The sequence below is a fragment of the Triticum aestivum genome, chromosome 5D (genome assembly GCF_018294505.1).
Source record: "Triticum aestivum cultivar Chinese Spring chromosome 5D, IWGSC CS RefSeq v2.1, whole genome shotgun sequence".
Classification (NCBI taxonomy): domain Eukaryota; kingdom Viridiplantae; phylum Streptophyta; class Magnoliopsida; order Poales; family Poaceae; genus Triticum; species Triticum aestivum.
In genome coordinates this window covers 472533049-472604865 of record NC_057808.1, presented here as the reverse complement: position 1 = coordinate 472604865, position 71817 = coordinate 472533049, and the positions used below count along the sequence as shown (strand labels likewise).

Here is a 71817-nt window from a genome sequence, read left to right as displayed (position 1 = left end):
CTACTAAGCGGACGTGTACGCACGGCTTTGTCAACTTAGTCAACAAACGATTCTATTAGTTGGACCGTTGGATGTTAATCCAACAGCCGTGCTCCTTCTTCAACCTCTGTTCTTGCTCCTGTCTCCCGTGGGCGGCACCGCAGCTGTGCTGCCGCGCACCCGAGCTAGTGAAGTTTCCCACTCCTCTCCATTTGCGACTCCACTGCCCCGTCTTCCCCATCTCCGGGTCGTTCCAGTCTGGGTGCGCTCGGCACGGTGTGGTCAACGTGGTCAACAACCAAGAGTCATCGGAAGATGACTGTACGTGAGAGGCTGACAATGGGGACGCACCACGCCCATGGACGCATGCATGCAATGGAACGCGGCGAGGCCAACGTGGTCAAGGAACGACTTCCATCGGAAGTATGCTGTACGTGGAGAGTCTCAGCTGGGTCCACGGCCGCAGCAAGTAAGTGCCTCCTTATTACGCGGAAAATAATGATTCCTCCAACAGACAGCAGGGACCCAATGGACGGGCCACCGTATTTTGCAAAAAAAAACATTTGCCCCCTGACTGCTGGGACCCACCTGACGTGCCACCGTATTTCGCGAAAAAAGCGTTCCCCCCGCTGTCAGCTCGGACCCACCGGAAGTGCCTCCTTATTACGCACAAAAAAATGAATACTCCCCCGGCTAGCTGGGACCCACCTTGGTGGGAGGCTGACTTGTGGGCCTACTAAGTTGACGGGGACGAAGGGCTTTGTCAGCTTAGTCAATATGAACGATTCTAGCTCCAGTGATCGTACGATGTCCATCCAACGGCCGTAGTGCTTCTTCAACCTCTGGTCTTCTTGCTCCAGCCGCCCAAAGCAGCGTCGGTCGTGCCGCATGCTCCTGCCTCCCGTGGCCGGCTGTGCTGCCGCGGAGGCCTCACCGCCCCCTACTATTCCCACCACTGGCCAGGCCCTGCGGCGACGGCAGCCTCACACCGCAGCCGAACCAGTGAACCCTCGTACTCCTCTCCGCGCGGGCTTCCGCTGCCGCGTCTTCCCCGGCTCCGCGCCGTCCCCTTCCTAGGCCTCGCCGTCGTCCACCGTCGTGGTGCTCTCCTCGCGGCGTGGTCAACGTGGTCAAGGAACGACTTCCATCGGAAGAGTATTGTACGTGGAGAGGCTGACAGCTGGGTCCACGGCCACAGCCCAATTTTTTTGTGATTTGCCAAGTAAGTCGCTTTGTCAGGCCTGTTGGGCCGCAAATCTTTCAAGACGAGGAGAGCTTTCATTCGGCTGGCCGAGAAAATGGTCCATCAGTAATGAGAAATGGGATGCCCAGTCAAAAAAAAAGAGAAATGGGATGTACATTTTTAAAACACATCAAACCGGCAATTAGTTTCAAATATCTTTTTTTTCATTTCGAGATTTTAAATTACATTAATTTTTATGCGTGGAGAATTTGTTGGATTTTATATTGATATACATTTATTTTTAAAATCAGTTTGAATGTGAGTCAAAATTTCGGGATTAAAAACAGTTCGTACCGCACCGAAATATGCAAAATTTCGTATAATTTTTTAACCGTAGCCACAATATGGGCTGTAATGCTAACAAAAAGAATATGGGCTCCAAAAAAACCTTAATAATTAGCAAATGGGCTGTAAATTATTAGAAATAATGGCAGATGGGTTGTATGCTGTTTTCCACAGATTTGAGGCTTTCCTAAAAAAAGGTTGACGCACAAGCAGTGACTGTTGGATGGCCATCCAACGGCCGTCGTGCTTCTTCAATCTCTGCTCTTCCTGCTCCAGCCGCTCAAACAAGCGCCGGTGGGACTGCCTGCTCCCTCCTCCCCGCGGCCGGCTCTGCTGCCGCGCAGGCCTCACCGCCCCACCGTACTCCCATAGCTGGCCTAGCCATTCCTCTACTCACCTACACGTGATGTTATTCTCCGGCGACGGCAGACGAACCAGTAAACCCTCGTACAGTCGTACTCCCCTCCGCGTGGGGAACAACTGCCGAGTCTTCCCTGCCTCCGTGTTGTTCCCTTCCTAGGCCTCGCCGTCGTCCATCGCCCTGGTGCTCTCGGCGCGGCCTGGTCAACGACCGACATGCATCTAAAGTGGACTGTACGTGGAGAGGCCGACAGCTGGGTCCACGGCCGCACGCAAGGAAATGCCTCCTTATTACGCGCAAAATAATGATTCCTCCACCTGACATCAGGGACCCACCGAAAGGGCCTCTGTATTTCGCAAAAAAACGTTACCGCCGCTGACAGCTCGGACCCACCAGCTATATCTTCGCACGCAAGGAAGTGCCTCCTTATTACGCACAAAAAAATGAATACTCCCCCTGTTAGCTGGGACCCAGTATAGTGGCAGGCTGACTTGTGGGCCTACTAAGTTGACGGGGACGGAGGGCTTTGTCAACTTAGTCAATATGCACGATTCTAGCTCCAGTGACCGTACGATGTCCATCCAACGGCCGTAGTGCTTCTTCAACCTCTGGTCTTCTTGCTCCAGCCGCCCAAACCAGCGCCGGTCGTGCCTCGTGCTCCTGCCTCCCGTGGCCGGCTACGTTGCGGCGGAGGCCTCACTGCCCCCTACTACTCCCACCGCTGGCCAGGCCATCCCTCTACTCACCCACACCCCCTGTTATTCTGCGGCGACGGCAGCCTCACACCGCAGCGAACCAGTGAACCCTCGTACTCCTCTATGCGTGGGCATCCACTGTCGCGTCTTCCCCGGCTCCGCGTCGTCCCCTTCCTAGGCCTCGTCGTCGTCCACCGCCCTGGTGCTCTCGGCGCGGCGTGGTCAACTTGGTCAAGGAACGGCTTCCATCGGACGTGGACTGTACGTGGAGAGGCTGAAAGCTGGGTCCACGGCCGCAGCAAGGAAGTGCCTCCTTATTACGTGCAAAATAATTATTCCTCCACCTGACAGCGGGGACCCACCGGACGGGCCACTGTATTTCGCGAAAAAAATGTTTTCCCCTGACTGCTGGGACCCACCAGCTACATCTTCGCACGCAAGGAAGTGCGTTCGGGCAAAAAAAACGATTCGCCCCCTGACTGTTGGGACCCACCAGCTACATCTTCGCAGGCAAGGAAGTGCCTGATAGTCGGGACCCACCTGGTCGAAGCGTACGTAGCGTTGTCATTCTGGTCGCGAACATGTACGTACATATATACTGGTGGATGTAGAGGCGCGCACGTGTCGTAGTAGAGGCGCGTACGTGTCGTAGTAGAGGCGCGCACGTAGCATGTACACGTACGAACATCGGCCAGGGTGCAAGAAAGAAAATACGGCCACATATGTGTACATATGGGCAGGGTCTCGAACGCCTACTCACGCATACGTACGGCCAGGGCTCGTGTACATGGCTGGGTCAGAACGGAGAAATAGCGTCGTCGTCGTGTTCATGGGGAGGCGGCGGAATGCGTCGTGTTCATGGGGAGGCAACAGAATGCGTCGTGTTCATGGGGAGGGGTGTGGCGTACCGCAAAACGGAGGAAACGGACCTCCTACGGTCGAAACGGCGGTCCTGTTGATCGGGAGGAGTGTGGCGTACCGCAAAACGGAGGAAACGGACCTCCTACGGTCGAAACGGGGGTCCTGTTGATCGGGAGGGGTGCGGCGTACCGCAAAACGGACGAAACGGACCTCCTACGGTCGAAACGGGGGTCCTGTTGATCGGGAGGGGTGTGGCATACCGCAAAACGGATGAAACGGACCTCCTACGGTCGAAACGGGGGTCCTGTTGATCGGGGGGTGTGGCGTACCGCAAAACGGACGAAACGGACCTCCTATGGTCGAAAGGGGGTCCTGTTTATCGGGAGGGGTGTGGCGTACCGCAAAACAAGACTCCACGGGATACTGTTCATCTCCACCGTCGACCTCCTCCAGCCTCCACGGGCTACCGTCGACCTCCTCCAGCCTCCAGGAGCTCCTGTTCATCCAGCCTCCACCGCGCGCTACTCCACCGACTACTATTCAACCACCCCTCCACGGGCACCCCTCCACCGTCTACTGTTCATCCAGCCCTCCACACCACGGGGTCCTGTTCAACCACCCCTCCATGGGCACCCCTCCACCGTCTACTGTTCATCCAGCCCTCCACCACACCACGGGATCATGTTCATCCAGAGGCAACGCCACCGCTCACTGTTCATCCAAACCCCCCGCAACGCTCACTGTTCATCCCAGAGGCAGCATCGATCGGCTTCAGTTAGCAGCAGTAGCGAAAGAATCGCTCGATCGGGTTCAGTTAACAGCCATCGATCGATCGCTCGGGTTCAGTAATGCGTAGCCTGCAGTGCAATCGCTCGGGTTCAGTTAGAGCCCAACGCCTCACTCGGGTTCAGTTAGAGCCAACGCCTCGCACACACGCGCGTATGTGTACAAGAGAAACGCGCATCGCTCGGCCCCCGACCTCCCACCATAACCGGGAACTCCCCGAAATTTTCCTCGCCCTCGCTTCTACCACGGTTTTTTCCGTCATGGACGGCCCAAAGAATGTCATGCAGCTGCGTCTCCGGCCCGCCCAGGACGAAAAGCCCATTTTCTGTCATGATTTTTTGTCATAGAAGTAGGAGCCCACCACATCTATGATGATACCGGGTTTTGTCACAATTATCGTCATAGAAGTGTCATATGTATGACAGAAAAAATTTCGTTCGGCCCAAAATGTCACGGATGTGTCTTTTTTTTGTAGTGATGTATGCAGTAACACATTGTAAACACCTCACTATTAGATCACTAGATTCATCCGTACATAACTCTAGCAAGTGTTCTACTCTTCTTCGCCCACCACGCTTCTGCACATGATAACAGGAAAAGTTAATGAATGACAAGTTAAAAAACAATTATAACCTACAATGCGTACAAAAACTTAGTTCTTATTTAGTTTGCATTTCTTGCTGCGTTTAGTGTGCCCTAGCAATTTGCATGCGCCACACCTGATTCTGATCTCGTCGTATGAAAGTGGCCTACCATTTTTTGACATAGGGCGGTTCTCATCTACCTTAGTTGCACCTTTCGTTGATACTTTAATAGGATATTGAACTTCAACTATGTTGCCTTCACCATCGTCTACATATTCAATTGCACAACTACTGAGATCAGCCGTTTTCTTACTCAAATTTTCCTTTAGCTGATCATACTCATGGCTCTTAGCTATCACGACCTTCAAACTCTCCTGTAACTGATCCCACAAAGCTGGGTGTTTGCATGCTGCATGCATAGCTTCTGAAGCCAACACACTGACCTGGCTATATTTCATTCTTTCAGCTGCCCCAGTCCATCCAAATCCCAATAGATCGCTTGTGCGCCTCGTGGGTAGTCCCAATCTTGCATCTTTCATGAACCTCACAAGAACTAAACACTTTGGTATTTCAGATATATTCAAGTACTTCAGTACATGGAATATGTGCTTACAAGGTAGACCCTTTCGAATCATTCTTCTGCACCTGCACCTTATAGTTTCTGCGGAATTTACTAGTGTATACTCCACCCAAAAACGGCTCTTCCGGTTATTCTTCCAGGCCACGATGTAATGCTGTGATCCGTCCGAGCTTTATTTCTACAATCTCCATGCCGCCAATTTTTCTAAGATCATCTTTCAACATATAGAAGTTTGCTGGAGTGAAGACGTGAGAAGAAGTTATCTCAAGTTCCCTCGAGCTAGTAACTAGCACCGGTAAACTCTATGAGGCCGTGCAGTCATCTCGCACCACGTTCTCACGGATACGTACAACGGCGTTCTCATAGTGCAAAATCATATCCACCAGGGTCATTTCACCGTCTAGGTGGAGGTGAAGGCATGAGTTTAGACTTTCACTCCTCTCGTTGCTTTTCATGCCAAGCCAAAACCCCTCTGTCAGATAAGCTGCGGCCCACAGTCTCCTCTTCTTATACATCTGTCTCAACCATGTTATTGTTTTTTCCGACTGCCATCTTTTGGAAAACGTGTGCCATCTCTCCTCAAACGTGGTCGTGGACGTGCTGTAGTACAGAAGAGTTCGGAACTCTTTCAAGGACTTGTGACTGAGGTGAATCTTCATATTTTTTTCTATATGCCACGGACATATACGGTGCCACACGTCTGGTAAGACTTGGCGAATTGCCTTGATCATCGCAGCGTCGGCATCCATGATTACACTCTTCGGCATCTTTTGACACATGGACCTCAAAAAAGTCTGCAGCAGCCACACATATGTCTCTTCGGTCTCGTCCGAAACTATGGCACAACCAAAAACAGTGGTCTTCCTGTGATTGTTAAGACCAACAAAAGGTATGAATGGCATACCATACTGGTTCATCTTGTACGTGCTGTCAAATACAAGCACGTCGCTGAAATCCTCATAGTCATGACGAGACTGGGAGTCACACCAGAACATCGTATTCATATCTCCTTCCTTATCTAGCTTGTACTCGAAAAAGAAGCTAGGATCCCTCTCTTTCCTACTGGCCATGATGCCTATGGCTGTGGTAGCATCACCTTTTGAAAGCAGCTTCTGTCGGCGTTCTAGGAACGGGGGTCCCCAGACATGCCTGCCTGCGGCCCACGACGTGGCTCCACTAGTGGCCCTGTACGGCCCATCTTCACCAACAGACACTCAAGACCCTCGCGACGGGCCAAGCCTCGCGAGGCGGACGACACAAGACCCCCTCGGGTGCAGCCTCACCAGGCTGGCTCGCGAGGGGCGCAGAGATCAAGGCAAGGGAAACCTCGCGAGGTTGTCGTGACGTAAGCCATGACGACCAAGGCCAGGCGGGCGCCAGCGCGCATAGTGTCCTCGTTTCCTCTTTGGTACTAAAGGGGCAAGCGCAGGCGAGGAGTCCCGAGGCATCAGGCAAAGGTTTCCATATCGGTGCAACGAGACCAAGACCAGAAGGACGGCAAGACAGAGGTCACCGTGGAGCCCAAGACGGCGTCACCACCAGAGCCTTTGGCAGGCGAAGACCGCCTTTAGTCAGGATAGCTTGTACTAGTTGTTCCCCTCCAAACTGGTCGTTGTGGCATCCCTTCCCGCTCAATACTTGGGAAGAGGACCAGGGCCTCTATAAATAGGACTAGCCACCATCGTAGGAGAGAGGGGATTCAGTTCATCAACCACCACACAAGCTCACCGAGCACAAGAACACATCTCCTCAGGAGGCTGTTCTTCCCTTGTACTGTTCATCCTCGGCCCAAGAGGCAATCCACCACACCACACTGGAGTAGGGTATTACACCACAACGGTGGCCCGAACCAGTATAAATCTTGTGTCCCTGTGTTCTTTGGGTTCGTCGAGCTAGGCCGTGAGATCTTGATGCATGCGAGCTAGAGGGAGGAGAGATCTTCGTGCGCACCCTAGTGTTCGAACCTCAAGGGTTTTGCCGGAACCCGAAATCCAACATTTGGCGCGCCAGGTAGGGGTGCGCCGGAGCCTCTCCTCCACCAGTCGATCCGCCGACGCTCAACAGTTCCGATGTCCGGTGACCTGAGGACCAACGCCGACCGCTGGGCGGCTTGGCCAGCCCGGGCGGCGCCGTCCGCCCAAGAAGACCTCAACCCCGCGCCCCAGGCAGCACGCGCACCGCCAAACGCTGCAGGGCGCGGGCGGCGCGGTCAAACACCATCTGCCCTTACTCCGCGACAAGCACGGGCAGCCGCAAGGGCCTCAAGCTACGCTGCGGCCACGACGCCGCACACCCGACGGGAACAAGCAAACATGAGGGCCGCGCTCATGGTGGCTCGGGAGCTGCTGCGATGCCGGCTGATGGAGAGCGGCCGGGATGCATTGCTGGAGCGCGTCGCCGAGTTACTAGACGCCGCGGCCTCGGGGGCACCGTCATTCTACTCCCTGCTTACGCCTCAGGCCGCGGCCGGATCGCACGGCGGGCCTTGTCGTGCCCGCGTGCCCCCGGGTGCGCCAGGAGGTTTCATTGACACAGGTGCGACCAGCAGCACTGGACGCCCAGTCGCGCTCACGCCACCTCTGACGAGCGCGGGCACAAGCGTTGCCACCTGCGGCCCCAGCGGGGTGCCGCCCTACCATCCTCAGAGCGGCGCGCTGGGCCGGGCGACGTGGGGCGTGGGGCACTTCGGCGAGGTCTTCGGGGTGGCGGCCTCGGAGGCCTACGTGCCCCGCATGATGGACCAGGAGTACACGCCGGAAGACGACCCTGGCATGTTCCTCGAGCCAGGCTGGGAGGAAGAGGCACTAGAAGCTGAGGCCTTCCAGGAGCCACCTGGGGGCCACGTCGACCACGCCGGCGACAACAGCTACAGGGTACCGCTAATCTCTCAGGAGCAAGCTTACGCTAACCATGGGTTGCAGGTGGATCAGGTCACAGCGGCAGACGGCGGCCCCAGTTTGACAGCCCCCCTTCCACCAGGAGGAACGCACTGGGGGCGCAGGGAAGGAGCCGGGAGCAAGGCCCCTCCCAACATCACGTGGAGCAACGCGTTACCCGGAGGTAGGCCCTCTGCCGGGGAGGCGCTGGTGAGCCTTCCCCCGGCAGAGGACCCGTGGTCACCGAGGGCGCCGCTGGCGTCCCCTTTGCCCCTTTGGAGTAGTCCTGGTTTCCGGACGCCCCAAACGGTGGTCGAGGGCGGCGCAAGGCGGGGCTCTCGTCTGGCGATATGAAGTAAGGCTCGCGCCTGTGAAGGTCTCCGCTCGTGACACTCTCACGTAATAATGAGTGGGGCTGTACACGCCCCGGAGTCTCAGGAGTGCCGCCCTCGGGCCTCGGGGGCTCCCTCCCACGTCCTAGTGGCAGCACTTAGCTCCGCGCTGGTGAGAAGACAAGAAGACTAGACTACGTGCCGGATGCGGCCATTTGCTTTTAATCTCTCTTTTGTAGCCCTGTTTTCTGGCTTTGGATTTAAGTTTGAAGTTGAATTTTCATTTGAGCGCGCGGGGGTGTCTTTTATCGTTTTCGCGATTTCTTGCAATCTGTTCCTTGCCTTGATTCGGAGTCCGCACGTGCTGCCTTCCCCCTCGCGAGCCCCTCGCGAGCGGGGGCTGGGCGCGGCACTCGCATGCTGCGCGCGCGTCCCTTCACGGCTGGCGCTTGCTCCTCGCGAGGCCCTCTCGGGCGGATCGGCAGGCCCCTCGGAAGCTCACAACCTCATGAGCCGATTTGGAAGTGGCCCTTACTAAGGTAAACTACAGCAGTAAGCTCACGACAGGACTCGCAGGCCCGTAAAATGTTTGGATTAAGGAATAGAGGCAGTAATCTGTTTACATGAGGGGCTCCCCCTCCCAAAATGCTCTTACAACTTTCGGGGCCCTGCCCGAGCTTTCGCATGCAGGGTCGACGACAAGGAAGCACAGGCTCAATCGGACATGTCGCTCACCGGGTCCTCCGGGTCGCCCTCAGACGTGTCGCTGGCGTCGCCGCCACCATCGCCGGCATCACCGTCACCGTTGTCGGCATCGCCCACACCTTCATCGACCACGTCACCCTCATCCGCCACGACCACCACCGCGTCGTCGTCGGAGGTGAAGGCCCTGACTAGAGCATCCACATTGTCTTCTACCCAGCGCGCCAGGCCGCCCCGGATGGCCTCAGGCACAGGGGTGATGGCGGCGTCAAAATCGAAGTTGGGGTAGGTGTTCTGGAGGTGGCTGAAGACGCGGGAGAACGCGCGCTTGAGCAGGCCGCGGCTCCTCTCTTCAACAAGCTCGCGAGCCCTCTCGGCTCGATTCTCCAGGCGTGTCACCACATCAGTGAAGAAAAGGAGGTGACTGGCGTAATCATTCGAGTCGGGATGAGGGGCGTCTTCGTCGCAGATGGTGCCCAGCGCTGCGTTGGCTCTGATCCTGAGGCTTTGGAGCATGGGGGCATGCACGTGCTCCAGCGTCTGCCACCGGAGCACTTCCTCCCTGCTCTGCTGCGCGAAGGACTCGGCGCTAGCGACCCGCTGCTGAAGAGAAAGCAGCTCGGCACAGGCGGTAGCCAGCTCAGCCTGCACGGAGATCAGGGCGGCTGCAACGGCTTTCTCGCGATGCCCCGCCTCAACCAACCCAGACTCGAGGGCAGTAGTCCTGCCCACAGCTTCAACTTCCACAAGCTTCAGCTTCAAGTCGTACCTTCTCGCCAGATCCGCGCGAGCCTCGGCCACTCGACGATAGACCTCCTCCTGAGCTCTGGCCTCGCGCGCACCAACAACATCCTCCGCTTGGGCGACTTGGCGCTCCCTCGTCTCCAACCCTTCAAGCTCAAGGCCGCGCTCCATGGCTTCCAGCGCCAGCGCCTCCTCGCACTTCAGGATCTCTTCCTCCTCGGCAGGCGTCCCCCTCATCGACGCTAAGGCGGCTCTGCGCGCCTCCACTTGCTGCTCCAAGGAGGCGCTCCAGGCTTGGAGATCCCATGCGCGTTTCTCTGCGATCTTGCAGCGACGGTCAGCTTCCCGGGCCTCCTCCAAGGCTCGAGTGCAGGCCTCACGCGCGGCCGTCAGAGACGCCTCGGCCTTCGCATTGTCAAGTTCACGCTGGTGGCACCCGAGGTTGATGGCCACCTTCAGTTTATGCCGCTCCTCCATCAGCCGAAGACCTTTGGCCTCGAGGCGCGCGTCTACATCCACGAGCTCTCCGCCGAGCCGACTCATCGCGCCCATTGCCTCCTGAAAGAGCTCGTGGCAGACGACACTCCGTTCGTACGCAAGCTTAAGCGCGCGGCCGATTCCGTCCCCCACAGCGGGGGTTGCCGACGGGATCCGAAGCGGCTCCCCCCCTTTCAGCAGGGGGTTGGGTGCTGGCGCACCCCCGGTCGCCCACTGGGCTTTGGTGGGAGCCCGGTTGAGTTGAGGCTCGCTACTCGAAGAAGAAGCCAAGACTGAAGCCATCCAGCCGCCGTCCACGACTAGAGGAGGAGCTCTTGCCACGCTTGACGTGCCCCCGGCGAGGTCACGAAGAAGAGACGGCAAGAGCGCAGGCTCGAGGCACCATGCTAGCGCGTCTGCCTTCCCGGCCGACCTCGCGCCGGGGGTGGCATGCTGGTTCGGGACGCTCAAGGCCAGCGGGAGGTCCGAGGCAGGAGGAGGTTGCTTCTCAGGAGGCTTCATGGCCTTAGCGGAAGGGATCCTGAAGAGCCACCGCCAGGAATGGAAGTAGTACTTGAGGAAGCACGAAGATAAGGTACTTACTCATCTATAGCGATGTACTTACTCTGCTTCAATGGCCGGAAGGCGCCACTGGTGCAGCTTGAGGACCCCTTCCTCTTGCGGAGCGCTTTGAAGTCCACACGGAGCCGGCCGAAGCGTTGGACGTGGCGGCCATCACAGGGCACAACTGGTGAGGCACCCAAGGAGACGACTTCAGGAGCGCCAAGCTGAGGAGAGCTATCGGGTTCTGCCTCGCGATGGCCTGCTGAGGCCTCGGGGGCTTCGGCCTCAGAAGTGGCAGATCGCATCGCCCCCTCAACGGCCACCTCAGAACGAGAGTCACGGGTTCCAGGTGATGGCGCCTCAGGAGCCTCAGGCGGTGTCGACATCTTGGCTCCCTCACCTCCGGCCTCCAGTGGTGCTTGCCCCCCTGCGTCCACTCTTGGGGCAAGCTCGGCGCCGGTGACAGGGAGGGGAACCACGGCGACAGGGTTCTCGCAGGGCCCCACAAGGCCGACTAGACGCATCCCCCATTCATCGAAGGGGGCATCTGCCCCGCGAACTCCACCCTGTTCGAGCAGCAGTACAGGAGACAACCCTCCTGCGGCATATCTCCTGGCGAGGGGTCACCCGTCAAGACCTCAAGCACCGTTCTTCGTGCCTCGGACGGGAGCCCCGACTCCTGAAGCCGCATGCGATCCTGAACGGGGGTCCCCAGACTTGCCTGCCTGCGGCCCACGACGTGGCTCCACCAGCGGCCCTGTACGGACCATCTTCACCAACAGACACTCAAGACCCTCACGAGGGGCCCAGCCTCGCGAGGCGGACGACACAAGACCCCCTCGGGGGCGGCCTCACAAGGCTGGCTCACGAGGGGCGGAGAGATCAAGGCAAGGGAAACCTCGCGAGGTTCTCGTGACGTAAGCCATGACAACCAAGGCCAGGCGGGCGCCAAGCGGGCGCCAGCGCACACAATGTCCTCGTTTCCTCTTTGGTACTAAAGGGGCAAGCGCAGGCGAGGAGTCCCGAGGCATCAGGCAAAGGTTCCCATATCGGTGCAACGAGACCAAGATCAGAAGGACGGCAAGACGGAGGTCACTGTGGAGCCCAAGACGGCGTCACCACCAGAGCCTTTGGCAGGCGAAGACCGCCTTTAGTCAGGATAGCTTGTACTAGCTGTTCCCCTCCAAACTGGCCGTTGTGGCATCCCTTCCCGCTTAATATTTGGGAAGAGGACCAGGGCCTCTATAAATAGGACTAGCCACCATCGTAGGAGAGAGGGGATTCAGTTCATCAACCACCACACAAGCTCACCGAGCACAAGAACACGTATCCTCAGGAGGCTGTTCTTCCCTTGTACTGTTCATCCTCAGCCCAAGAGGCAATCCACCACACCACACTAGAGTAGGGTATTACACCACAACGGTGGCCCGAACTAGTATAAATCTTGTGTCCCTGTGTTCTTTGGGTTCGTCGAGCTAGGCCGTGAGATTTTGATGCGTGCGAGCTAGAGGGAGGAGAGATCTTCGTGCGCACCCCAGTGTTCGAACCTCAAGGGTTTTGCCGGAACCCGAAATCCGACAGCTTCCTCTTCTCCCTGGAGCAAAGGTTTTATATTTCACGCCTGGTAAAACCAACACCGCCATACCATACATGTTTAGCAATGAAGGAATCCATAATGTCGTGAATTCTAATCCCTGCAGCTCCCATGGACATTATCTCAGCTTTCTGGTACTCTTTGATTTTTCTGTGGGACCAAAGAAAAGGTACCTCGTCCGGTCTTGCCATCATATGGCTATGCTTGTCCTCAAAACTTTCAACATACCAAACCCCACGCTTTTGGTCAAGCTTGACAGTCAGGTGCGCTTCGCAGTGGCAGCATGTCTCGGGTCTGAGCCTACGGCTGTGTCCTTCCTCGGTTAGCAACCTGCTGTCACGTTTTCCTTGTCTGGAACAAAGAAACCGCCTATAATGCATATGATGTGACTCAGTTTTGCTATACCTGACCTTGCCCTTTCTAATGCTGAAACCATTTTCTCTAGTATAGCTATTGTAGAAATCATACGCAGCATCGTGAGACATAAAAGTCATTTGTATTATCTGCATGAACATATCCCTCTTATCATCTGCACTGGCAGTATCTTGGACATTCTTTTTCCCCTCATCTTCTGTCACCTACACAATCATAACATAGCCATGAAAATAGCTTTCTATGGTTTAACATTACTTCCATACAACATTGATTACATACATACCTCACTCATGATGACCGACGACTGCGACTCCCCAGAATCAGGTGCAGCTAATGATTCGTCATCAAGGCCTGTCTCCGCGTCGGATTCACCGTAATAGTCGTACGCATTATGACATTCGGAAATGAGCTGAAAAATATAACACAAATACATAAGAACTTATCATATAATATTCCAGGATAAATTCAATTTGCATGCGAACAAAAAATCCACTTCCATACCTGACTAATGTAATCTTCATTCGAGATCTCCAAGTTGTTTTCCTGACCATCATCATGCTCATTGTTTTCCTGACCATCATCATGCTCATCCATCTATAAATTTTCAACACAAAAATATAATCTTGTCGGATGCCACCAAAAAATTACAACATGATAATGCCACTCACATTAAGATCTTCCCATTCGTCCCCATTCTTTGACCAATCTCCACGATCTGAATTTTCATCATCTGACCAATCTTCTATCCAGTCTTTCATCAGTTCTCCAAACTCCATGTCATACATGATATCAGTTAACTCATCGTCCGCCATTTCCTACAACAAATAATATGTATCATCAAATGTGCAAACAATATCAATGCTGAAATATACAACACATAGCACACGATCACAGATGTTAAATAAACTACCCCAACCGGAGAGCGCCCCAACCGAGGGCGTTCAGATCGTGCACACAACCGACGCCAATGACCTCTGACCACCCATGGATCCTCCCCCCTCTCCACACCGGTCATCGGCGTTAAGGTACGTAAACCCTAGTAAGGAAGATGCCCACGACACCAGTACGTGATCACTTTGGATAGCGAGAAGCAGCGCTACCCATGATAACATGCGCCGCCGGATACCTAGCCCACGGCACCAGTCGTGATCACTTTGGATTGCCAGATACCTAGGTAAGCCGCCGCATCAAATAATGGAGTCGTCATGCACACAACCGACGGCAACCGACTCTAGGTTAACCCTAGAAAGAAGAAACCCACTTTAGCCTGCGTGATCACTTTGTATCACGACGAGCAGCGCTACCAGAACAAGATCTGCGATGGCCTGGACCGCTAGAAAGCTAGGTTACCCGCTCCGCTAGGTTAACCACTATGACGAAAACGGCGGCAGTTCGTTTGATGCTGCCACGAGCGAGACAAATGTGGAGAAACGAGATGCGGTACCTACGAGCGCTGGAGGTTCAAGACGATGTCGCGCGCACTCTCGGACGAGATCGCCGGCGATGAGATCGCCGCCGCCGATATTCCTATAGAACCTCAACAAAATGATGGAGGAGCTGCGTGAATGATGGAGCTGCGTGATTGATGGATCGGCCGTCGGCAGGTCGTACCTGGCCGTGGGATCGTGTCATCTTTTTTTTCGGGAGGACACCGTATACATACGTATGGGTTATATGGGTTATACGAGGCTTGGATATGGGCTACGGGGCTTGGATATGGGCAACGGCGGGCCGGAGAAAAAATATATGGCGGGGGTGAAGAATACCCCTAGGAAATTGAGTTAGGGGGGAGCACCGGAGCAAGGCTCGTGTATGAGCAGCTCCGACTTGCATCTGGCTTATAGTAGATGGGTGGTGTCTGACTAATGCATAGGTGGTGCATGGAGGAGCGACTGCGCGCTCTGGCCGGAGCTAGACACAACGCGGCGAGGAGTGGACGCGCGCCCATGGGCGGAGCGACCAATCGAAGCGAGGCGGCACGGCGTGCGCGAACGGACGGCCGGCGTCGCAGTGGTGGTGACGAAGAGGCCGAGGCCGACGACGAGGATGTGCCGTCCCGCGCGGTCGCTCCGGGGGTGGGTCGACGTCGAGCCCCCGAGCGCTACCAGAGAGACGACGCGACGCCGCGGCGGAGGCGATGAAGATGACGAGGCCGACGATAAGGGCGTGCTGCCCCACGCGGTGGCCCCGGGGGCGCATCGATATCGAGCCCCCGAGGGCTACCGGAGAGACGACGGTGACACCGCGGTGATGATGACAAAAAGGGGTCCCGCCCGGACCGCGGTTCCAACGGCAGCTTGCCCCATGGTGGGCGCCAACTATCGGAGTATTCTCGCGTCAGTCGGCAGGGGGTACCGCGAGTCGGCAGATGCCACGGGGTGGCTTGAGGTGAGGGCAAGAATGCCGTGGAATATTCGGGGACGGGTATTATCTCCGGAGAGATAATACCCCTACTCCTGCATGTCTGAATATTTATGTAGAGTATACATCTGGCAGTACAAAGTGCTCCTGGAGCTGTATCTAAGATCAGTGCCATGGGCACCTGATCTGGTATATGCATATGAGCACAAGTGTGTGTGGCCGTGGCTTGTGGCCGCATGTGCCTGACCATACATGCGTGAGTCTCTGGATGGATGGATGGCTTGGTCTTGCTTATATAGTGTGGCTAGCTTAGTATGTAAGCTGGGTGGGCATGGTGTGGATGTCATACTTATCCCCTGGGTCACTTCATAAATAATGCCCAGGGACAAGTGACACTATACATGATGGCTTGAGAGTGACGCGTGTACAGTGCTTCACTATGCGCCAATAGTGCACAGGTACAGCCGTCTCGCCCGTGTCGTGTCCGATGGGACATTGTAGTTGACTTCACGTAGCAGGCCGACTGGAGCATCCGGACAGAGAGTAGGTCGGGCAGCCGGGTGGCGAGCTGGCCCGGGCAATCGGACATGGGGCCGTCTGGGGTGGCCTGAGCAGCGGGACTGAGGGGCTTTGCTAGCCCCGATGTCTTGAAATATTGTCTCGCCGTCTTCGGGGTACCCGTGGTCAATTATCCCGACATAACTAAATGTTTAGTCCAACACGAATTTTGGCATAAATTAAACATCAAAATGAGCACTAATTTTAAGCATGGATGAAACATTGTTTAAGCAATGCATTGAACAGACACAAAACATTATACACGACCATTAGATAAAATTTGCGTAATATGTTTGTCGGAGCATTTTCTGGCAGATCCCTTGATAGGGTACTATGGCTAGGCGGTATACCGAGGGGGAAACCGTAGAAGATTTACTCGGATTCAGAGTGTCAAGGTGGAGGTATATCCCTGCTTGTTGCTCATTTGTATTGATTGGGTAACTATATGGCTAGTGTTTATACCCACTAGCCTAGCCTCGGCTTATATGGGCAACAGGGGCTAGATTCACATGATCATATTCTTTGGAAAAAACTAACGCCCACACGTGTGGCATCTTGCACATCACCCACACGCCTCCATTACCACTCATTTTGTCACGTCAAAACGGATGACATCAGCAGGAATCTTTTTGGTTTTTGGCTAAAAAATGTTTTATATCCTAATTAAAAATCCAATTAAAAATCCGTTTTCACCATTAAATCCGTCTCGACGAGATCTTCAAAACTAGACCCCATGTTGATATGTTTCGACCATTTTTTTACCCAAAAGTTACCATGATATTTATATTGTAGTTGCCATAGTGCTTTAACTAAAGTTGTCATGTGACAATTTTAGTTTGTAAAGCATGGCAATTTTAATATTTTGACGATGGCAATTACAGTACTTTGATCATGAAAATTACTTTTTGTATGAACCATGGCAATTTTAAGTGCATGTATCATGGCAATTTTAGTTTATGGTTCCTAGCAAGTCTAGTTTCTTAATTCCCCGTTTTATAATATGTCAAAATTTACTTTTTAAATGTAGAAAAAATAGCTGAAATATATCATGGCAACTTCAGTGTAAACACCATGGCAATTCATGTGCAATAGACATGGCAACTTTTAACCAAAAAATCATCGAAATATATTGGTATGAGATCTAGTTTCGAAGATCTCGTTGCTAGGGATTTAATGGTGAAAACGGATCTTCAATCGGATTTTTCATTTAAGAGCTAAAACATTTTAAAAACTAAAAATCCAAAAAGATTTCCATATGCATGCATGCGGTGATGTGACGCAGTCTGTGTGTTATAGGGCGTGTGGGCGGGTTTCACTCTCACCACACGTGTGGGCGTTAGCGTTGTCCTATTCTTTTAGGGCTACGAAGGAGTCCTCTTGGAAGGCAGCTTCCTTGTCGTGTACTCTCAAGTCCTTCGGGTCTTCATTTTTTCTATGGGCCCATAGGCTGGTACGATAGCCGAGGGCATAAACCGGCCTAGGGGGCCAGCCTATTTGGACTGGCGTCTGGTATGACGAGGCACACTCTTGAGCCGTAACATTATCAATTTTCGTAGAAGTTGTGCGTAGGAATAGCAATTTTGAATATTTTATATATTTAGTTTGCTTTTTTATTTCGTGAACCTTCAAACTAAATATCGATCCTATTTGGAAATGAATGGACCATTAGTTTCGAATAGGATGAGTTCTTTTGGATTCTGTTACTACTTGAAGTTACTTGATTTTGGCTAGTCAAAACACGTATTATAGTATGTCAACATGTGGTTGGATGGTAGGAGAACAGTGGCCTTCTTAGCCCATCAAGGTTCAAGTCGAGTTGACACTGGTGTTCGCATTTTTTTTTAATTTATTTCAGCCCTTCCGGTGATGTGTGTTCATTGGAGATCTTTCTGTCGACTACGAAGATGTATGTGATGACTTCATCAGTCTCAAAATAATGTCCCCGCTCAGTCTTTCAGAGGTGCTCGTAGATGTACGGTGTGCGTACGGGCGTTCACAAGGATGAGTTTATGTATGAGCGTCTGCATCTATGATGTATATAATGTGTTAAAAAGAAAACCTGCAAATCGAATCGACTTTCGAAATACGCTGGGACGGCTGCCATGCCCATCAAGCGTCCAGACCACTCCTCCAATGGCTACCCTACCATGCGCAGGCTCCGTGTCGCGATGTTGCAAATCGACGCCGGCGGCCACACGCTCCCGCCCCAAAGTCAGTCACCACAGGCGAACGCGCCACGGTGGTAGATCTAGATCCCACGGGCGCACGGCCCCTCAACCACGGACGCGCACGCACCGGCCCGGCGACCGTGGCCCGAGACCGCGCCGCGCCGTGCGCAGGCACCACCCGACCGCACGGCCGCGACCCACCACCCCAGGATCCGCGAACGGACGGCCACGATGGCGTCTCCCGGGCACACCGCCTCCAGAGTTCCAGACTCCTTCCTGCCTGGACCCCGCTCCCACGTGCCCCCTCTCCTCTTTTTAAGACCGCGGTCAGGCCGGCCACCGTCCCATCCCACCACCACCTTCCTCCTCTGCCCCCGCCCAGCTCGTTCCATTTTGAAGAAGCAAGAAACAGCAGCGCGCACATCTCGCTGCTCGACGTCGTCGGAGGAAGAGGCGAGGGTGATGGAGCGGCGGAGGGCTGCATGGGCCGCGGTGCTGGTGGCGGTGGCCGCGTGCGCGGCGCTGCCGGCGAAGACGACGGCGAACAAGATCAAAGTCAACTGGTTGCCCAACACCAACTACTCCGGCTGGGAGCAGGAGCACGGGCCCTTCTACAAGGGCGACTGGCTCGGTACGCACGCGCGCGGTTACTTTTCTTTATACGCCTTCGAGCTCGAGCGCGAGCCCACCCGCCGCCAGCAGATCTGGTCGCCGGAGCGCGGCCGCGGAAGGAGATGCGAGGCCTTTCTTTCTTTCTTTCTCGGCCCAAATACTCTAATCTCCGGCCGGCTGGCTGGCTGACTCGGGGCGTCTTGTGCGTGTGCAGTGTTCTACTACACGGCGGGGCAGGCGGACGTGGTGGAGGTGAACGAGTCCGGGTACAACCGGTGCGACGCCAGCAACGCCATCTACAACTACAGCAAGGGCCGCAGCTTCGCCTTCGAGCTCAACGAGACCAAGACCTACTACTTCATCTGCAGCTTCGGCTACTGCCCCGGCGGGATGCGCCTGGCCATCAAGTCCCAGAAGCTGCCGCCGCCGTCGCCGCCGCCCTCCGCGCAGCACCACCGCTCCGCCGCGCTCGCCGGCCCGCGCGCCGGGGTCGCCCTCTACGCCGCCGTCGCCGTCCTCGCCGCGCTCCTCAGGGCGGTCTAGCCTAGCCGATCTGGTCTGGTTTCCGAGTTCGTTTGTTTGATGGATTGTTTGGAGTTTCCCCATTTCTTCATTTCTTTGGTGTGTGTTCCTAATCCTAGGCTAGGAGAGTGGTAGTGCCACGGGCATTCTTGGTTGACTAGCGGTGTGGATTTGCGGAACCAAATGGTTACCGGCGGATTGATTTATCAAGTGTGAAGAGTGCACTGGACTGGAGAGAAAGAAACTGTTTCTACGCTACTGATTAGTTTAAATCTATGTTCATTGGTTGCGCTGTGGAGAAGTATACTACTTCCTCGGTAAAGAAATATAAGAGCATTTGGAGTAGTGATCTAAATGCTCCTACGTTTCTACATTTCTTTATTGAGGGAGTAGTATTTTTGTATGGTTTCGGCACGGCTGGGCGGCTGGCCCGTACCACCAGCCGGAATTTGCGCGCGTAAACAAAATTGCGGATGCCGTGCAGAAAACGCGTCGAGTGCCGAAATTTCAACACTGAACGACCGAACCAGCGCTGGTATGTGGATGCGGCAGTAGGTGGCTGATTATCCGAGGGTTTAGGATTGAGCTGCTACTGGGGCCTAGTCCAGTAGTCCTATCATGCGCTAACTGCCCGTCTTAAATAAGAAGCTCCCCACAGAGATCGGCCGGTGACCGGCCTGAGGACGGACCTGGCCGGCAGAAGCCAAGGCAGGAGGTGCGGCACTGCGCGAACCAGCCAAGCTAGCGGCAGGAGATCACATGCGTTCGCGTTGGATACCACATGGACCGGTTTCAATGCGGATCGCAGGGGACAGAGGATCCACCAGCTCCACATTTGTTTACATCGCGACCCGTGCTTTGCCGTCTTCATTTGTGGGCAGGGCAATGGAGCATGGCGGAGCGTCTACGACACGGACTTGCGTTGCTCATCAACTCCTTCCTATGCTCCTATCTGGGAAATGTGATTCGCATCTGACCACCCATGGATCCTCTGACCACCTGAAGAACATCCGTTTAAACAACGCCTAAAAAGTTAGGAAAGAACCATCTGAAGAAAACGCAAAGGCAGAACATCGAAGTCAACACGAGAATCATTAACCACGAACAAAAAGTCTGACTGGTCAATCTGATTTTGGAGGGAAACAGCTCATACTTGTATCACGAGGTACACAACGACGGTTTTTCTGTTCCAGATGTTCTCCCATCTATCTTTTACCTTAGGGCAGCTAAACATCCTCAGCCTTCGAGCATTGCCTTGGCCGCATCAATCAGTGCAGGCCTGAAGCTATCAGAGGCTCGGCCAAGGACAGTGTAGCCCTCCTTGTCTTCAATGTCAACATCGGCACCATGTCTGATCAGCAGAAGGGCAACCTAAAATAGCGATTATAACACAAGAATCAGCGATACAAGTAATCCACATCTATTTACAAAGGATATCAGAGAACAATTAACCAATGTAGATGGAAATTTTTGAAACGAATCAACTCGTGTAGATGTCAGGATTATTCCTTGATTTATGAAACCCAATGGGATGCTAATGAACTAAGTAGTCTAAATAGTTGAACACCAAGTCGGTGAAAATACCATCATTTTCCTGAACTTTCGACTGCAACTTAAGTGAACAGTCAAGGTGTGCCTACCATGCAACACACAGAAATATATACAGAAGCTCCAAGCCTCTAACCATTTGAAAGAGCATCAACATAACCTACGAATACAATGAGGTGGTGCATGAAAGCAAAGGAAATATTACCCCTCTGTCCTCGCATATGACGGCATGCATTAGAGGTGATTGTCCTAGCTTGTCAACTGCATCAATATCTGCGCCTTCTTCAAGCAGGTATTCACACAGCTCAGCATTTCCAGTACTTGCAGCTCTATGCAGGGGTGTGCAGCCAAACTGACAAGATAGTAGTTCAATGTTTTACATCTCTGCCAAATTACTTCAAACACGCTGCAATGATAATGTAGAAAGCAGTGGACAAATGTATTTCATGGAAACTATTGTGCTTGACAGTTAATACTTCAAATTAACATAATATTTGCAGATATAGATGGTTGTCTACACCATAGTCAACTTCTATGCCTGAATGGCATCCAGAGGACAGCAATGTCTTGCCTAAAGTAAATTTCTACAAATAAATAAATAAATAATTGCACTGTAAACATTTCAGCTTTCTCATACAATTTCATTTGCAGTTTTATGTTCATAGATCATATCACAACCCTCCCGATAAAAATATTTCATTCTCTTCATGGTCTTGAGGTGGTTGTACAACCAGCCATAAGGTGAAGATTAAATTACATGAAACCAGATTTGAGAGTCCATCCATGGTATTCCTTCTAGATCACTAGAAGTTTACAAACCTTATCTTTCTTGTTGACATTTGCACGATGAGCTATCAGCGTTTCAGCAATGTTAAGCCTCCCTTTACTAGCAGCATAGTGAAGAGCAGTTCGGCCAGCATCAGTAGTCAAATCAACATTTGCACCTGGTATATATTAAATTTATAACTATAGTTATGTCTGTTACCAGGAACTCGCTGAAAGGTGAAGATTAGACTATTGAGATATCAAATTCATACAGATGAATGGAGCATAAACTCATTTAAGAACAGCAAGCATAGCATAATGCTTATATCAGAAGACACATCTACAGCAGGGAGACTTTTTTTTACAGAAGTAGCAGGATAGCTGCTAATTTCATCACAATATACTGCACATAAAGAACGAACAAGAAAACTGACAAACTGGTGTGGCTTCTTCAACCCTAGGGGGGACAACACCCCCCCCCCCCCCCCCACACACACACACACAAAAAAAAAGAAATCTAGCCGCATATGGTCGTCTTACACAAAGGATACCTAGTTAGGCCAATGTGCTATGCAGTGCCACAGACATCAGACAGAGCCACCTTTTTCAGAAGGATTAAACTTTGCTAGGAAACTATTCAGAAATGAAGATGTATAACATTATATTCCACATCAGTCCTATCCTTGCCATGCATATCAGCTCTATTTTATCTTGCCACATATATAAACTAAAGTGTCATAAGTACTGAATAAGAACTAAGAACAGGACACCAGCGATGTGTAGTAAAATTCATGGCAAAGTTTGCCTGAGAGAAAAAAGCAAAGCAGAAATAATGAGTTCTTATCACTACCCAAAACCCAATATTTCTTCGAGTAATGTTTAATACCCTGCTGCAATCATTCTAGCTGTTCAAGTTAAGTTGCATCCAAATACTGTATGGAACATGATAAAATCAACAGTTCCAAAATTGACGACCCTGTCAAATTCACCTTTATCAGCTGCACAGGAAGTTGAGCATATCCAAATAAAATCATGGAACCATCAGTCATCTAGGATAAATCAGTCAGGCGACGACAATTCGACCAAATCGCCCTAACATTTCCAGCAGCAATACCTGCTAATTAATTGCAACCTTGCTAATTATCGCACTAGGCAGAAATAACCCGTGCAAGCAGTGTCAAAGGAAGCTATCAACCCATCATCCTACGCCAATTTCACCAACTAACTGCAGAAGCTTGCACAAACAGCACAGTTTTCACGCAAGTACAGCGGCAGGGTCTCGTACCGTGACCGAGCAGGATGTCGAGGATCTCGGCGTTGCCGCTGCTGGCCACCGAGTGAATCGGCGCCCACCCTTCCTCGTCCTTCCCGTTCACGGCGCTCGCCACGGCGTCGCCCCCCGCAGCCACAAGCGCGGCGACGGCCTAAACCACCAAACAGCCCCCAAAGCCAAAAGGGTCAAAACCCTAAACCCGGAGGGCGAGCAGATAGATTTGGGGGCTAATATCGCGGGGAAGCAGCGGCGCTTGCCTCGGGGCGGGCGGAGGCGGCGGCGACGTGGACGAGGGAGCGGCCGTCCTCGTTGCGGAGGGAGAGAGCGGCGGCGAGGTCGGCGGGGGCGAGGGAGGCGAAGACGCTGGCGTCCCCGGACTCCGCGGCGAGGAAGAGCTCCTTCTCCGACGGCTTCTCTCCGCCGGCGTCGACCTCCATTGCCGCGGCCATCTGGTGCGTGGGCTGCTCCGGCGAGTAAGCGAGGCTTGCGAATTCTGAGTTGGGTCGTCTCTCTCGGAGGTTCTGAGTTCTTCGGCTGCCGCTTGGGGTTGTTTCTGTCAGTCTGCTCTTACGCCTTCCTCAAGAAAGAAAGTGAAAGCCGGGAATGGGTCGGATGGGCTAGGCCCAAGGGTTGTAATGCCACTTTGCTCAAAAGAAAAAAGGTGTAATGCCACAGTTTTTGTAAGCTCTCATTTTAACGTTTTTTATCATAAAAATTTACACACGTGTATATTATGTCTCTGGATATACGTGTATTTTGTTCAAACGTTTTTTAAACATAGATGTATGAATTTTTTTTAGTTAAGGCATCCATGGAGCTCAACCTCTATTTGGCATTTTCGATTTTGTGCTGCCCTATGAAAGAAGGATTTGTAAATGCGGGTCTCGAGTTGTTCAAGTTCAACAACCCTCATGGCTCCCAACAAAAAGGCACTCGACGTCTCGCCTCCGGTGGCAAGGTTTGGTGTTTCTTCTTCCTCTCCACTTTCGCACTTTGATTCCTCCGTGAAACCGTTAATCCCTCCATCTTCACGGCACCCCCGAGCTCTCCGGCAAAGTCTTTTTTACCGGTAGGTATCTACCTTTTATTCGCATTAAGATCCTACAATTTGGATTCGCCTGCTATGTTGTATTGTATGTAGCTCACACCGTATAGCAAAATTAAGTCACATCATTTGGTCTCATCACCTGTTTTGTGGCAAAGTAAAGGACGCAGCATGCATGCATGACTCTGCCACTCTCCATCTCACTTCCCATGAAAATACTAGCATTAATTTTCTTACTTTTTTCATGATCCATATCTTTTAAACCGGAATGTGTTTTTTGATTTTTTTTTTATATTTGGTATCATGGTGACAAGATCTTTCAAACAGATCAATATTGAATATTTTTTAAGCTCACTTAATTATTTTTTGTTTCACAAAGTTGATTAGAATTGAAATGGGTTTAACAAATTTTAACCTTTTATTCCATGGATTGAGATTGAAATAAAGTCCATGTGTGCATTTATGTCATATATTTCAATAACATAGTAGATGCGTTTCAATTACATAATCACTTTGTTATTACATGCATTTCAATACCGGATCACACTGTCCCGAGATGCATTTCAATACCATATGCGTCACTACCATATCACTTTGTCAGCATATAAATTTCAATACCGGTGGAATTTCAATTTTCAGACCAGTTTTAGTACTGCCCCAATTTCAAATAATGTGTGAGTGAAATATGAAATTGAAATGGTATATAATGTGAGACTGAAACATGAAATTGAAATTGAAATTTCCAGACCGCATCTATTTCAATTTCCTGACCAGTTTCAGTAGCATGTCCATTTTTAATAAATGTGAGATTGAAATATGAAATTTAAATACAATAGTTAAATACGATAAGAGACCGAAATTAAAATTAAAATTTTCACCACATCCATTTCGATTTCGAAACCAATTTCAGTACTGTATCCATTTTCAAGTATGTGAGATTGAAATATGAAAATGAAATGCAACTGGTATATATAATGTAAAACTGAAACTGAAATACTCCTTCTGTGCACTGAAACTTGAGTAGTAAAAATTAAATGGCTTTGAATTGTATCCAAATTTGATGTTGTTTGAAAGGTCTTGCCACGAGGAATTCAAATATGTAAAAAAAAGTTGAAAACGGAATTTTAGTCTAGAAGATATAAATATTTTAAAATATCACTTAGAAATAAAAGGGTTGCTTTTTGTATGGGAGAGGAAGAATATAAAGAATGCATGCACTGTCCTTCTGTGCACTCTCTCTCCCTCTTTCCTGACAAAAACTGACATGCACCAGGCGTATTCTTTTGTATTGATTCCTTTAGCATATAAAACTCTCTTTATAACTCACTTATACGCAGAAAGACAGCACGCATCTTGAGCAAATTGCGGATGGTGGATCCTTTACCGGTACATCCCGCTGCCGGTAAAAAATGCAATTCGCGAGCTCTCCGCTGTCCACTGGTCGTTTCCGCAGTGCCTGTTCGTCGTCAACTGGTCGTTTCCGCAGCTCCATCAGCGCGCGAGAACCTGGAGAAGAGGGACAGGTGCTGATGCTGGTGCTGCAATGCCTGCTCTTGGTTTTTTTTTTTTTATGCACAGCCAGTCCTGCTCAACTCGGGGAATTGTATTTTCTAAAATAACGCGGTGTCTTTTATTAATCTGTGCCAACCACTCGTACCGATCTGTGTTTATCCATAGGATACATGATGCATTTGTCCAAAAAAAATAACGGGCCCGTGGAGCGCTGAAGGGGCAGTTGAACTCAACCAATTCAGCGAGCCGATCACGAGCAGCAAAAAATTGTATATCTCAGCACCCAAGACCCAGGCATATATATATATTTCTTGAAAAGAAATGCCATGTGCATTCAGATAAAGGTTTCCACTGAAACGTGCAGGCACACATTGTATAGCTGCACATATCCACACCAGCTCCGTCTGAAGGCAGAGAAATGTTGTTTAATCTGGTTGATTTCCACGAAGGTAAGGTTGGGGTTGCTGTTGAGATTATTCCTCTTTCTGGTACATAAATCTTCTCCGGACGAAGCGAACGAATCAGCTATGCACAGAAGAACACAGCCACAGATGGGTGGTGCCTCTGCTTCCTTCTTCTACCTCTTGCTGTTCCTCTGGGCTCAGGGTGCGGCTGCGACTGGCCTTGGCTTCACAAGAAGAGATTTCCCACAGGAGTTCGTCTTTGGAGCTGGAACCTCGGCATACCAAGTAAGTAATCTACTATCTTGTTTGGGCTGAAAGTTCTGGCGTGCTTATTTCGTCGTCCGTTTGATCAATTTTGGTGTCTGTTTTTTTTTTTTGGCATGCAGTATGAGGGTGCTGTTGCTGAGGATGGCAGGAGCCCAAGCAGTTGGGACACTTTCACTCATGCAGGTTGGTTACTACTCCTGTTTGTTTGTGAAATCTGCCTCTGATTTTCCGGTGCTGCATTTTGTTTTAGCCTGACCATGGATATTCCCCAATGCGTAACAAATAGCACCTCGAGCAGTTTGTGATCACTTTTCCTTATTAATGCGTTGAGTGGATATTTGGGATGAGCGCCCTCTTGGTGGAACAATTTACACAGCTAGCATTTATGGTGCTGAAGCATAACTGAATTCAGAGAAATTATTGGCAATAGCAGAGACCAGAACTTGATGTGGTTGACCAATCACATTTAGGCCAATTTTTTTGAGGAAATATTTAGGCTAATTTTGACAGCTAGAATTTTTATCTTGCAGGCAAAATGCCAGACAAAAGCACGGGAGATGTTGCTGCAGATGGGTACCACAAATACATGGTAGGAGGGGCCTTGCAAAATCTTGAGCATTTCTCTGCTTTTGTAATTCTGAAAGAAATTTGGCTTATCTGATTTTGCAGGAGGATGTCAAGCGCATGTATGAGACAGGCCTAGAGGCCTATAGGTTCTCCATCTCCTGGTCAAGGCTCATTCCAAGTACAGATATTATCATGACCTTCATCAGAGCAAATTGCTTTAATAAGTTTTCTAATCTATATCATTGTTTCTGGAAATTTCGGGTTTGTAGATGGACGCGGAGCTGTCAATCCCAAAGGGCTACAGTACTACAATAACCTCATTGACGAGCTAGTGAATCATGGCAAGTATTATTGTTAGATCCTTGAGCATTTTAAATGTTCAACTGCAATCGGTTGTTAGATTCATACCTCATATAATCATGTTCCTTCTCAAGAAAGAGAAACGCATGCAAATAAAAGTTTGAACCGTCTGGTCTCCGTGGTATTATCCCAGGAGTTCAAGTCCACATCACACTCCACCATCTAGATCTCCCCCAGATTCTTGAAGACGAGTACGGTGGATGGTTAAGCCCCAAAATTATGTAAGTGTATATATGATTTCACTACCAAATATATAACTCTACCGCAGTGGCGATTTTATATTTCATTGGCATATTACAACATAATCATTTGTTCTATTCATATTTTCAAATCTAAAAAATTGCAGCGAAGATTTCACAGCATATGCAGATGTTTGCTTCAGGGAGTTTGGTGATAGGGTTGCATCTTGGACGACGGTGAATGAGCCAAACATTGGCATATTGGCCTCTTATGATGTTGCTACATTCCCTCCTGGCCGTTGCTCAGATCCATTTGGAGCGACAAAGTGCACCGCTGGGGACTCTACTGTGGAACCATACATAGCAGCTCATAATACCCTTATGGCTCATGGATCAGTTGTCAGTCTGTACAGAAAGAAATATCAAGTGAGTGGATGATCTTGTACTTGAAAAGTTTTGGTGATGCTTAGGCTCATAAAAAACTAAGGAACCTTTTTGGACGCAGGCCATGCAAAAAGGAGTTGTTGGCATAAGTATCTACTCTTTCTGGAGTTATCCATTGACAAATTCCACTGTGGATTTAGCTGCAACCCGGAGATGTAAAGATTTCTTCTTTGGCTGGTATGATCGATATTATACCTCAATTTTGTCACTGGAAGCATTTAATTTAACCTGCATAATACGTGCATTGTTGAGATCTTAAGTGCGGTACTTGGCAGGATACTAGATCCATTGGTGTTTGGGGACTACCCAGAAGTAATGAAGAAGATTGTTGGCTCTCGCCTTCCACCCTTCACGAAAGTTCAATCTGAACTCATCAAGGGTTCTTTAGATTTTATTGGAATAAATCACTACTACTCTCTCTACGTGAATGATCGCCCACTAGCAACAGGGGTTTGAGACTACAGCGCAGACATATCAGTTAGTTTAAGGGGTAAGTATCTTTTCTGGATAGTGATACTAGGATTGTTGTTAACTGCTGAGAGTTATGTACTGTGTGGATGTGCAATTTGATTGGCTTTTTAGAGTTTCTTTTTCTAGGACATTTATTCTCCATCCAACGGTTAATTAAGCAGTTGCACTAGAAATTGTGTGCAGCAGTAGGCTTAATATTCATTTTTCTAGCAACGGTTACACAAGCAAATAAGGAGATTCCCGAATCCTGATTACCCCCCAAAAAAAGAGCCTAGCCAAGCTGCTGTGAAACGATGCCCTGCTAATGCTAATTGCAGAGACAAGCTGGCAAGCAACATTTCCAGATTCACCAGTGGCGTAAATTGGGCATGTCTCTGAGTGCAGTCTTTAATCATCCCTGGAAACACGTTTAATTAGTGCCTATTATACATCTCAAAGCATGTTTTTGTACACCAATGTAACAGAAAAGAGTTGAACGTACTGTTTAACCAGTGACCCCTTTGTATGATGCAGGTTCTAGGACAGACCCACCATCTGGTCAGGTAAAAAAAATACTATGTCGTCAATGTGTTTTGCAAAGAAGTTGCCAATTGTTAGCTAAAAATGCAGTTATTTTGGCCATTCAACGCACATCCGTTGGATTATATCATATGTTCTGAACTCCTTCAGGAGATTAGAAAAGAAATACGTGCCCATTAAAAACCGATACCGAAAGCTTGATAGCAACTGTCAAAGATGATCCTTATTGGAGTGCAGGGTCCCCCAGCAGATGTTCCAAGTGATCCCAGAGGGCTGGAACTTCAACTGGAGTACCTGAAAGAAACCTACGGGAGCCTTCCGGTCTATGTCCAAGAGAATGGCAAGCAGAATTCCCAACCAGAAGCAAAGCCTCTGCTGAAGAACAAATTAAGGTGCATTGTTACTCATGTTGTCATGTGGTTGGTTTCAGGCATGGGATCTGCCGATGACAGCCTAGATGACACCGATAGGGTCGGCTTCCTGGGGAGCTACGTGGAAAGCACACTTAACGCGATGAGGTGCTCGGGATCACATACATACGCGGTTCCCTGGGACAGAAGGAAAATTGCTTGTATCGTGATGCTCTGTTTGTTTGTTTGTTGTGCAGGAAGGGAGCCGACGTGAGAGGCTACTTCGCGTGGGCATTCGTGGACCTGTTCGAGCTCCTGGCCGGGTACCAGTCTAGGTACGGGCTGTACCGCGTGGACTTCGCCGACGAGGGGCGGCCGCGGCAGGCCAGGCTCTCGGCTCGCTGGTACTCCAGCTTCCTCAAGCGCAACGGAACCACTGCGCTCGTTTCTAGGACGGCGGGGAAGCAGGAGCTGAGCCTGAGCGCCGTGTCCTGAGTTGCTAATCTGGACTATGGAGCAACCGTGCGCGGGACTGGGAGAGATGAGGCGCGTGCTTGCTTGCCCGTATGCTCCTGTTTTTTTTTTTTTTTTAGAAAAGGAGGATGACCCCCGGCCTCTGCATCTGGGAGATGCATGCGGCCACTTTATTGATTATTCTCGAGGACCTTACAAAGTATTACAACAATATGCCTGAATCCGCCATCTTGGCAACATATGCCCTTACTCCTATCCAAATGATGAAGGCGTGCTAGCTGGGCCACATACCCAGACCACTCATCTAAGCCTAACATCAAAATGATGAAGGGGTGCTACCTGGGCCACTACCCAGACCACTCACCTAAGCCTAACATCAAAAGCCGGAAGCCCCGGCCGAGCCACATACCGGGTCTGGGGCACAAACCGGTCCGACGCACTCGTGTGTCGTCGCCGCCATCTTTCACAGGTCCGTCTTCAGAGCAAATATTGAGGCTTCTACCTTGTCTGGCCACTCAGCCATCGACGTCACCACGACACCAGACAGCTTCGTCCTCCTGCGCGAGTCCATCGTCACACATCGAACGCCGAATCTCCACTGCGCCACGCCGCCGAGATACGCCGCCATCAATGAGTAGGATGAAGCACCGCTCCGCCGAGTCCGGCAAGGCTGCTGAAGACCAAGCACCGTGGAAGAAGGACTCTGAGGCTGAGCACATAGGCGGCAGAGCGCCAACGCACCGCCACCAGACGAACTCCGACCACGCCACCAACCGCCGCCAAGCAACCAAAGCATCACATCCATCCCAAGCTCACCACGAACGACACCCCCAAGAGGGTGACGACGCCCGGAGCGCCGCTGTCGCTCGATCCGGCAAGGATTTGGGCTTTCGCCCGTCATACGAGCTGGGTGGAAGGAAGAGGGGAAGGAGACCACCTGGACGGCGCCTACAAGAAGGGTACGGCGCCCTCGGGCGTCGCCGCCGTCGTGGCCAGCACTGCTGGCCTCGGATTTCTCCGGAGCCACCTCCCACCTCCAGCCGCCAAACAGGTACAACTCCGGCGACAAAGGCCGCCCAAAGCAGGACCATCGGAGGCAGCCCTGGTTGAAGTAGACGGAGACCTTCAGATCTGGATCGGGCGCCGCCGAGACGCCCGCACCACAGCCGCCACGCACGCATCTGGAACCGAGCGCCGCCACGCGCACGCACGCCGTCGCCGGAGCCCAGACCGAGGCCGCCGCCCCGGCGTCCCATCCGCCGCCCGCAGCCGACGCAGCCAGATGGTGACGGAGATCCAGGAGGCAGGAGGGGGACCGCAACCCCGCCCAAACTCGTCGGGCAGAAACAACCAGGCCGCAGCCCTGGGGCCTGCCGACGACGCTCCCGCGGCCGCCACCCGCCGGAGGCGCAACCTCAGATCCGTCACACGCCGCCTGCACCGTCTACGCCGCCGGAAACCGAACGCGCCCGCGCCGCGCCTTGCGCGCCCTCGCCACGCCGTCCCGAACACGGCTACCCTCGCCGGTGCGCGCACCCGCGCGAGCGCCGCGCCGAGTCCCCGCCCGAACGAACGGCCCGCGCCGCCCCTGCTCGAGCTGGAGGAGGGAAGGGCCCCGCCGCCGCCGAGCCGCGCGGGCTTCGCCCATCGACGTCCGCCGGCGGCGGCGAGGGGAGGAGGGGCCTGCGCTGGCGGCGGCTAGGGTTCGCTCCTGGGCCGCCCGCAGGAGCGACCTGGGGAGCGATATGTATTTTAACCGGGTTGTATGTATGCCCGTATGCTCCTGTACAGATTCAGAATGTGTGCTTCTTGTATGTGTTGCATTTGCCTCCTCGCCGGCGTAACCCGGTCTCCGGTGGCCGCCGACAGTTTCTCCTCTACAACGTAGCCCGGGGTAGTACTCCCTTCGTTCCTTTTCAGCATGCATATCATTTTTGTTTGAAGTCAAAGTACCTCTAATTTGATCAAACTTAAAAAATTAAATATCAATCAACATTCCTAAAACCAAATCAATATCATCAGATTCATTATGGAATGTAGCTTCATATTTTGTATATTTGGTATCATGGATGTTGATATTTTTTAATATATATTTGATCAAAGTTTGTAAAATTTAACTTGACACAAATCTTATCTGCAGAATAAAAAGAAAATGAATGGGGTACTAGTATTACCCTTGTAATTGTACGCAAGCCAAAACTCAACTTAAAGGCTGTGAAGTGTGAATGTGGGAAGTTCGTCTCGTGACTGATTATCGGCACTCGTCACGAGTTGCTAGACCGGCGGCGGTCGGGGATGATGTAACTGATAGGGCAACCTGGGTGTCAGTAAGAGCAATTTTTTTGCCTCAATCATACAGAAAAGCGGCATGTCGATTCATTAAGAGAGAAAATATATTTTTTAGAAAAGGAGAATATACCTCTAGCCTCTGCATCTGGGCGATGCATGCAACCATGAGAGAGAAAACATATATCATCATAGAAAACAGAACACATACAATGTCTATGAGACATCACCCAAACGAAAGAACTTAACGACTTAAGAGCATCTATAACCAATCTCTCATTATTTAGAGAAGCAAATGGTCGAGTATTTTTAACTCCTTATAAGTTAATTAGGATTTATAGGGTGGTCGTTCTAGCCGGTCCTTTATATTAACTCCTTACAAATTAATAATGATTTAGAGGGAACAATTGCACACTATTTCGTCAACCATCTGAATGATTCAAATTTAACGTATACAATAAATCAACCATGAACATGCACATAGTTGCACGGATCGAACAATCCAAATTAAAACATGCATATGGTTCATCCAAAAGGCACCATATCGATCAAGTTTGATCTAAAATCATCACAACATAGCATGTCTTATAGATCGAGCCCAACCAAAGACATGTAACACGAACTCAAGCACCATCATCATTAAAGAAATCATGACCACCTCCAAGGACACTAGCATCCCACGGCTATCACCATCAACATGATCACCCCGCTATCCATACGGTCACCACCACCATTCTGAAGAGAGACCTCTGTTTGGTTCATGATCGTTCTTCGGCCTTCTTCCCTTTCACAAGCCTCTCCTCCTCGAGTGCAAGCCTACACTCCTCCGCCTTCAACTTTCTCTCTTCGGGTGCCAACTTCAACCTCCATTTCTCGTCGTACAAAGACTTGAGCTCATTCCACCTTGCCGCCTTCTCTTCTTTGCGTTCGGCCGCCAATGCTTTCTTGGTCCCAGTCATGGCCACAAGCTCTTCCTTGTAGGTTCCACTGAAGGCTCCTCTCTTATTTTCTCTCTTTTGCAATCTTGTTACCATCTGACCTCTTGTTGAGATTTTCATCTTCCTCGTCATCGGCTTCAACAAATATGCTTATCCTTGACCCCTCTGTGTGGTCTAGGAGTTCCTCCTAACCCACTTCTCATTGTTGGCATGCTCTTTGTAGCAATGATGCAATGTGAAGCCCTTGTCACCGTTCTTCTTCGTGTGTTGCTTGTATTGCTCTTGGATGATAGGCCCATACATCGAAATTTGTACCCCTACTCGGTGTGAGGAGGAGAGTCTCCTCCTGTTGCTGGCAAGGAGGGAGATGTTAGTGGTCGTGGCCATGGCCGTCGCCGCACTCTCCGCCACCAAGACCAGGCACCAACAATTGTGAGGCAGCTGCGCCGCCCCCAACCACCAACGCCCTTATTGCGACAGATCTGGAATCCAACGCAAAATAGTTTTTACAATGTTTTTTTCGGCAAAGGGTGGATTTTATTAACTCAAAATGAAGCATTAAGAGGATACAAACACAATGAGCATACACCCGATCTCTGCATAGCTAGGATGACACAACCAACATCAACACACACACACACACACACACACACACACACACACACACACACCGACAAGTAGCAAAGACCAAAACTATGCCTAAGCGAGGAATAAAGCGAAGCGATCAAATCCACGATCGATAAATTATTTAACCAATATTTAATAAGTTGATGCTATTTTAAGATTACTTGTCGAAATTACGAGGACATTCGGACCAAATTATACTACATATAGCGAAAAATTTCACAAATTTTGAACGGTGCCACCCCCAAGGATGAGATTCTAGGATCTGCCACTGCTACTAGAAACGACACTCGGAGGCCAAGACCGGTGCTAAAGAGCGAAGACATTGGCCACGCAACGTCTCGCTCCTTTTTTTTATAGAAAATATGCTTGTATTCAAATCACAAAATAATACAAAGTACTAGATCCATACAAGCAGACCCTAACACACACGTAAAGAAGCAGAATAACAAATAGCACCCTAAAAAATCAGTAAAACACGATGATCTCCGGAGCTCGGTGGCATTAACTCCGAACCTTGCGAGAAGACTCCTACAACACAAGAATCTGCAAACAGCCCCAAGCAGATCATCATCTTTAATAACGGCATAATCGTCGCCACGCTGCCTCCCCTTTTCTTCACTCCGGCACCGAAAAGACAAGGACACGCATATGCATTCAACACGCCTGCACCAGCCTTCATCATCTGTGACTTTGAGTACCGATGTATGTGCCCCTTCCAGATGGAAGAGAACTAGGATCCGCTTCCGGCGCCGTGGTCGGGCCAACTGCCCGGGCAAAGCAGGACATCCCTCCAGCTAAAACACAAAGAAGGAGGAAGAAGCGCGGTAGGGAATCATACCGACAATGGGGAAGAAGAATCTCCATCTCCACATAACCACCACCCATCTGAGGACAAACCCCGCCAGTGCCGGTCGACCTCCAAACACCATAGCCCGCGACCTCGACGAGATCTGGGATCCCCCATCCCGCTGGCTCCTAGACGAATGCACGAGCCTCACCTGGCCGCGAACGGAGCCGGGGAAACTTATTCAGACGCGACGTCACCGCAACGGCCTCGGCAGCGACTCCCTCAATCCTAACCCTACCGAGAACCCATCTGACGCACAGACCCGAGGTCCCCCCTCCCTCCCGCCGTCGAAGCGGCCGGCGGAGGGAGAGGGAACCAGCAACGACGAGGGCGGCTCTCAAAGGGCACCCGTGGTCGCCTCCTTTTCGCCTAGCTGCGATTCACTCTTGCGATTCACTCTGTCCGGAGGCAGTTGGCTCTCGCTCCTAGCAACCGGTGAAAATGGACGAAACTGGCCCTTCTCCGAAACTTCAACACAAAATGACCTCGATCTAAAAATATTTCAGAAACTAGCCCTTTTGCATGACGCCCGGGGCTAGGTGGCATGACGCCCTAGCCCGGAGCGTCATGCTACACATTGCTACATGCTAGGTAGCATGGCGCCCCAGCCCGTCATGCAAAAAGGGGCCGGTTTGTGATTTTTTTTCTAAATTGGGGTCATTTTGTATTTTGTGTTGAAGTTTCCAAAAGGGGTCAGTTTCGTCCACTTTCACGAGCAACTGTGTGCAGGAGTGCAGGAACCTACGAGTTGCCCAGGGCAACGCAAGCTACGCAAGGATCTGCATCTCCCGGAGAAATCCCCCGCGCCTTCACCTACGATGGGGACGTCCCATCTTTGCTTGCGGAAAATCCTGCCTGCAAAATCCATCGGCAAAACCGACCAAGAAATACCACCTCCACCTCCATTATTGTACTGATCATCCTTAATAAATGGCGAACCTTGTCAGGTACAACGTGACAGATACACATTGTACAAACCATGGTCCCTCTGCATCCATCCCCCCGATCGGTCCCGAGCCTACTCGAGGTGGTCGTGCGGCCTGAGCGACATGAACATGGCCGCGTAATGGCGCAGCCGGCGGTCCCCGTCCTCGGGCCCCGCCGCGCCGGCCGGCGGCGGCGGGAGCACCGCCGTCGCCATCACCCTCGCCCTGTACCGCCGCCACGCGAGCTGCACGTTGACGGCCGCCCACGTCCGCCAGTTGGACGAGTAGTAGCGCGCGGTGCGCTTGAGCTTGTCGTTGGCGAACTTGTAGCGGAAGTGCTCCGTGATGTACCGCAGGTCCGGCGCGTCGAGGCAGAAGGCCTGCGCCGCCTCCACGCACTCGAACGTGGCGGACGACGCCGGCAGCCGGTCCACGAACGGCCGCCGCAGGCACCACGACAGCAGCTCGTCGCCCAGGAAGCTCCCGGCGCCCAGCACGCACTCCGCCACCACGCCCTTGGTCAGCGGCTGCGTGCTCCGCAGCCGCCCCTGCAGGATGAACACCATGCGCTGCACCGGGTCGCCCTCCCGGATCACCTTCTCGCCGCCGCAGAACACCAGGGGCCGCAGCCGGTCGCAGATGTTGTCCAGGATCAGCTCGTCCATGCCGTGGAACAGGGGCACCTGCTTCACCAGCTCCAGGCAGAGGTACCGCTTGATGTCCCGCCGGAGGCCCTCCGGCAGGTCCTTGATCATCTCCATCTCCTCGTCGCCGGTGATGGCCGCCCACCGCTCGCGCTCGTACTTGCGGACCCGCTGCCGCAGCCGGGACGGCAGCTGCCGCCGCCTCATCCACCACTCCATGTCCCGGAACCGCAGCTGCATCTTCCGCTTCCTCGCCAGCACGGCGTGCAAGAATACCTGCAGCAAAAATGCACTTACTTGCTACTGATACTCCCTGAAGTAGCTGAAGCCAGGGTAAGATTGGTGGCACTTCACACCTGTATGTTTCCGATGAGTAGCGTGAAGAGCATCAGCCCGCTGAGTACATTAATGATGCTGAAGATCACCTCAAGCCAGTTGCTCGTGGGCTCAAGATCATTGCCAAAAGTACTGCCAATAGATTCAGACGAACTGTGTGAGACAATAAGAGAGCAGAGGTGGTGGTAGAGCAATATACAGTAGTAGTATTAATTATCTTTTGTCTTCATAAGGGAACAACTAATAAACCTACACGTGCATACAACAACCATGGAATAGTACCAATGTTTTCCATTTCTGAACTAAGAAACTGAACAAATCCCTCGCATATAAATCTGTCAGCAATGTGCATATTCAAACAGAATGATAACCGGAATGACAGCCGACCCGACTACCGAACATTCAGATATTCAAGTTTCAGGGTGGAAAACATTTCCTATGTCAGAAATGGATGATATTACTTATTTAACATAATATTATATAAATTACCTGAGGGTCATGAGGCCCCAGAATATGGGATAGAGAATTTTGACAGCAAGTGAATTGCTCGAGATAACAGGAAGGGCTCCCTTGTAGATTCCATAAGCAAAGGCGCCATTGCCGCTTAGACAGGCCGGCACATTTTGTTGGCTGAAAGAAGTTAAGTTCGTATCGCATGCCAATGCAGTCATATCTGATGACCAAGGGAAGTGAAAGCACATCTCCTTGGAGCAAGCCAGTGACATCAAATTGCAGTTGTTTTTTATCTCGCATTCCGATTGGAGGCAGGAGGCAACGCGCTGAATCGCAAGAACGTACCAACACCCACCTGCAATCTGGAAATGGAAGAAACCTAATTAACAACCAACATTGCCTACAACTATTTAGCAGGCATGATCCACCTAATTAGCACAAACTGTGGCTTCATGAGAAACTCCACAGAGTAAATGTTTTTACGCTGGCCAGGCCAACAGATTACATACATACGAGCATTTTTTAGGTGGTTAAGTTCAAGTTTTTCTCTTACACAAACTTTGTGTTGAAACCATTGTGCTATTTAATGGGCATCTTACTTTCGTTTTATTTATTTTGCATGTTGATCTTTCGACCAACAGCCTGCATTTATGTAATACATAATCATCATTCAGCACCAACATGATAGATGTGATTGTCTGAACAAGTTTCCTGTTCAGCAATAATACAGACAGCGGTAATTCATTTAATATAAACAGTGCATCCAGAATTCGAATTTTCCATTATCATCATCAACAGTTTGGTACTTCCCCTTGAAACAATTATTGTTTCACATGCAATTTAAGCAGTCCTGTTTGCAGATATTGTGAACCAACCCTTGATTTTCTTAGAAAAGAATACTGCGGTGTGGTGTAAATGCAAAGACACCATTGACCAAACTAACAACCAGAAATCGATGATTGCAATAAATAGCACCACATAAAAGTACTCTGGGATTCCTTATCCATGATTTTGTTATATGTCCTCGAATTACTTAATGGAAGAGGGAGTACTCACATGAGAAGCAATGAAATAGGCAAATAGATTCAGACCAAATCCCCACCATACTGTTCCAAAGATGTAACCTGTCACCTTCTGCATTTTCCTCATGATATATATACTATGGTACACCTTGGGGAGAAATTGCAATACGAATATGAGCAGCAGTATCGTCATGATAACTTTAACTTGCTCTTCTCTGATTAACTTTGGTATAACCAGCCAGAAGATGATCTGCACAATAGCATGGATCAGTTAGTTGAAAAATAAAGCAATGTAAAAGAGTTCAGAACTCTCCACAATGATTGTTTCTATATATTGCAACTTTTTCACTAGTAAGCACACATACAGACTCAAATTCTATCTTCGGTAGCTTATATAGTTTCTCTATTGGCCTTCAAGAATAAATCTTCAACATATAGCTAATATGTTACGATAATTAGAATCTACTGCATCATGATCATAAGCACATTTTCTCAACACCCCACTTTCAGAACGCAAATTTTCTGACGATACATTTTTATTTACGAAAAAACTAACTTGCCGGTCACTCTGTAATGGGTTATTTTCCGTATTTCATGAAGGTAAGCAACTAAAGACAAAGAATATGCCCAATTCCACCATGCAGATTATTCAGCGGTCCTTTTAAACAATAACTTCTCTTCACCTTTCATGTATACCGTCACATAAATAATGAAAAAGACAGAAATAACATTTTGTGGCCATGGCTGATCCAAATAGGCAGATACTACTCCACGTCGAACTCCCCGCGTAAAAATGGCAGTACCAATTATGCAAAATGAGAATGAACATGCACTCAATATTACACGACAAAAACCAATAATGACCGGACGATCGATCTGGACGACAAAGACCGGTAAATAATTAATCAGCGAAAAATAAGTCAGTTGCAGGAACACCAGCCACACGAGAGGGAGTGGTGAAATGAGATCTCTGTCACTACATTACAAGAGAAATCACAATTTTACTCCTCTAAATAATGCTCGTCGTCTCCTTGCTGCAAGCTTAACCGTGCGAACAAGTCACCCCTACCATGAGCGCCGCGCATGGAGATCAAGACGCATAATTGAAGTGTCATCGAAGTCGTCTCCCCATCGCATCCACGGTCATATTCTGATCGACACCAATCATTCCCGCTAACCATCCGTACTTATTATTCCGTAAGCGTGAGCGCATCGGTCTCTGTCGTCCCGCTGCTAGTTTTGATCAGAATTCTCTTCTAGCTAGGGTCAGGGCCATTCTAGTAGGCTGGTGGGGGCTGGAGCGTCGCTGCCAGTAGACACATGGACACGTACGTACCAAGGCATAGGTGACAACCTGCAAATAAGTTTACAGATGAACTGGCTGGTGGGCACTGTTGTACGCGCCATGTACTCCTGTGCCCTACTGCTAACATTTCCCGACAAGGACGTTGTGGTCTGTCTAAGAACCAGAGCCAGACATGGGGCGACGCCCATAGTTCTGCCGCATTTCATTTCCCACCTACTTGGGCGCGGCATGTCGTCCTAGCGGTTGATTCGATGGCTCAGAGCTTGATTTCCATGGTGAAAATGGTAGTAAATCGAGGTTCCAGGTCATGCACAGGTGGGCACTGAATTGAGAGAGCTAGGCTGACTGACCTGGGGGATGGGGAGGATGACGAAGAGGTCGAACCAGAGGCCCTTGAGGGAGCGGGCGTAGTGCGCGGCGATGGCGCGCGGGTCCCAGACCAGCTTGCCGCAGCCGACGACGAGCGACTCGCGGGAGACGTAGGCGAGGCGGAACTGGACGAGGACGTGGGCGAGGTGGGCCACGTCGGCGCAGGTGCGCAGCGCGGTGACGGCGGCGGCGAGCCCGGCGTCCATGTACATGCAGGGCCGCCCCGCGCGGCCGATGGAGAGCGCGTAGAAGAAGAGCGGGTCCACGGCCAGCGCCGCCGCGCGGCCCAGCAGGATCCAGCGGTTCCAGCGCTGCACGCGCTTGCTCCGCGGGTCCAGCACCGGCCCGAACAGCCACCGCGCGGCGGCGACGGCGGCCGCCCCCGGGAGCGGCTGCGCCCGCAGCTGCTGCGCCTGCACGGGCACTAGCGAGGAGCCGGCGTCGGCGTCCCAGCCCGGCGAGTGCACCTGGTCGCACGTCGTGGAGTGGAACGCCGGCACCCCGGGCTGCGTGCACGCGTAGCACTCCCCCGGAGGCCCCGCCACCGGCCGGCTGCCACCCGACGGCACGGGCCCGCCGCCGGCCTGAGACTCCTCATCCCCGCTGTGCTCGGCGCCGCCCGAGCCCAGGCCCAGCGTCCTGGTGAAGAGGGAGCGGAGGGAGGAGAGTGATGGAGGCATGTCCCATGAACGGTGCCGGAGACCATGAAACGACTGATCGAGCTATGGGCTATGGCTGCTGGCGGGGGAACGAGCGAGGCGCGTGTATAAAGGGAGTCTCTCTGGACTGTGCTGGAGGTCGAAGAGAGAGGAGCTGGAGTGGATCGATGCGGCGAGCGAGGCAGGAGGAGATTGGAGCGGCGCAGGTGGCGGTACAACTGTGTCTGGGCCCTATACGTGTCAGCGTGGGGTCGTAGCTAGGCGCCTACGCCGTCGTCGTTGTGCACCGATCGACCGAACGAGCGAGCCGTACTGGCTCGCTCCACCTACCCAGCCCCTCTCTCTCTTCTACTCGGGAGGCTTGAAAGGGAAGCGTCGTTCGTATCGCAGAGTTTGGTCTGCTCGGTGTTGTTGGTACGTACAGCCGTATACCACGAGTCCTACTAACTTTGGCACTGTACAAAATCGTCACGCAACAGTGGATCGGAGGAATAGACAGCACTGCTACGGGACCGCTACTATATTCAGGTCGTAGTGCGCGCGCGCGCGCGGAGAGAGCAATGCGTCACCGGGCTTGTGCCGCCGCGCGCGCCGTCGCCTGCGTGCGCTCGGTTCAGTGGGGCTTCGCCGTGGCGTCTTGGCGGCAGCGCCGGTGAATAAAGATTTTTCAAGCCAAACCATTTTATTCTATACTATAAACCTTTTCTCATACATGCATGCAAATGTACGGTAAAATGTTTTGAGGAAGAGTCTAAGGGATCCTCCTATTTACCAGACTTGCGGGGAGGAAATTGCACAAACCACCTACTTTTGGTGCTAGCGTTGCACAAAACACATACTCCCTCCGTCCTAAAATAAGTTGTACTAAAGCGAGACACTTATTTTGAGATGGAGGGAGTACTTTACAGGTTTGTTGCACAAAACATCATGTATTGAGGTAATTCATTGCAGCTAGGTCTAACCCATCATTTAGTGCGTTGACATGATTCCTAACAAGTGGGTCCAATTTATAAGTGCACCGATGGCAGAAAAAATCCTGGGCACATCAGCAACTAAGTAGAACTGTGAGTGTCTCACAATACTTTGCTCCAATTGAGCTGAATTTTCCCCAGAATATTACTGAGTGCATTTATAATTTATTGGACTATTTTTGCATTTTTTAAATGTTAAATTTTGAACAAAATAGTTGACCAATGGGAGTATCGCATCCATTCTTAAACCCTTCGATTGGAGGTGAGATATTTACCAATGCAAGGCCTGCATCCATTCTTTTTTTCTTCGAAACGGTGCATCCATTCTTAAAACCTTTGATTTGGGTATGTAGACCAAAGAAAAGACCATGAAAACTTATTTTTTTTCAGGTTTGTTGATAGGATGGATTGTATGTACACGAAATCTAGAACTAGGATTCTTTTCCATTACAGTGCGCAAACAATCTTTGATAAAGGCCCGACCCTAAGGGGGGTAGGGGGCGGCCACGGATACATCTCAAACGTATCTATACTTTTTGATTGTTTAACGCTTTAACACAAATACCCAAAAATTTAGGTTCCTAAACAAATATACGTGACCGACGACAAAATTGCCGCCTGAAAATATTGGGTTTCACGGGGGAGAAGAATACCTAACGAACATGAAGAGGTAGGAGGAGACGAGCAAACCTTGGGTGGGGAAGGAGGTGGGGAGGGGGGGGGCGTGGAGACGCACTTACCCGACGACGTAGGAGAGCTGGCTAGGCTCCATCACCGATGGCCATTTTGCCAGCGAAGGGACGACCGCCGCCGCCTGCTCTTCTCTGCAAGGTGTTTTGTGCAAAAATAATCCAATAAATCAAAAATGCATTGCTAATGTTCTAGAGAAAATTTAGCTCAATTGGAGCAAAGGATTGCGAGATATTGACAACTCTAGTTGGCTGATGTGGCCGGTTGTTCTTTTTTTTGCCACTGATGCACTTACAAACTGGACCCGCTTGTCAGGAATCATGTCAACACACCTAATTTTTTTCTGATAAAAGTGTCAACACATCGAAATGGTAGATTAGACATAGCTGCAACAAATTAAACCAATATATGGTGTTTTGTGGAACAAACCTGTAAAGTAGGTGTTTTGTGCAACAATAGCATCAAAAGTAGGTGGTTTGTGCAATTTCCTCGACTTGCGGGCTGCATCATTATTTGCACCCAGTATAGGAGTTGCATCCAATGACCCTCAACTACACCCAGAGGCTGCATCACCGTACAACAACCTCCATCATACAAACATGGGTTATGTGCTAGGCTATTAGTCGGCCTCCCTCTCGCTTGTATTGCAACCTACAATCCAAAAAGTGTCGAGAACCCTAACCTAGGTCTGCTATTAAGTACTATCCAAACACACGCCGGGCTAACAAAGGGGTTCCTTATTTCACACAAACCGACGCTAATGCAAATTGGCTTGGTGGAAAGGAAGCACTCTCAACGCAAAAAAGGGATTTATGTGAACACATAGTTTTACGGGCGGAGGGGGGGGGGGGGGGGGGGGGGGGGGGGGAGGGGAGTAAGGACCCCCACATTGCTCCCGTGCGGGCGATTGACGCAGAACAACAACCCTAGCCGCCGCCTCCGCAAGGCGAACCTGCACGGCTAATGGCGGCGGCGAGGAATCCTCTCTCAGCGCGCTGAGGCTCTCGGGCACGGCTGAGAGCGACACTTCGCCTCTCCCTCAGATCCAATCGACAACCCTCCTGCTCGTCGGCCTGCGTGTTGGTTGTGTCCTCGTCTGGCCACCCTTGGGGGTCTTCGAGGTGGCATGTCCTGCTTCGTGTGTCTGTCTTCCTCGACAATTCGGGGCGCCTGCTCGCGCACCGACGCGCTGCCTAGTGCGTCTTGCGGGCATGGTGCTCGGCCATTGGAGGTGATGGGCCTTCTTGCCAGCTCCGCCCAGCTCCCCAGATCGAGAAGAGGGGTCTAGAGGGGGGTGATTAGACCCTTAACAAGTAAAAGTAGCAGTTTTTACAATTCTTCAAGTTAAAGTTGAGTTTAGCACATGTTAAAGGGCGCACAATACATTTTACACAAGCATGACATGAGTATAGGTAGCGGAAAGAGTAAAGCATGCAAGTGCAAGAATGTAAAAGGGATGGGAATTGGAATGAGCAAACGCAATGGAGACGCGGAAATTTTTGGCGTGGTTCCCATAGGTGGTGCTATCATACGTCCATGTGGATGGAGACTTCAACCCACGTAGGGTAACGGTTGCGTGAGTCCATGGAGGGCTCCACCACGAAGGGTCCACGAAGAAGCAACTTTGTCTATTCCACCATGGCTTACGTCCACGAAGGACTAGCCTCATTCGGGACGATCTTCACGAAGTAGGTGATCTCCTTGCCCTTACAAACTCCTTGGTTCAACTCCACATGATCTTGGAGGCTCCCAAGTGACACCTAACCAATCTAGGAGACAACACTCTCCAAAAGGTAATAGATGTTGTGTTGGTTATGAACTCCTTGCTCTTGTGCTTCAAATGATAGTCTCCTCAATACTCAATCTCTCTCTCGTAGATTTGGCTTGGGTAGGAGAAGGATTGGAGTGGAAAGCAACTTGAAGAGGCTAGAAATCAAGGTTCAAATGGTAGGAATGGAATCTCTTGATCTCAGCACATGAGCGGGTGGTTCTCTCTCAAAAATTGAATGGTGGAAGTTGTATTTTGTTCTGATGGCTCTCTTAGAGAGTAAGTGGTGGTGGAGGGGTATAAATAGGCAACACCAAAAATGCAACCGTTACAAGCTTTTGACCTAACTCGGTGGGACCGAAGTGATAAACTCGGTGAGACCGACTAGTGCAAAAGACTTGACAGTTAGTGTTTTCGGTGAGACCGATTATACCATCTCGGTGGGATCGAAGTGCAATGGCAAAGGCAGAACCCTATTTAGGTAATTCCGACCAGTTTCATTCGGTGATTCTGAAATGAAGTGATTTCATCACAGAAACTAGGCAAGGCCATCTCGGTGGGACCGAGAGCCATTTCGGTCAGACCGAAATGATAGGGTTTTGGCTGCGGCAGTAGAAGGGTCATCTCGGTGAGTCCGGTATGGATGTGTCGGTGGGACCGAAATGATGATTTAGGGTTTGGACAGATGTGATTGTGGGAAAGTGACTAAGGGTTTTTTGGAGCAATATCACTCAGCACTTTGAGCAACAACCTCATCAACAATACCTCACCCTCTTTTAATAGTATTAACTTTCCTAAGGGACTCAATGTGATATTGGATCACTAAACCAAAAATGTAGAGTCTTGGGGTAGCCAAATTTGTTCTTCACATTTTGAAAGAGCTCACATCTTCATGTCCTTGCCACACCACCATTGAACTTATCTGAAATATTCTAGGTAAACCTTTTAGTCGAATAAGGAATATGTTGATATTAATTAACAAAACCACCAAGGGAGCAAATGTGCTTTAAATCTCCCCCTTTTTGGTAATTGATGAGGGTAGTTCATTCAAACTTTGAATAAACATGTAACATGCATAAGCTCCCCCTATAGGTGTGTAATCATGTTTATGATAAGAGTTGAAGACATGTGAATGCACAACATGATAGAATGAGTAAAGTGTTACATGTATCCTAGCTATATGCATCAGAGAAAAAATGATGAGAGATGTACCTTCATGTTTATGATTCATCTTGCAAACATTAATATGTGCAAAGCAAGAGATCATCATGTACATGAGTAAGATGCATATACTTACCTTGTGGTCCTCGAACTAATTCTAGAAGAAATGATCTTGAGAAAACAATGTTAGGCAACACAAGGAAATTTCAACAAGAGAGAAGCCGAATGATCCACGAGAGTACCAAGACTGGAATGACATGTGTTAGATAAGTACCACTAGGTGAGTACTCTTTTAGATATAGACATGTCCCCAAAAAATCTAATAAGATTTGCAATGGACTTCCAATGATTTTTCTCCTCTAAGATTTTACTTCCTCTCCCCCCGAATCTAGCATTGGATAATGGGAGTAGGTAGGGCGAGACAAAATCAGAGCAAACTACAAAATCAGGACAACATATCTCTCCCCTCTTAGAGACATGTAAATTCTGTCCTCTTATGATAGTGCATCTTTCTCTTCCTTTCTTAGAAGAGGTTTGTGAATAAGCTTTGATGTGCATCTCTCTCGAACTTTGGCATCAATTTCCAAGAAGGGTAGGCTTCAAGGTTGTGAGTCAAGTGAGATGGTCCTGGAGAAGCACAACTAGACATAATGTAGTTTTGGATGCAGATAGAGGAAAAAGAATCATCAAGTGGAGCTGGAAAGAAAGAATAGGTAGATTTGGCAAAAAATTCTCTCTGTAGTTAAATCGGTGACTCCGATTGATTTTGATCAGCGACTCTGAGATTGAGGAATCTCAGATAGAGCACATCAGTGGAACCGAATTAGTCCTTTTCGGTGGAACCGATGAACTGCGTGCAGGGTTTAGTTGCACTTCGGTGTGGCTGGTGGGTTCAGGTCGGAGAGACCAACTTCAGCACAAAAGGAAATTTTTGTCAACTCAGCTCACTTGCAGTAGTGTTCTCAGAAAGATTTTCAGGGAATTCGAATATGATTTGCAATGAATTTACCAAAGTCTAACTACAAGAGAAACAACACAGAAAAATAAAGAGAAGAAATCTAGATGAAGTTTTTTTAAGAAAAAGAGAAGGCACTCTAGCAAAAGAAATGCAACTAAGAAAAGGAAACACTAGAGAACTTCATCTAGAGGGGGTCGACGACTAAGTCGCCTATGTTAGAGTATATTGACTTAGAAGTCGAGTGAGATCACTTGATCATAGGTCATACTCATCGTTAAGCTCAAAATGGGGTTACCATTTTTCATTTAAGCGTTTCAATGTATTCACATCTTGTTGAGTGGCTTTGACTCATGACTTGGAGCAAAGCTTCTCTAAGATGTGAGGACATACCTTTGGCTTGTTGTCGAACTTGCTCACGTAGTTGAACTTGTGGTGGATGCTCATATGAATTGAGTTGGGAGCATCTCTTATTTATTTGAAGCTCATCTTCCTACATGGCTTAGTCTTGCAAGGAACAACATTCATTTATCCAAATTGACAAGAATGAAATTCATCATAAATAAGTTGTCAAAGGATATATTGAGTGTGTTTTTGTTCCTTGAACACAACAACCAAAGTGAAGATACTTGGTCATGAGAAGATTGCTCATGATATGAGTGATTTGCAATCTTGTGAAATGAAGCTCATCCAAGTACATACAAGGGGCTGGATGCAACACAAGGGTACAAATGTATCCAAGACATGTGATCACTGGTACAGTGAGGTGCTATACAAACGGTTTTTAACCCCTTTCCGTGACGGCGTTCTGAACCGTCGCCAAGTGAGTGACTGCGATATGGGGTCCTTCCCACACGACCCAGAAACCGTCGGGGATAGGCCCCCTGGTACACACGCTCGGCAAAATGAGGTCATGTGCAACGGGCGAGCGATCAAATACGGTTATACGTACAGTTGTGCTAAAAAATATAATTATACAGGCCAAATCATTTCCGGTCGTAAGTACATCCCACACAGTCAGTCCCGGCTAAACGTTTCTGTTCGTATGTACATTCCACATAGTCAATCCAAGGAATACGTTTCCGTTAGTATGTACATCCCACACAGTTAATCTAAGAAGTACGTTTCCGTTTGTATATACATCCCACACACCCACTCCAAGGAAAACGTTTCCGTTCGTAGGTACATCACACAATTTTCCCCATTAAATCGTTTGTGATAGCGTTACCATTGCACACAATATTAACAATTTTACCGTTTGGGTTATTGAATGCATCACACACGGTGCGTAGAAGAAACTATGTGGCAAAAGTTGTCCATCACACACACTTTTTATGTGGTAAACGTTTGCGCAAGGTGGCCTAACGCAAACAGTTTTCAAGAGGATGTCGTGTGTGATTGTCCATTGATCCAACATGGTTTATTCCTAGAAACTGTGTGCGTTGCCTGAGGTCATCGCCCATAGTGTTTTCTCAATAACCATTTGCAATAGAAAACCCAATTAGCAGGCTAATTGCCCTATTATTAATAGTCCATTTATTAATCTAATTGACATTTCATATTAAGCACACAATATATTTCCTTTCCATATTAAGGAAGCAGGATTTCATAATTGAAATACATCAGAGTACAACATCATATAGCTTCAGCACTCAGCTACCCCATTACACAACTACACCAGCACCAAGTTTCACATGCAACATCTATAACATTTCGAAATTGGCATCATAGACGGTATATAGACAGATGAATCTCATCTGGAAAACTGCTGAAGTGGAAGGCCAATATTGAGCCTTCATTGATGTTGATGGTCTTTGCAACTTTAGGCCAGTGCCTGTGGATGATTGACCGTCCATCCTTCGTGCTCTTCAGGAACACTTCAATATTGAACCGTGGGTATTGTATGAAAACCTTCCTCGCCTCCTGACCATACAGGTGGTTTGAGAGGTAACATCAGTGAACTGCTTTGGAAAGGCCTGAAAACAAGGATATGCATAAATATCTTCTCTAGATTTGAAATGGCGCAAAGGAATTAAAAATACAAGGTATAACAGTTAGTACCATCCCGTAGTGAACTGATGTCTTCTCCATTGTGCAGACAAAGATCTTGTTTTTTTCGCTAATTTCTTTATCGTAACAATCTTTCTGAGTTTCTTGACTTGACTGATATTCATGGACAACTCATTTCCACATATGCAAAAAGGGTCAAATAGTGGGTCAAAACCTCTGACAGCAGAACCTACTTGTGCAAGACCAAATTGTTAAAAACCTGATATTTAAAAACAAGAAGTGGAAAGGTGTGTTATTAACTGCAACATGCTTAATATTTAAAAACAAGCAAACGTAGTCATTCAAACTTGTATTGTGCAGGTCTAAGTACACTAGTTATTGGCCCTGTTTGGATCCATGGGTCAGAGTTAGTTTGAGCTAGTTTGGGCTCAAATAGCCCTAAAGTATCCAAACATGAGGGCTTGTTTGAGCTAGTTGCATCAAACCCACCCAAAACAACTATCCCACCCAAGAGGTGCTGATTGGGGCTAGTTCTCCTAGTGCATTTATTGTCAATCTAACACTGTCATTCAAACACCTCTTTGGCTAGAGTTAGTCATTGTTTAGTATCATTGTTATTTAGGAAACGTAGGATAGCGTAGGATTTATTCTACCTTGACTTGTACCCCGCGAGGCTCAAGCAATACAATCAACTATTCCACCAATCTCTCTCTCTCTCTCTCTCCCTTTTAACTGTCATGAGCTAGAAACTAACTCTAACCTCTAGCTAAGTTAGAGTATCCAAACAGTGCCATTGTTAAATCAAATGGAAAGGCGTGTTCAATACTCCCTCCGGTCCTTTGTACTCTGCATATAAGAATTGTCTGAAGTCAAACTTCATAAAGTTTGACGTTATTTATATGAAAAAATATCAACATCTACCATGCTAAAGTTACACAATATGAAAATTTAAGTCATGACACAAGTACTAATATTTATTTCATATTGCGAATGTTGGTATTTTGTTCTATAAAGTTGGTCAAACTTTACGAGGCTTGACTTTAGACAAATCTTATATGCGAACTAAAAAGTTTTGGAGGGAGTACAACATGCTTAACAGCAACCAAATATAGTCATTCATAGAGCTATTGTTAAATTTGGTATTGATAAAATTGAACTACATAGTTCATACTAGCACATATAGAACATCACACTATTAATAGCTGAAATAAACAAGGCATACTACGAACAACCAAAGATGGTAATTGAAACTGGATATATGCTAACTACAAACAACCGAACAACCATAAACCTTAGAAATAAGCAAGGCGTAATGCAAACAACCAAATATAGCAATAAAAAACTGGGAATGTTCTCACTACAAAAGGGGTTCGAGAAAAAAATCATGGGTTTCCTCACTTGTCACAGATTGGCTCCTCCTCGTGGTCGCTGTCGATGAGGTCTAACTTGGCAGTTGAGGATCCCAAGTGTTGGGGAACGTAGTAATAATTCAAAATTTTCCTACGTGTCACCAAGATCAATCTAGGAGATGCTAGAAACAAGAGAGAAGGAGTGCATCTTCATACCCTTGAAGATCGCTAAGCGGAAGCGTTACAAGAACGCGGTTGATGGAGTCGTACTCGCGGCGATTCAAATCGCGCAAGATCCGATCTAGCGCTGAACGGACGGCGCCTCCGCGTTCAACACACGTACAGCCCGGGGACGTCTCCTCCTTCTTGATCCAGCAAGGGGAGAGGAGAAGTTGAGGGAGAGCTCTGGCAACACGACGACGTGGCGGTGGAGCTTGCGGTTCTCCTGCAGGGCTTCACCAAGCACCACGAAGGAGGAGAAGGTGTTGGAGGAGGGAGGGGCTGCGCCAGGGAAGGGGTGCTGCAGCCCTCCCACCCCCCCACAATTTATAGGGGAAAGGGGAGAGGGGGCCGACCCCCTAGATCCATCTAGATGGGGCGCGGGGGCGGCGGCCAAGAGGGGAAAACTTGCCCCCCAAGCAAGTGGGAGGCGCCCCCTCCCCTAGGGTTTCCAACCCTAGGCGCCTTGGGCCCTTGGGGGGTGCACCAGCCCACTAGTGGGCTGGTTCCCACCCATATTCAGCCCACTAAGTCCTCTGGGGCAGGTGGCCCCACCCGGTGGACCCTCGGACACCTTTCGGTGGTCCCGGTACAATACCGATAACCCCCGAAACCATTCGGGTGACTGAAACTGGACTTCCCATATATAAATCTTCACCTCCGGACCATTCCAAAACTCCTCGTGACGTCTGGGATCTCATCCGGGACTCCGAACAACTTTCGGTAACCACATACAATTTCTCATAACAACTCTAGCGTCACCGAACCTTAAGTGTGTAGACCCTACGGGTTCGGGAACCATGTAGACATGACCGAGACATCTCTCCGGCCAATAACCAACATTGGGATCTAGATACCCATGTTGGCTCCCACATGTTCCACGATGATCTCATCGGATGAACCATGATGTCGGGGATTCAATCAATCCCGTATACAATTCCCTTTGTCCATCGGTATGTTACTTGCCCGAGATTCGATCGTCGGTATCCCCATACCTCGTTCAATCTTGTTACCGGCAAGTCTCTTTACTTGTTCCGTAACGCATGATCCCGTGGCTAACTCCTTAGTCACATTGAGCTCATTATGATGATGCATTACTGAGTGGGCCCAGAGAAACCTCTCCGTCATACGGAGTGACAAATCCCAGTCTTGATTCGTGCCAACCCAACAGACACTTTCGGAGATACCTGTAGTGCATCTTTATAGCCACCCAGTTATGTTGTGACGTTTGATACACCCAAAGCACTCCTACGGTATCCGGGAGTTGCACAATCTCATGGTCTAAGGAAATGATACCTGACATTAGAAAAGCTCTAGCAAACGAACTACACGATCTTGTGCTATGCTTAGGATTGGGTCTTGTCCATCATATCATTCTCCTAATGATGTGATCCTGTTATCAACGACATCCAATGGCCATGGCCAGGAAACCATAACCATCTATTGATCAATGAGCTAGTCAACTAGAGGCTTACTAGGGACATGTTGTGGTCTATGTATTCACACATGTATTACGGTTTCTGGTTAATACAATTATAGCATGAACAAGGAAATATAATAATAACCATTTTATTATTGCCTCTAGGGCATATTTCTAACAGTCTCCCACTTGCACTAGAGTCAATAATCTAGTTCACATCGCCATGTGATTAACACTCATAGTTCACATTGCCATGTGACTAACACCCAAAGAGTTTACTAGAGTCAATAATCTAGTTCACATCGCCATGTGATTAACACCCAAGAGTTTACTAGAGTCAATAATCTAGTTCACATCACCATGTCAATGAGTTCTAGGGTTTGATCATGTTATTCTTACGAGAGAGGTTTTAGTCAACAGATCTGGAACATTCAGATACGTGTGTTCTTCGCAAATCTCTATATCACATTGTAGATGCTGCTTCCACGCTCCACTTAGAGCTATTCCAAATGGTTTCTCCACTATACGTATCCGGTTTGCTACTCAGAGTCATCCATATAGGTGTTAAAGCTTGCATCAACGTAACCCTTTACGCCGAACACTTTATCACCTCCATAACCGAGAAACATTTCCTTATTCCTCTAAGGACAATTTTGACTGCTGTCCAATGATCCATTCTTGGATCACTCTTGTACCCCCTTGCCAGACACGTGGCAAGGCACATATCAGGTGCGGTACACAGCATGGCATATCGTATAGAGCCTATGGATAAGTCATAGGGGACGGCTTTCATCCTTTCTCTTTCTTCTGCGGTGGTCGAGCTTCAAGTCTTGACTTCACACCTTACAACTCAGGCAAGAACTCCTTTGACTGATCCATCTTGAACTCCTTCAAGATCATGTCAAGGTATGTGCTCTGTGAAATTCTTATCAGGCGTCTTGATCTATCTCTATAGATCTTGATACCCAACATGTAAGTAGTTTTACACAGGTCTTTGTTTGAAAAACTCCATTCAAACAACCCTTTATGCTTTCCAGAAATTATACATCATTTCTGATCAACAATATGTCATCCACATATACTTATCAAAATGTTGTAGTGCTCCGACTCACTTTCTTGCAAATACAAGTTTCTTGCAAACTTTGTATAAACCCAAATGCTTTGATCACCTCATCAAAGCGTATGTTCCAACTCTGAGATGCTTGCTCCAGTACATAGAAGGATCGCTGGAGTTTGCATACCTTTTAGCATCCTTAGGATCGACAAAACCTTCTGGTTGTATCACATACAGCCTTTCCTCATGGAAACCGTCAAGGAAACTTTGTTTTGACATCCATCTGCCAGATTTCATAAATGAAAATGCAGCAACTGCTAACATAATTCTAATAGACTTTAGCATCGCTATGATTGAGAAAGTCTCATCACAGTCAACTCCTTGAACTTGTCGGAAACTTCTTTGAGACAAGTCGAGCTTCATAAATGGTGACATTACCATCAGTGTATGTCTTCTTCTTAAAGATCCATTTATTCTCAATGGCTTGCCGATCATCGGGCAAGTCCACCAAAGTCCACACTTTGTTCTCATACATGGATCCTATCTCGGATTTCATGGCTTCCAGCCATTTGTTGGAATCCGGGCCCACCATCGCTTCTCCATAGCTCATAGGTTCATCATTGTTCAACAACATGACCTTTAAGACAGGGTTACCACTCAGAATTTGTACACACCCTTGTCGACCTACGAGGTTCGATAGTAACTTGATATGAAGCTCCATGATCATCATCATTAGCTTTCTCTTCAACTGAGGTAGGTGCCACAGAAACATCTTTCTGTGTTGCGCTACTCTCTGGTTGAAGTAAAGGTTCAACAACCTCATCAAGTTCTATCTTCCTCCCACTCAATTCTTTCGAGAGAAACTCTTTCTCAAGAAAGGACCTGTTCCTAGTGACAAACACTTTGCTCTCAGATCTGAGATAGAAGGTATACCCAATCGTCTTGTTTGGGTATTCTATGAAGACACAATTTTCCGCTTTGGGTTCGAGCTTTTCTGGCTGAAGCCTATCGACATAAGCATCGTAGCCCCAAACCTTAAGAAACAACAACTTAGGTTTCTTGCCAAACCACAGTTCATACGGTGTCGTCTGCACGGAGTTAGATGGTGCCCTATTTAAAGTGAATGTAATTGTCTCTAATGCATAACCCCAAAATGATAACGGTAGATTGGTAAGAGACATCATAGATCGCACTATATCCAATAGGGTGTGATTACGACGTTCGGACACACCATTACGCTATGGTGTTCCAGGTGGCGTCAACTGTGAAATGATCTCACCTTGTCTTTAGTGATTGCCAAACTCATAACTCAGATACTCTCCCCTTGATCAGATTGTAGGAACTTGATATTTTTGTTATGATGATTCTCAACTTCACTCTGAAATTGCTTGAACTTTTCAAACGTTTCAGACTTATGCTTCATTAAGTAAATATACCCATATCTACTCAATTCATCGGTGAAGTTGAGAAAATAATGATATCCACTGCGTGCGTCAACACTCATCGGACCGCGCACATCAGCATGTGCGATTTCCAACAAGTCACTTGCCCGTTCCATTGTTCCAAAGAACGGGGTTTTAGTCATCGTGCCAACGAGGCATGGTTCGCATGTGTCAAGTGATTCAAAATCAAGTGACTTCAAAATTCCATCGGCATGGAGGTTCTTCATGCGCTTTACACGCGATCAAATCAAGGAAATCGATCAAAGGATCCCCGTGCCAACCCAAATCTATGACCTAAGCGGCAGTGCCACAAGAAAGTGGTACTATCATTATCAACTCTACATCTTTTGGCACCAATGTTATGAACATGTGTATCACTACGACCGAGATTCAATAAACCATTTACATTGGGTGCATGACCATAGATGGTGTCATCCATGTAAACAGAATAACCATTATTGTCTGACTTGAATAACCGTATTGCAACAAACATGATCTAATCATGTTCATGCTCAACGCAAACACCAATGCAAACAACATTTATCCAGGTTCAACACTAATCCCGAAGGTAGAGGGAGCGTGCGATGGTGATCACATCAACCTTGGAAACACTTCCAACACACATCGTCACCTCGCCCTTAGCTAGTCTCCGTTTATTCCGTAGCTTTTTTTTCGAGTTACCAATATTAGCAACTGAACCGGTATCTAATACCCAGGTGCTACTAGGAGTACTAGTAAGGTACACATCAACAACACATAAATCAAATATACTTTTGTTGAAGTTGCCAGCCTTCTTATCTACCAAGTATTTGAGGCAGTTCCGCTACCAGTGACCATTCCCCTAATAGAAGCACTTCGTCTCGGGTTGGGGTTCTTGGGTTTCTTCACTGGAGCGGCAACTGGCTTGCCATTCATGAAGTTTCCCTTCTGGCCCTTGCCCTTCTTTGAAACCAGTGGTCTTGTTAACCATCAACACTTGATGCTCCTTCTTGATTTCTACCTTTACGACCTTAAGCACGACGAACAGCTCAGGGATCATCTTCCCTTTCATGTTATAGTTCATCGTGAAACTCTAGCAGCTTGGTGATAGTGACTGGAGAACTTTTGTCAATCACTCTCTTATCTGGAAGATTAACTCCCACTTGATTCAAATGATTGAAGTACCCAGACATTCTGAGCACATGTTCACTGGTTGATTTATTCTCCTCCATATTGTAGGCAAAGATCTTGTCATAGGTCTCAAACCTCTCAACACGGGCATGAGCCTGAAATACCAATTTCAGCTCTTGGAACATCTCATATGTTCCATGGTGTTCAAAACGCTTTTGGAGCCTGATACGTCTCCGTCGTATCTATAATTTTTTATTGTTCCATGCCAATATTCTACAACTTTTACATACTTTTGGCAACTTTTTATACTATTTTTGGGAATAACATATTGATCCAGTGCCCAGTGCCAGTTCCTGTTTGTTGCATGTTTTTTGTTTCACAGAAAATCTATATCAAATAGAGTCCAAACAGGATAAAAACTGACGGAGATTTTTTTGGAATATATGTGATTTTTGGGAAGAAGAATCAACGCGAGACGATGCCCGAGGGGGCCACGAGGCAGGGGGGCACCCCTGACCCTCGTGGCCACCCCGTAAGGCGGTTGGTGCCCTTCTTTCCCCACAAGAAAGCCAATATCCAGATAAAAATCGTGTCCAAATTTCAGCCCAATCGGAGTTACGGATCTCTGGGAATATAAGAAACGGTGAAAGGCCAGAATCTAGAGCGCAGAAACAGAGAGAGACAGAGAGACAGATCCAATCTCGAAGGGGCTCTTGCCCCTCCGCCGCCATGGAAGCCAAGGACCAGAGGGGAAACCCTTCTCCCATCTAGGGGGAAGGTCAAGGAAGAAGAAGAAGAAGAAGGGGGGCCCTCTCGCCCTCTCTCCCGGTGGCGCCGAACGCCGCCGGGGCCATCATCGTGTGACGACGATCTACACCAACACCTCCGTCATCTTCACCAACATCTTCATCACCTTCTCCCATCTATCTACAGAGGTCCACTCTCCCGCAACCCTCTGTACCCTCTACTTGAACATGGTGCTTTATGCTTCATATTATTATCCAATGATGTGTTGCCATCCTATGATGTCTGAGTAGATTTTCGTTGTCCTATCGGTAATTGGTGAATTGCTATGATTGGTTTAATTTGCTTGTGGTTACGTTGTTGTCCTTTGGTGCCCATCATATGAGCGCGCGCGTGGATCACACCATAGGGTTAGTTGTATGTTGATAAGACTATGTATTGGAGGGCAAGAGTGACAGAAGCTTCAACCTAGCATATAAATTGATGCATACGGGATTGAAGGGGGACCAATATATCTTAATGCTATGGTTGGGTTTTACCTTAATGAATGTTAGTAGTTGTGGATGTTTGCTAATAGTTCCAATCATAAGTGCATAGAATTCCAAGTCAGGGATGACATGCTAACAGTGGCCTCTCCCACATAAAACTTGCTATCGGTCTAGTAAAGTAGTCAATTGCTTAGGGACAATTTCGCAACTCCTACCACCACTTTTCCACACTTGCTATAGTAACTTTATTGCTTCTTTACTTAAAACAGCCCCTACTTTTTATTTACGCGCTCTTTATTATCTTGCAAACCTATCCAAAAACACCTACAAAGTACTTCTAGTTTCATACTTGTTCTAGGTAAAGCGAACGTTAAGCGTGCGTATAGTTGTATCGGTGGTCGATAGAACTTGAGGGAATATTTGTTCTACCTTTAGCTCCTCATTGGTTTCGACACTCTTACTTATCGAAAGAGGCTACAATTGATCCCCTATATTTGTGGGTTATCAAGACCTTTTTCTGGCGCCGTTGCCGGGTAGTTATAGCGTGGGGTGAATATTCTCATGTGTGCTTGTTTGCTTTATCACTAAGTAATTTTTATTTTCTGTTCTAAGTTGTTTCCTATCTTTAGTTATGGGTAGGAAACACAAAATACCAAAAAAATTAGTGGTACCTACTGAACCAATGGTTGAAGAACCACTCAAAATCTATCACACTCCTGAAGCTTTTTACTTGGATCATCTTCGATCCCTATGTGCTCGGGCTGAAACCCCAACTAGCTTAGTTGAGGGCAAATCTTTAGATGAGCATGCTTGTTATGTGCGACACCACATATCTGAAAAAGTGAAACTTTTACTGGATCAAATTCATCGTTTGCAATGCTATGCTTGGAATTTATGTGAAATATATGATTTTACTTGTTGTTTTGAAGACCCTAAGAAACACCTTCCCTACCAATGTGACTTTAGTGATAATGGAATCGTATCTTCGTATGCTAAGGGTGTTTATAATTACTATGATGTTCAACAAATTGAAGAATTTGTTGCTTTAAAGGGTGCTTATGAAATTGCTTCTTTGATTGAAACGTATGATGCTACTCTTTACAAATCTCAAATTTTGCCATACTCAAATATTATTATGATAATTATGCTTCTAATGCCTATGTTAAACCATATATTGAGGACTCATCCGTTGTCCAAGAAGAGACTAATATTTTGCAGGAGTCTATGGAAGAAGGAATTGATGAAACTGTGGGCTCATTGGATGAAAAAGATGATGAGGAGAGCGAAGAACAAAATGAGGAAGAGCGGATTAGCTACCCGTGCCCACCTTCTAATGAGAGTAACTCTCCAACTCATACATTATTTAATTTCCCTTCGAATTTACCGAAGGATATTGCTATGATGATTGTTATGATCCCGTTGATTCTTTTGAAATATCCTTTTTGATGATGCTTGCTATGCTTGTGGCCAAGATGCCAATATGAATTATGCTTATGGAGATGAACTTGCTATAGTTCCTTATGTTAAACATGAAATTGTTGCCTATTGCACCCACGCATGATAGTCCTATTATCTTTTTGAATTCTCCCGACTACACTATATCGGAGAAGTTTGCCCTTATTAAGGATTATATTGATGGGTTGCGTTTTACTACTACACATGATGATTTTGATAGATATAATATGCATGTGCTTGCTGCTCCTACTTGCAATTATTATGAGAGAGGAACTACATCTCCGCCTCTCCATGTTTCCAATATGATAAAATTGCAAGAAACTGTTTATACTATGCATTGGCCTTTACTATGTGTGCATGAATTGTTCTTTTATGACATGCCGATTCATAGGAAGAGAGTTAGACTTCGTTGTTGCATGATATATGTTACTTTGTGCTCACTACTAAATCACAAATCATTGTTAATTAAAATTGGCTTTGATATACCTTGGGATCCGGGTGGATCCATTATTTGAGCACTATATGCCTAGCTTAATGGCTTTAAAGAAAGCGCTGCCAGGGAGACAACCCGGAAGTTTTAGAGAGTCATTTATTTCTGTTGTGTTCTTTTATAAAGTTTAAAAAAAAATAATGTGCCAAGATTTGCCTTTAGGATGTTTACATTGCTTATTGGTTTTTGCGGTGCAAAACAAAAACTTTGGCTGTAGTGCGCGATTTTACATTTTTTACTGGAATGTCAAACGGTTCTAAAACTTTTTGCACTGTCTTTCTATACAAATTGTTTATTTTTCCTAGTTGTGTAAGAATTTTTGGAGTACCAGAAGTATGGTGAATGTTCAGATTACTACAGACTGTCCTGTTTAAGACATATTCTGTTTTTGATGCATAGTTTGCTTGTTTTGATGAAACTATTGATTTCTATCAGTGGATTAAGCCATGGAAAAGTTATATTACAGTAGCTACAATGTAAAACAAAATATGAATTGGTTTTCAACAGTACTTAGAGTAGTGATTTGCTTTATTATACTAATGGATCTTACCGAGCTTTTTGTTCAATTTTGTGTGGATGAAGTGTTCGAAGATCGAGGATGTCTCGATGTGAGGAGAAGGAGGAGAGGCAAGAGCTCAAGCTTGGGGATGCCCAAGGCACCCCAAGTAAATACTTAAGGAGACTCAAGCGTCTAAGCTTGGGGATGCCCCGGAAGGCATCCCGTCTTTCTTCAACAAGTATCGGTATGTTTTCGGATTCGTTTCGTTCATGTGATATGTGCAAATCTTGGAGCGTATTTTGCATTTAGTTTTCACTTTTCTTTGATGCACCATGCTGGTATGAGATAGTCCATGGTTGATTTATAGAATGCTCTGTGCACTTCACTTATATCTTTTCAGTGTGGCTTTATAGAATGCTTCATGTGCTTCACTTATATCATTTGAAGTTTGGATTGCCTGTTTCTCTTCACATAGAAAACCGCCATTTGTAGAATGCTCTTTTGCTTCACTTATATTTGTTAGAGCGTGGGCATATCTTTTGTAGAAATAATTAAACTCTCTTGCTTCACTTATATCTATTTAGAGAGTTGACAGGAATTGGTCATTCACATGGTTAGTCATAAAATCCTACATAAAACTTGTAGATCACTGAATATGATATGTTTGATTCCTTGCAATAGTTTTGCGATATAAAGGTGGTGATATTAGAGTCATGCTAGTTGAGTAATTGTGAAATTGAGAAATACTTGTGTTGAGGTTTGCAAGTCCCGTAGCATGCACGTATGGTAACCGTTGTGTGAAAAATTTGAAGCATGAGGTGTTTCTTTGATTGCCTTCCTTATGAGTGGCGGTCGGGGACATCGATGGTATTTTCCTACCAATCTATCCCCCTAGGAGAATGCGCGTAGTGCTTGGTTTTGATGACTTGTAGATTTTTGCAATAAGTATGTGAGTTCTTTATGACTAATGTTGAGTTCATGGATTATACGCACTCTCACCCTTCCATCATTGCTAGCCTCTTCGGTACCGTGCATTGCCCTTTCTCACCTTGAGAGTCGGTGCAAACTTCGCCGGTGCATCCAAACCCCGTGATATGATACGCTCTATCACACATAAGCCTCCTTATATCTTCCTCAAAACAGCCACCATACCTACCTATCATGGCATTTCCATAGCCATTCCGAGATATATTGCCATGCAACTTCCATCATCTTCATATACATGACTTGAGCATTCATTTTCATATTGCTTTGCATGACCGTAAGATAGCTAGCATGATATTTTCATGGCTTGTCCGTTTTTTTGATATCTTTGCCACGCTAGATCATTGCACATCCCGGTACGCCGCCGGAGGCATTCATACAGAGTCATATCTTTGTTCTAGTGTCGAGTTGTAATATTGAGTTGTAAGTAAATAAAAGTGTGATGATCATCATTATTAGAGCATTGCCCCAGTGAGGAAAGGATGATGGAGACTATGATTCCCCCACAAGTCGGGATGAGACTCCGGACTTTACAAAAAAATAAAAGAGGCCAAATAAGCCCAAATAAAAAAAGAGGCCAAAGAAGCCCACAAAAAACAAAACAAAACAAAAAATGAGAGAAAAAGAGAGAAGGGGCAATGTTACTATCCTTTTACCACACTTGTGCTTCGGAGTAGCACCATGTTCTTCATATAGAGAGTCTCTTGAGTTATCACTTTCATATACTAGTGGGAATTTTCATTATAGAACTTGGCTTGTATATTCCAACGATGGGCTTCGTCAAATGCCCTAGGTCTTCATGAGCAAGAAAGTTGGATGCACACCCACTTAGTTTCTGTTTGAGCTTTCATACACTTATAGCTCTAGTGCATCCATTGCATGGCAATCCCTACTCCTCGCATTGACATCAATTGATGGGCATCTCCATAGCCCGTTGATTAGCCGCGTCGATGTGAGACTTTCTCCCTTTTTGTCTTCTCCACACCACCTCCACCATCATATTCTATTCCACCTGTAGTGCTATGTCCATGGCTCGCGCTCATATATTGCGTGAAGGTTGAAAATGTTTGAAAATACTAAAGTATGAAACAATTGCTTGGCTTGTCATCGGGGTTGTGCATGATGGGAGCATTTTGTGTGACGAAGATGAAGCATAGCCAAACTACATGATTTTGCAGGGATGAGCTTTCTTTGGCTATGTTATTTTGAGAAGACATAATTGCTTGGTTGGTATGCTTGAAGTATTATTGTCTTAATGTCAAATGATAGACTATTGCTTTGAATTACTCGTGTCTTAATATTCATGCCATGATTAGATTATGCGATCAAGATTATGCTAGGTAGCATTCCACATCAAAAATTATCTTTTTTATCATTTACCTACTCGAGGACGAGTAGAAATTAAGCTTGGGATGCTGACACATCTCCGTCGCATCTATAATTTTTGATTGTTCCATGCCAATATTCTACAACTTTTACATACTTTTGGAAACTTTTTATACTATTTTGGGACTAACATATTGATCCAGTGCCCAGTGCCAGTTCCTGTTTGTTGCATGTTTTTTGTTTCGCGGAAAATCCATATCACACGGAGTCCAAACAGGATAAAAACTGATGGAGATTTTTTTTGGAATATATGTGATTTTTGGGAAGAAGAATCAACGCGAGACGATGCCCGAGGGGGCTACGAGGCAGGGGGAGCGCCCTAGGGGGGTGGGAGCACCCCTGACCCTCGTGGCCACCCCGTAAGGTGGTTGGTGCCCTTCTTTCGCCACAAGAAAGCCAATATCCGGATAAAAATTGTTTCCAAATTTCAGCCCAATCAGAGTTACGGATCTCTGGGAATATAGGAAACGGTGAGACAGATCCAATCTCGGAGGGGCGAGAGCTCTCGCCCCTCCGCCGCCATGGAAGCCAAGGACCAGAGGGGAAACCCTTCTCCCATCTAGGGGGAAGGTCAAGGAAGAAGAAGAAGAAGGGGGGCCCTCTCCCCCTCTTTCCCGGTGGCGCCGGAACGCCGCCGGGGCCATCATCGTGTGACGGCGATCTACACCAACACCTCCGTCATCTTCACCAACATCTTCATCACGTTCCCCCATCTATCTACAACGGTCCACTCTCCCGCAACCCGCTGTACCCTCTACTTGAACATCGTGCTTTATGCTTCATATTAGTATCCAATGATGTGTTGCCATCCTATGATGTCTGAGTAGATTTTCGTTGTGCTATAGGTAATTGGTGAATTGCTATGATTGGTTTAATTTGCTTGTGGTTATGTTGTTGTCCTTTGGTGCCCATCATATGAGCGCGCACGTGGATCACACCATAGGGTTAGTTGTATGTTGATAAGACTATGTATTGGAGGGCAAGAGTGACAGAAGCTTCAACCTAGCATAGAAATTGATGCATACGGGATTGAAGGGGGACCAATATATCTTAATGCTATGGTTGGGTTTTACCTTAATGAACGTTAGTAGTTGCGGATGCTTGCTAATAGTTCCAATCATAAGTGCATAGAATTCCAAGTCAGGGATGACATGCTAGCAGTGGCCTCTCCCACGTAAAACTTGCTATCGATCTAGTAAAGTAGTCAATTGCTTAGGGACAATTTCGCAACTCCTACCACCACTTTTCCACACTCGCTATACTAACTTTATTGCTTCTTTACTTAAAAAAGCCCCTACTTTTTATTTACGTGCTCTTTATTATCTTGCAAACCTATCCAAAAACACCTACAAAGTACTTATAGTTTCATAGTTGTTCTAGGTAAAGCGAACGTTAAGCCTGCGTAGAGTTGTATCGGTGGTCGATAGAACTTGAGGGAATATTTGTTCTACCTTTAGCTCCTCATTGGGTTCGACACTCTTACTTATCGAAAGAGGCTTGATACGTCTCCATCGTATCTACTTTTCCAAATACGTTTGCCCTTGTTTGGACTCTAACTTGCATGATTGGAATGGAACTAACCCGGACTGATGCTGTTTTCAGCAGAATTGCCATGCTGTTATTTTTGTGCAGAAATAAAAGTTCTCGGAATGACCTGAAACTTCACGGAGAATATTTTTGGAATTTATAAAAAATACTTGCAAAAGAATAAAGAACGGGGGCCCACACCCTGTCCACGAGGGTGGGGGCGCGCCCCCTGTCCCGTGGGCCCCCTGAGGCTCCACTGACCTCAACTCCAACTCTATATATTCACGTTCGGGGAGAAAAAAAATCAGAGAGAAGGATTCATCGCGTTTTACGATACGGAGCCGCCGCCAAGCCCTAATCTCTCTCAGGAGGGCTGATCTGGAGTCCGTTCGGGGCTCCGGAGAGGGGAATCCGTTGCCGTCGTCATCATCAACCTTCCTCCATCACCAATTTCATGATTCTCACCACCGTGCGTGAGTAATTCCATCGTAGGCTTGCTGGACGGTGATGGGTTGGATGAGATTTATCATGTAATCGAGTTAGTTTTGTTAGGGTTTGATCACTAGTATCCATCATGTTCTGAGATTGATGTTGCTATGACTTTGCTATGCTTAATGCTTGTCACTAGGGCCCGAGTGCCACGATTTCAGATCTGAACCTATTATGTTTTCATGAATATATGTGAGTTCTTGATCCTATTCTGCAAGTCAATAGTCACCTACTATGTGTTATGATCCGGCAACCCCGAAGTGACAATAATCGAGACCACTCCCGGCGATGACCGTAGTTTGAGGAGTTCATGTATTCACTATGTGTTAATGCTTTGGTCCGCTACTCTATTAAAAGGAGGCCTTAATATCCCTTAGTTTCCAATAGGACCTCGCTGCCACGGGAGGGTAGGACAAAAGATTTCATGCAAGTTCTTTTCCATAAGCACGTATGACTATATTCGGAATACATGCCTACATTACATTGATGAACTGGAGCTAGTTCTGTGTCACCCTATGTTATAACTGTTGCATGAGGAATCGCATCCGACATAATTATCCATCACTGATCCAATGCCTACGAGCTTTTCACATATTAATCTTTGCTTAGTTACTTTTTCGCTGCCACTATTACGATTACAACAAAACTGCTACTGTTACTTTAGCCACTGTTACCGTTACTTCCATACTACTTTGCTACTAAATACTTTCCTGCAGATATTAAGTTTTCCAGGTGTGGTTGAATTGACAACTCAACTACTAATACTTGAGAATATTCTTTGGCTCCCCTTGTGTCGAATCAATAAATTTGGGTTGAATACTCTACCCTTGAAAACTGTTGTGATCCCCTATTGTCGGGGGGATGGACCCCGGGCAGGCAACGGAACCCGGATCCTCTTCAAAAACAACGGGAATGGCACCGCCCCTCAATACCGGCGCGCGCTTGGCCGGGTCGCTCGACCCGGCCAAGCCCCCAAGCCGGCCAGACTAGCTGACCCGGCAAGACACGTCGACTCGGCCTCAACAACTGGCGCAAGACAGCCAAACCCGGCACGGCCAAGGCCTCCTCACCAAGCCAGCGCCACCCATGGCGTGCTACGCAATCCAGCCGCGGGTCAACTCTCATCCCATCCAGGCCGTATGACGGGGACAAGACTTCAATCAACGATGACCGAGGCAACAGTGCCCCGCCCATGCCTCTGGTCAACAGGAACGTGGCAACAGTGCCCCTCACCTACCCGCTGACCAGGGCCGGCATGGCAACAGTGCGCCCACCCTCACCGCTGACGACAACAAGCGGCAACCTGACGGAGAGCACTGTACGCGGCTCGACTCGGCCACGCCCTGACGATCGACAAGACGGCGCACAGTCCCCCTAGGCTGGCGGGGCCCGCACCTAGGGGAACCCGACGAACCACAAGCCCTCAGCGGGGCCCAGCCCGGGTCCCCGGACACCGACTACACGGACCCACCGACTTATAACATTACCATTGTACCCCCGAGGGGTTGGACTATAAAACCCCCGGGAGCCCACGATCATTCGGGGGGCGAAGCAGGAGGACTAGCCACGAAACAGCAACACCAGAGAGAAGAAGCAGCCCAAGCCTTGGCCAGCTTCCTTCCTCCTTCATACAGCTCCAGGAGCAACATTGTACTATCGATCATCCAACTACACTCGGCAGGACTAGGGGTATTATCTCTCCGGAGAGCCCCGAACCTGGGTATGTCCGGCGTCCCGCGCCCGCTCATGCCAACCTCGCCTCTGGAGCCCACCAGCGCCCTCGAGCCTCCTCCTCTCTTAGCCATCCCTTGGCATATGCCGTGCGCCCACCACAACAGTTGGCGCCCACCGTGGGGCAGCTCGAGGAGTTGTCCGGGAGCATGCTTCGGACGGGGCCCTTCTCCTACGCCGACGAGTCCGTCGCTCTGGCGGACGACGTCGTCGGCACGCTTGTCACCTCCTTCGTCGCACTGCGCATCTCCGATGCGTTCGCGGCCGACGAGTACCCCAGCGAGGTGCTCAGCTACTCCGACTCTCCCCTCTCCCTCGGCGGCGGCGTTTCCGCCGGGCAATGGACATCCATGTGGAGGTCTTCGTCACCGGCGACGGCGCCTCCTCCTCGTCGAGCAAGACGAGGAAGGCTGCGAAAGCCAGGGCCGCAGCGGATCGGATCGAGTCGTCGATCCGTTGCGCGCCGCGATGCAGAGCCTCCGCATCCCCATCGGCACCGACGTCGACGCCACCAACATCGCTGAGGCCCGAACCCAGCTCGAGGAAAGGTGCCAGCAGATGCTGGACCTATCTGAGACGCTCGCCGCCACTCAGCGTCGCCTGGACGCCGCTCAGCTGGAGCGCGACGCCGCCTACGGATTCACGCCCGCCGTGGCCGAGCCAAGCCGGGTCGCCGATTTGTGTGCCCGGGAAGGAGCGATCGGTCGGGCCCTCGGCGCCGTCCCAACCGTCTACGAGACCCCAGCGAAGAACATGCACGCTGCCCAGGCAGCCGCAGTCGGCCTGGACCAGCTCGCGGGTGAGGAGCTGAAAGAGCGCATCGGGCGGATGCGCGAACTCCTCCACGCCGCCAACACCCAGCAGGACTGCCTCAACCAGCTCGCCAAGCCGGCGGGGTCCGGCTCCGCCCGCCGCTCATCCGCTCACCCGACAGCTGGCTTGACGAGTTGCCAGCCGTTCTCTGGAATCTACGCACCACGGCGAATCGGTCGACCGGGTTCACCCCATTCTTCCTCGTCTATGGAGCCGAAGCCGTCATCCCGACCGACGTCGAGTTTGACTCGCCGCGCGTCGCGATGAACACCGAAGCCAAAGCTAGAGAAGCTCGCGAAGATGGCGTCGACCTGCTCAAAGAAGCACGCCTCCTGGCGCTCAGTTGCTCGACCATCTACCAGCAAGGCATGAGGGACTACCACAGCAAGAAGATCAAGCCCCTCGTGTTCCGCGAGGGCGACCTCGTCCTCCGACTCGTCCAAGAGCAGGCAGGCCAGCACAAGCTGTCCCCTCCATGGGAGGGCCCATTCATCGTGAGCAGGGCCTTGCGCGACCGCAACGCCTACTACCTCATCAACGCACGCAAGTCGAGGAAGCACAAGAAGGACACCGCCGGTGAAGAAACGACCCGGCCGTGGAATGCGGAACTCCTCCGCCCGTTTTACAGTTAGCCGCACAAGCGTATGTATCATCACCTTTTGTAAATGAATGAAACTATGGGGTCCCTGAACGAGACTCGGGGGCTGCATTTTGTCGACCAATTTATTGTGTCCCTATTTTCTTGCATCACTATACCACTGAACCTGGCCACCGGTCCGACTCGCTCGACCCGGGGGCTCGGGGGCTGGCCGGCTCGGTCGCTACCCCGCCGCCTTACTTGGTGGTTCCTGATAAAGTTAGGATGCCGCGGTCCCCCACTTCGCCCTAAAGCCACAGATCCAGCTTTGGCTGTCGGCTGGCAAGCACAACGGGCCAAAGCTCCTTTACGCTTCATACACTAAGCCAAAGGTCGCTGGGTCGATCAACCCGGTCTGCCATTCATCAAATGAACAGCCGCACGACCGGCTGCTCGCCAACCGGCTTCGCCGGATTGCCGGCAGCCGGCCCAGTGGGTGTTTCGCTCGCGCTCAACGTTTCGAGGGACCCAAGTCCTGCGCGCTCCTCTCAAAGAACCGAACTCCTTGTCACGGACTGGAGCCTCGGCCGTCTGACTCGCGGGGGGGGGGGGGGAAGTTTGAGAAAGAAAAAGCGCATGAAATCAGTCCAAAAAACGGAAGGCAAAAAAGCAAAAGCACCCACAACATCTGCAAGTATTTAAGAAAAGGCCCACGGCCCGAGTTGATTACACCCTAAAACCCCTAGTGGGTGGGTGGACCTGCTATTTAACAAATTTTACACAAAGTGTCTCAGGCATCTCCAGTGCCGCATCGCGACATCGACGGCTCTCCCCTCGCGACCTCCGGGTCCAGCGAGGTGCCGGTGCCCTCCTCAGCATCCGCGTCGCGGTAGACGCCCGTCTCCTCCGAGCTCCCCTCCGGATCATGGAGGAGCAAGTTGTAGTCGTCGCCGTCCACGACCCCGCCGTCTTCCATCCGCTCTGGATGGAACTCGTCGTGGAAGGCGAACTCGGCGATGTAGCTGGCCCGGGAGGCGATCCGGCAGGCTTGCTCCTGCAAGAGATGCTCCGAACCGGCCCGCTGGCCCATCAACGCGTCCAGCTGCAGGTCCGGATGCCAGGACAGCGCGAGCGGAGCGCCATCTCAGCACCGGCACGAGCGGCGGAGACGCGCCACTCGCCAAGCCGGTCCGGCCCCATCTCCTACCAACGCGCCAGGCGCGAGAAGCTGCTCGGTTGGACGGAGTCCGGCCATAGGGCCGCCGTCATCGCGGTGTCGGCCTGGGACAGCCGCCCCAACTGCGTTCCCAGAACCTGCAGACCGGCCTCAACGGCGGCGATGATCTCTGGGAAGGTCCAGGCCACCCGCAGATCCGTCCCGGACCCAACGACGCCGGTCGGGTCACGCTGATAGCAGACGGCTTCCTCCGCCAGCCGCTGCATCTCTGGGAAGGCCCCTGCCGCAAAGGAAGAAGCGAGTTAGAAGAAGAAGAACAAGGAAGATAGGCAGAATCCCGACCCGGCAAACGACAAGAAAAAAGCACTTACTGGAGAAGGACTCTTCCAGGTGCTGCGCCTCAAGCAACGTACCACGCCGCTCCCGCTCGATGGCGCGGTCGCGCTCCTCGAGCGCCTTCTCCAGATCGGCCGCCTTGGCAAGGGCCGCCTTCAGCTCGGCGTCCTTGTCTTCGGCCGCCTCTCGCCGCCTCGCGGCGACGGGCCTCGTCCTGACGGTCCCCCTCAGCCGTGGTGACCTGCCCCCGCAGGCGATCCACCTCGGCCTGGAGCCGGCCCTTGTCGTCGGCCAGCTGGCCGCGCTGCTGGTCCGCCTCCACCAGGGCCTGCTGCGCCTCTGCCACCTTGGCGGCTTCTGCCTTAAGGAGCTCCACCTCGGCCTCGAGGCGGCTCTTGTGACCCGCCAGCTGCTCATGCAGCCGGTTGGCCTCGTCGAGAGACCGCCGAGCCGCGGCCGCCTCCGCCCTTGCCTGCGCCGCCTCGACGCCAAGACGGCCGGTGTCGGCAACGAGCCGGTCGTAGTGATGACCGGCCCAGAGCAGACGAGTCCGCCAGGACAGCACCTCGGCTGCGAAAAAGAAGGACTCAGCAGAAGAAAAAAGCAAGACTTAAGATTTGGCCCAACTGTTACACAGTTGGCCCGAATCTTGGGGGCTACACCCAGTGGGTGCGCTAGCGCGCCCCCACTAGAAAAGAGCACAAGGATACATGCGGCGATGCGGAGCTCCTCCTCCTTGGCGGCAAGCCGCTCCACGAGCTCCCGGTGCTTGCCCAGGAGACGATTGTAGGCGGCGACCCGGAAGGCGTCGAGATGCTGAAGAAAGCAGAAATCAGAACAAGGCCAACACTCTAAAGATTCGACCCAACTACTACGTAGTTGGCCCGAACCTCGGGGGCTACACCCAGTGGGTGCGCTGGCGCGCCCCCACAAAGAAGAAAATTGCAAGAAGACTTACCAGGAACGGCGCGCTCCAGGTCGCGCGACCGCTCCACCTCGGCCTGGGCGAAGGCCTCGAGCCGTTCCGTCCGGCCTCGCAGGCGGCGACTGACGGCGTCCAGCGCCGCCTCCTCCTGGGTCTGAGGCCCGAAGACAACGGCGCCCCCGCTCCGCGCCGGCTGCGGCACGGTAGCTCGGCGCTCTCCCTGCCGGGGCACCAAGGCGTGCTCCTTGCTGGCCGCTCGCGACGCGGCCAGCACCTCCTCCGGGATGCCCTGCGTCGCCGTCCCTGACCCGGACGCCGGGACGCCCTGCGTCGCCATCTCCGGCCCAGCTGCCGGGGTGACCTCCGGCACCGCCGCCCGCGGTGCCTCCTCCAAAACCGGCGGCGCCTCCGCCGCCGCCGCCCGCAGCGTCTCTTCCAAAACGACTCCGCCTCCACCACCATTAGTCCCCGCTTGCTCGGCCACGTCGGCCCGCGGCGGGGTGTCATCCTCCACGTCCACGACCCCCCGGTCGGGGATCACCACCTCAGCTCGGCCTCCACAGCCGCGCTCCCTCACCGACGACGGCTCAAAGACCGTCGCCGCCACCACAGTGCCCTCCGGCATCTCGCGCCAGACCGGCTCCGCGCCGGGTCGCGCCCATGCCGTCGCCAAGCCCGGACCGACGCGGCCTCCAGCTCTGCCTTGGCCCGGTTCCTGTCCCGCCAGGCAAAGGCTTCGGCGTCATTCGGATCCTGGCCGAGGTCCGAGTCGGCCCGTCCCTCCGCCTCGGCCTGGTCGGCAAGGTCGGACCGGCTCCTGCGGAACGCGGCCCCGTCGGCGGTCGCGGCTTCCGCCGCCTCCCTCGCCAGCGCGATTGGCGATCTAGAGAAGAAGACGGAATGAGCAGAAAAGAAACAAGACTAGCTCAAGAAAAAAAAACCTGAGCGCAAACAAGAGATGAAGCTTACGCTGCCAAGACCGGGACCGGGGTTGGCCTCCCGTGCCCGCCGCCGCACTTCCTCTTGGCCGGCCTCCCGGCCCCGGCCGGGTCCGCCGTGCGCTTCGGGGCCCGGGGTCGCGGCGCGACGCTGTCTTTCCCATGCGGGCGGCTCGGCACCGCCCCATGCGAGGACCCGGCTCTGCCCGCATCGCCGCCTCCCCCACCCAATGCCACTACACCAACAACTGGCGTCAGCACCGGCCGTTCCGTGCCGCGGTCAGCAATTCAAGACACATGAAGGAAAATGCGAGACTTACCCGCGCGACACCCAGCGCCGGCGTCGGACTCGGCCTCCTCCTCCCCGCCACGAGCCACGGGCTCCTCTGGCGCCACCGGCTCCACCTGCGACGGAGCCCGGGCGTAAGGATGCCGAATCGCGTTCAGAAGTACCCCCCGTCTCGCGTCAGGACGGATGAGAAGGTGCACGGCAGCAAAGTGAGAAGACCAGACACTCAGCTGCGGCGCCGGGTTCGACTGGCTGTACGGCGCCTTGCTGAACCGCCAGTCCTCCCCAAGGTTGGCCTTGGATATGTCGTTCACGCCACGCGCGACCTGCTCCGCGGACAGCCGCGTCGACCCCATGCGGTTGGGGTCTTGAAGGCCGACCATTTCGCCGATGAGGCAGGAGCGCCCCTGAAGCGGAAGGACCCGGCGCTTGATGAACGTGGCGAGGAGGTCGGTGCCGGTGAGCCCCTCCTGCGTTCTCATCACCGTCACCCGCTCGCAGAGATTAACGATCTCCTGCGACGGGCGCTTGGGCGAGTAGCCCCAGTTCGTCTTCGCCCGCGGCGGTGCGATGGCAAAGGCCGGAAGATTGATGCGATCCGCTCCAAGGTTGCGGACGTAGAAGAAGGAGTTCTGCCACTTCTTGGCAGAGTCCTCCAGCGGGTTCTTGGGGAAATCCGCCCCCGACCACTTCGAGATGACGGCGGCGCCGCAATCGGCGAACTCCCCGGCCGACGGGCCCTGCTGCTTCAAGGAGAAGAAGCGCGCCCAGAGGTCGATCGTAGGCTCGACCCCCAGGTACCCCTCGCAGAGGGTGACGAAGCTGGAGAGCTGGACAATGGCGCCGGCGCCAGGATGATGCGGCTGGAGCCCGAAGAACTCCAGGAAAGCGCGGAAGAAGGTGCTCGCCGGCAGCCCGAACCCGCGCTCGAAGTGCGTGAGGAAGACCACGCGCTCCTGCCCCTCGGGCCGAGGCCTCTACTCGTCGCGCGGCAGGCGGACACCGACGTCCGTCTCCCGCGGCAGGCGCCGCGTCGCCCGGAGTTGGGTGATGTCCTCAGAGGTGACGTTCGAGCCCATCCAGGAGCCCGATGGCAGCGACATGATCGAAGGAAGAAGAAGGAAGATGGACGGCGAAGGAGTTCTGCTCGGAGCAGAGGGCGCCGTAGTGCGTCTGTTGCGAAGAGCGGAGCGAGAGCAAAGGGACAGGAGGGCGCGAGTGAGAATAATGTCCGCCGCCCCCTGCCCCCCGATTTATAACCCTCGGTTTGAACGTGGGGAAGTGGGATCGTCTGCATGCGCCCGTTCCACTACCCCGCAATAAGTGCGCGCGTACACGCGCAGTAACTGCCCGGGGAAGAGCAACCGCCCCCGGACGCCGCAATAATTCCGCGCGCTTGGGCCGAGGGCGCGCGGCGGCGGACCCCAGCCCGTCGCCCGGTCCCGTCACGCGCGTGGCCTGTCAGGCCCTTCCGGCTTCCGGGCACCACTACAAAAAAATACACTTCCGTGATGATACGTGTTTGTCACAGTAGGTCGCGTTTTTTGTCATGCATATACATCCATGACAAATTTATGACAGAATCAAGATAGTCATACCTGTGCTGTCGTAGAAGTGTTCCATGACATTACCAAAATTATCATCATGGAAGTGTCCACTTCCATGACGATAAATCGCGCGTCACAGAAGTGCTTTCGTCAAGGGTGACCGACATGTGGCATCCACCATAACAGAACGCCGTTAAGCTATCGGGTCGGGTTTTGGATCCGATAACCCGTTAACAGCCCCGACCAATGGGGATTTTTCACGTGTAAAATCATCATTGGCTGGAGGAAACACGTGTCGGCTCATCGCTGGGACAGATGTCATCCACTCATTGGACAGAAGGCGCCTATGATACGTCGACACGTGGCACGGCCCAACAGAGGCCCATTCCTGTGAAAAGGCCGGCCCGTTTGACTTGGTCAAAAGGTGGCGGGCCGGCCCATGGAAAGCCTGTTAACGGCCTGTTCGCATATAGCCCATTTACAGCCCGCTAACCCAAGGCCCGTTACGTCCTATTCGAATTAGGCCCAGTAGCGTCATCTGGGCCATCCAATATGATTCCAGCCCGTTTTCACTTCTGGCCCATGTATGGCCGATGACGTCTTTCGGCCCATATGAGGCCCTATGTAACTCTTGGCCTATTAACGGCCCGTGGTGAAACTGGCCCGTAATGAACAGTGTATCACTTTACACCCATTAACGGCCCGTGGTGAAACTGGCCCGTAAAGAAAAGTGTATCACTTTATACCCATTAACGGCCTGTTATTCCGTTGGGCCGTTTCCAGACACGGAAGAGTGCGACCTCTCTTGCGGACCCGTGTAGTCCTCAAGGTCATCTGCTCAGTTGATGATGGTAATGCAGTTGCCGTGGCTGCCGGCGGCGGGGAAGAAGATCTGAGGCGGCGAAAGACAGTCTGGAGAGCGGATCCCTGCTGTGGTGAACCCTTCCGTCGTTGGAGCAGCTGAGCTGGGGTGGAACACAGCGCCGCAGGAGCAGGACAAACCACACAAGGTTTTCTTTGACACATATCTGTAACAGAAGTAATTGAGTAAGGGCTTGTTTGAATTTGAGGATTCTAACAATGTAGGGATAGGAAATAGATAGGAATAGGATAGGAATGCACGTGCAAAACAGAGAATTTAAAAACACAGGATTTCTGCCAACCTGGGTGTTTGGTTCACAACAATTGGAAGATCACAGGATGCAAAAAAGCATGGTGAGATTAAGTCAAACCACAAGAAAATGTACGGTTATAATGCTATTATGCTACTATCTCTTAGTCTTGTGCTTGATGAATAGGAATATGAAAAGGAGGAGAAGTGGAAATTAGAATTCCTACAGTTTTTCTTTCAAGGAGACACTAAAGGAACAAATCCTACAGTTTTCCTTTGCTCCATTCCTTTGCACCAAATTCATGAAAAGTA

The 71817-nt window shown here is 49.9% G+C and overlaps 3 protein-coding genes and 1 pseudogene across 3 annotated transcripts; 2 read left to right on the top strand and 2 right to left on the bottom strand.

The window, feature by feature from the left end:
• Positions 1 to 18044: 18044 nt before the first annotated feature.
• LOC123122892 (uncharacterized) lies at positions 18045 to 19541 on the top strand. Its single transcript, XM_044543266.1, is given in 2 exon segments — positions 18045 to 18756; positions 18952 to 19541. Coding segments are annotated over 2 exon segments (1026 nt in total). The 5' UTR covers positions 18045 to 18059; the 3' UTR covers positions 19281 to 19541.
• A 793-nt stretch (positions 19542 to 20334) lies between these two features.
• LOC123122893 (26S proteasome non-ATPase regulatory subunit 10) lies at positions 20335 to 23417 on the bottom strand. Its single transcript, XM_044543267.1, has 5 exons — positions 23103 to 23417; positions 22858 to 22996; positions 21627 to 21751; positions 21013 to 21159; positions 20335 to 20630 (listed from the first exon to the last, which is right to left on the bottom strand). Exons 1-5 carry the CDS (start codon positions 23292 to 23294, stop codon positions 20496 to 20498), a joined length of 738 nt encoding a protein of 245 aa, XP_044399202.1. The 5' UTR covers positions 23295 to 23417; the 3' UTR covers positions 20335 to 20495.
• Positions 23418 to 25920: 2503 nt separating this feature from the next.
• On the top strand, positions 25921 to 29518 carry LOC123125570 (beta-glucosidase 2-like; annotated as a pseudogene).
• Positions 29519 to 35040: 5522 nt separating this feature from the next.
• LOC123122891 (cyclic nucleotide-gated ion channel 2) lies at positions 35041 to 40103 on the bottom strand. Its single transcript, XM_044543264.1, has 5 exons — positions 39173 to 40103; positions 37551 to 37766; positions 36531 to 36856; positions 36062 to 36173; positions 35041 to 35981 (listed from the first exon to the last, which is right to left on the bottom strand). Exons 1-5 carry the CDS (start codon positions 39869 to 39871, stop codon positions 35154 to 35156), a joined length of 2181 nt encoding a protein of 726 aa, XP_044399199.1. The 5' UTR covers positions 39872 to 40103; the 3' UTR covers positions 35041 to 35153.
• Positions 40104 to 71817: the final 31714 nt, after the last annotated feature.

Coding starts and splice junctions, on each gene's coding strand:
- LOC123122893 (XM_044543267.1), bottom strand. CDS start 23,294: ATGGCCGCGGCAATGGAGGTCGACGCCGGCGGAGAGAAGCCGTCGGAG. Junction 21,752..22,857: donor CGACATCCTGCTCGGTCACG/GTACGAGACCCT, acceptor AATATATACCAG/GTGCAAATGTTGATTTGACT. Junction 20,631..21,012: donor TCATATGCGAGGACAGAGGG/GTAATATTTCCT, acceptor TCGCTATTTTAG/GTTGCCCTTCTGCTGATCAG.
- LOC123122891 (XM_044543264.1), bottom strand. CDS start 39,871: ATGCCTCCATCACTCTCCTCCCTCCGCTCCCTCTTCACCAGGACGCTG. Junction 36,857..37,550: donor CCTATTTCATTGCTTCTCAT/GTGAGTACTCCC, acceptor TTCCATTTCCAG/ATTGCAGGTGGGTGTTGGTA. Junction 36,174..36,530: donor TGGGGCCTCATGACCCTCAG/GTAATTTATATA, acceptor ATCTATTGGCAG/TACTTTTGGCAATGATCTTG.